The 72,089-nt window shown below is 38.4% G+C and overlaps 1 protein-coding gene across 2 annotated transcripts; it reads right to left on the reverse strand.

Moving 5' to 3' along the window:
* Window positions 1–1,864: 1,864 nt before the first annotated feature.
* Window positions 1,865–42,485, reverse strand: LOC131235592 (protein HIRA). Of its 2 annotated transcripts, XM_058232817.1 has the most exons (10): window positions 42,103–42,485; window positions 34,418–34,693; window positions 33,519–33,770; window positions 32,631–33,028; window positions 30,960–32,013; window positions 17,591–17,801; window positions 15,927–16,167; window positions 15,009–15,131; window positions 3,105–3,222; window positions 1,865–2,347 (listed from the first exon to the last, which is right to left on the reverse strand). In XM_058232817.1, exons 1-10 carry the CDS (start codon window positions 42,208–42,210, stop codon window positions 2,174–2,176), a joined length of 2,955 nt encoding a protein of 984 aa, XP_058088800.1. In that variant the 5' UTR covers window positions 42,211–42,485; the 3' UTR covers window positions 1,865–2,173. The 2 variants fall into 2 exon arrangements, with proteins under 2 accessions (XP_058088800.1, XP_058088801.1); XM_058232818.1 differs by lacking the exon at window positions 42,103–42,485 and having other exon boundaries at window positions 33,519–33,773; window positions 34,418–34,555.
* Window positions 42,486–72,089: the final 29,604 nt, after the last annotated feature.

A 72,089-nucleotide genomic window follows, 5' to 3' on the forward strand; every position in this document is an offset into this window, starting at 1 on the left:
AACGGATAGGCAGTTGAATCACGACGAATCACGACATCCTTGCCTACAAAGCAAGGTTCCAAGCAACAAATGAATAGGTGTTCCTGTGAATATCTCACCACGAAGAAAGTATTCAGAGCGACGGATAGGTTGTCACCCCAGCAACAAATGAATAGATGTTCCTGTGAATATCTAGCCATGAAGAAAGTCTCTAAAGTGACCAATAGGTTGTCACCCCACCAACCTTCTCGCTATGAATTATGTGTCTAAGTAATGAATGATTGATCATTTAACCATGATTGACTCATCCACAAAGCTCAGTTGTATGGTGTAACGAATGTACTGTCATTCCTAATGACCGTTTCGCCACGAACCCAGCCATGCGACAAATGGATTGCCGAAGGTTTACCCACCATCGGCCATCTTGCTATGGAATTCGGACCTGTGTAATAAACAGACAGTCATTTCCAACTAAACAGATGGTCATCCTTTCTACAAACCATGATTGTCTCGCATAATAAAACCTAGCCACATGATGAATGGACTATCATCTTTAACGATCATCTTGTCATGAAGAAACTAAACATGCAATCTAGCTTTCATGTCCAACGATCTTCATACCAATGAAGCATGATATTTCACCAAACAACGATCAAATTGTTGTTAACTATTGTTTTTATTTTCTTTTTATTTCCTTTTTCGGCCAATTACAGTTACTCTAGACATATTAGTATTATCTGCTTCAACATTGTTTTTACTTCTAATAGATATTGACTTATTGTTGAACAATACACGCTATCACATGTTTAATTGAAAATCATTTCTCCTAAGATAAAAGGAACTCATTAGAAGAATAAACCCTCCCTTTCGTCGATCACATGATTCTTCAGGATCGATGGTTGGTGATATTCATAGATCCAATCTTAATCGGTCTATTTTGACGGTTGAGATCATAAGGCATTCAATTTGATACGAGCCGCATTAGACTCATACATGCCCAGGGACACAAGAATTTAGCATTCTAAGGCATGACCTAAATTTTGTATCGAATCAATGCCAAAAGTAGAGTCACCAACCGGATGGACGGGCCGGATCACATTTACACAACGCAGCAGTTCCCCATTTGGCAACGGCCCAGATTCCAGGCCTGAACACAACCCTTGTCATGAGATGAGATGGCCGCACCCCAAAACCGAGCTGACCCACTGTTCACTTAAAGGGGCGATGTCTTTTGACCCAAAAAAGCCCATAAATTCAGCCCGAGACCGTCTGACCTGCTGGCTAGGTTTTGCTGGGCCAGGACTGGAAACGCCTACAACACGCCTGCGATTCCTGCCATGTTTAATATAGAAATCCACTCCTATCATGAGAAAACCATTATTTCAACTCTATATACCAAAGGCCAACCCAATAAAAATTGGACCACACCAACGGTAACAATGTAAAACTGCTCCTAAAACCTCTTTAAGTTCAGTGGGCCCATTCAGTTCATCCTGGTGACTTAACGCTTGATTAACAGTTCTGATGAAAGATACACACCTTGGGAATCCCACACACAAACCTATGATTGACATACCATCCCCATTGCTCCTAGTGGTGTGGCCAACCTGAGCCCCGAATCTTGCTGCTTTTTTTGCCCCAGTTCCTAGAATAGAGGATAGAACTTCATGGACAGAGTGGATTTTTCATATACAACATGGTGGGACCCACAAGCTTGGGTATTTTACATGCTGTGCAAAACAGGTGTGGTAGAGGAATCCAGCCACCGGCAGGTCAACCTGAGTAATTGCCAGGCGTCGCTGAGGCATAGAGATGTATGCACTGGGAAGAACAACACGGCAGCTGCTGTCATCATCACCATATAGTAAAACTGGGGCCCGCTAAATTAATCAAAGAGAAAAAGAGATTAAATTCTATTTCAATTATAAAAGAGAGGCTGCTTCTTCTGTTAATAGACACTCGAGCTCTAAAAGAGATTAGTGATGATAAACCACATTAATAAACAGTGCACCACGATCTGAAGCTTTCCCGGCACACAAAAAGCCCTTTCTGCTGACCAAAGAGGATTAATCAAGTAAAATATACATACAAAACCAGAGGTGGATCATGTCTTCTCCCTGTATATATGATTTCTTCCTCTCATGCCTTCCCCCCATGTGGGATTTCTTTGTCATTGGGCAAGGCCTGCTTATCATCATGATCCGTCATCCTTCACAGGCAGGACAGGGTCCACCTGTTCCGGGTTTGTTTCACTGCTTTCATATTCCAAGAGGAGATCCATGAACTCGTTTAGCAGCCGTTGGACTTTCCTGTTTGATGCCATGGCCGGGAGGATGTCTTCTCGCAGGAGCTTGTGCTTGTTCATTCCCTGTACAATTTACAAATACGGTTGTGAGTTTCAGTTAATGTATATGATCATGGGGTTTAACGAATTCAGTAAACGGGTTCTACAGGACATTTCAAACCTCGTTTGGGCTACAAAACTGGATGCGGCTTACCCATAACCCAGGATTACAGGAATACCCTGCAACCCCGGGCTGTGGGGCCCTTTGTGATGTATGGGCTATATCCACTCTGTCCACCTGTTTTGCCAGCTCGTTTCATGACATGAGCCCCAGCATAAGGGAGATCCAAAACTCAAGTGGGCCCAACCACAAGAAACAGTGGGGATTGAACATCTGCCCCTCAAACATTCTTGGGGGCCACAGAAGTTTTGGATCAGGTTGATATCTGTTTTCCAGAAACCCAGTTTTGAAGTCCAAACCAGGCCCAAATGAGTTTGATAAATGGCTGTCCCCCCCCCCCCCCCTATCTGTTTGAATTCCAATCTAAAATGAATCAGAAACTGGGTTAAAGTTCGGCTCTGATTTCAACGAAGTTCGCTGACCAGCATGGGGCCACAAAACTGGTTTCCAGAAACCTGGTTTTTAAGTCCAAATAAGGCTTGAATGAGTTCAAGAAATTATTATTATTATTATTATTTTCATGTATTCGTTTACATTCCAATCAAAAATGAAAAAGATCAGAAAATGGGTAAACGGTGTATTTTGCTTGTTTTCAGATTGTAATGAGTCATTTCATAAAAGACTTGAGTTTGAGAAATGAAGCTGTAGAGAGAGCCTTACAAGGACATGAGGGTCCCATGCGGGGTTCTTGGGATCTGAGGATGCAGACTCGGCCATTCCTGTTGGTGGGCCCAAAAAGCTCTCACAGACTTCTCTCAAGCGGGACTCATCAGCTTCTCTGCAAGAAGATAATAGCAAGAAACGTTCATTTTGCAATTATACAATGGTCACTACTTGAACAGCTTAATGTGTTTCCCACATATTTTTTTTTTAAAAAAAAAAGAAAGAAAGAAAAAAGATTCTAAATGTGAGATGCACACATACATGCCCAAGTGTGTGTGTGTGTGTGTGTGTGTGTGCATACATAATATCCATACATGCATTGAGCAAAATATTGGCAATATTGTCTATCACTGATCTTATCAGTATTGCCACCCCAGTGATACCAAAACTGCTGGAAATTGCATTGTTTCCTGGTATTGGCCATATTGCCGATGTCTCGATATCCTCATTGTATTGTGCCTACAGTCAGTATACATATTCCTCGTGTCAGAAAATTTCATTTTATTTTTGGGAGAGTTTTTTGGGGGGAAAGCTGTTGTGAGACTTTCAACCATGGCTATTCGAATTCTTGGAGAGAAAAAAAAAAAGGCTTCAATTTTGGGAGGATTCAAGCAATGAGAGCGAAAGTGGGCTGGATTTTCAATGGTGAGATTTTTTGCAGAAAGACCTTTTTTTTCTTCTTAAGATTTGAGCAATGATTTCAACCCAAATCCATATCTATGCACACTTCTCATGCATTGACATGGATTTGAGTTGAAAATCTCAACATTTGGAGGTAGAAATTGGAAAAAAAAAAACTTATTTTTCTCATTTTCTCCCCTAAAATTACTAATTGAGAGCTCAAAATTTATTATGTCGATGAGAGTTGGCTGATCTATCGATTGATGTAAACTTTTTTAATTTTCAGAAAATTTTTTTAAATAACAAAAATAAATTAAAATCTGTTTTATTTGAATAATTATTTATCTATTTTGTTTTACTTCTTTTTTTATTTATGGATGGATGTTGATGAATGGCATCTTCTATTTTCGAGAAAAACATTACTTCAAAGATTTTTAAAAATATGATAAATAAATAAAAAATGTTTATTTATAAACAATTATTTGTCGTTTTAAATATTTTTCTTCATGGATGTATAATGTATTTATATGTGGAGAGGTTTTTTTTTTTTTTTTAAATGAATTTATACATATATACATATTGTAAGTGCATCAGTTTGTCAATAACGTGAGTATGTGTCTTGAGTTGGTTGAGCCCCATTGGAAGATGAAGACATCCGAGGACTCGAAGACTTACAGCATCAAGGCATGAAGATACCGGTAAATTGAGGTGCCATGGTGATTCTGACCCTAAACACCTTTAATTCCAAAACAACTTGCCTCTAAATGATTCTCTTTAATAGCAAAACGATTGATTCATCATCCCAAGCCTCAGACTTAATTATGAACAAGATCAGCTAGACTTATAGAAGTGCAAAGCTGTTGATGGTTGGAAACCAAAATCATTGGATTTCAGAGGTCTATCGATTGAATCGACAGATCTGTTGATTCGAGTCAATTCGATCGACAGATCCTATCAATTCAATCGAAAAAGCACAAAAGTGTCCAATGATCAAAACTGCTCAATTCAAGGTATTGACGATCGAATCGACAATCCAATCAATAGTATCAATTCGAGTTGATCAAATCGAGTGATCGATCGATAACTAGCCATTATATATCCCTTGGAGCATTGTTGTCATGTGCGATCGCATATGCGCATATCCATATGCAGATCGCATATGCGATCTGGCACATATGCGATCACATATGTTGCATATGCGAAAATATGCGATTGCATATGTGATCTGTGCGATCGCCTATTGGCCATGGCACATTGAATTTTTATTTTTTTGTATATAAAAAATAAAAAAAAACAAAAAAAACAAAAAAAAAAAAAACATTTTCACTATAAAAAGCTTCCAAATATCCTCCATTTGCAATATTCCCACTCCAAAACTCTCTTACTCTATTTTTCTCTTACATTTCTTAATTACAAGTGGCCTTAATCTCCCCCTCTTGTATTTCCTACTTCCAAGTGATCTCTCTCTCTCTCTCTCTCTCTCTCTCTCTCTCTCTCTCTCTCATATTCCATTAAGATTCAAGCACTTTCAAGTTTCAAGGAAGATAGCTTGTTGATTTTCTACCATAATAAATAAATAGCTTGTTGATTTTGTTGTTACTTCTTGCTAACTATATTGTTAAATGTGAATGACTTGATGTTTAATTCATTGTTTAATTGATTTTATCTCTTTCAAATGCATTTTAAATATGTAAAATTAGTTATTTATTAACTTAGAAAAGTTATCCTGATTTTCTTATATTTTTTTACAATTTTAAAAATTTTTCCCTGATATATATATATATATAGGGAAAAGGTACTATCTGCTCGACCTCACGATAAGCTCCCGTGAGGTCGAGCTGTGGGCCCCACCGTGATGCGTGTCGACCATCAACACCGTGCATTTGATGGGTCCCCTCTAAATTATGGGATATCCTAAAAATCAGCTGTATACGGAACTCAGGTGGGCCATACCATCTAAAATCATGTGAAGACACCGTTAAAACATATAAAAGCACTTGGTGGGGCCCACCTGAGTTTTGAATGCTGCTGAAACTTGGTCTGAACCCTCATCCAAGTGGGACACACATAATGGATGGGCTGGATTTGCAAACCACATCTCGGTGGGCCCAAAAAATGATTATGAATGTTTTAATGATGCACGGCCCCTCCCCACTTTTGTATGTGGTGTGGCCCACACAAGTCACGGATTGACTTGATTTTTAAGACCTAGGCCCACGATAGAATGGTGCATCTGACTGATGGGGTAGATGTTCGAAACGCATCACGGTGGGGCCCACACAGCTCGACCTCATGGGACGGACTCGTGAGGTCGAGCGCATAGTACCTTTTCCCATATATATATATATATATATATATAAATTTTCAAAAAAAAAAAAAAAAGCGATCACACATGATCGCATATGCGATTCGACAACATTGCCTTGGAGCATTCTTTCTATAAAATGGGCACTCAAACTTTTGCAAATGAGATGGTTTTTATTTTTATTTTTATGGTTTTAGAGGTTCTATGCATACAACTCTTATTCTCCTCATTTAAACCCTAATCCATTGAGTTCATGTTATATTCCATGTGATTCATCACTCTATATGATCATTCCAAGCTCAACTTGAAGATGTACATGTTCTCTTGCATTCTCTAAAGGTTAAACACTAATCTTATAGGTAAATCATTTGTCTATCATCCTCTAGAATGCTCATATAGATGAATCCCCAATTGAAACCAATTATCCCATTAGGAGATTGGACTAACCCACTCTTCCATTACTTTGGCATCCTCATAGGTAGATCAATTGCAACGTTGCTGATCTTGGAGCTGAAGAAGAATTACTTCAAAGATCGGGGGAGCTAAGGAGAAGGCGATTCAAGTGTGAAGAAGCATCTCAAGAAATGCACTATCAACAAGGCTCATCAAACTAGTAAGAGTTATGCTTTGAGTCAATTGTATACTCAATTCTTGTGTAGATTTGGGTAGAGAGTTTGCGATGCAAACTCGATTAAGGGCCTGTTTGGATTCACGTATAGTATTGTATTGCATTGTATTTGGGTACTGTTCAAGTATACATTGGACGGATTTCAGAATACATCCAAATCAATCAGATAATAATCAATGTTTGGATAAGAGGTATTGTTTGGCATAGTATACAATACGTTATACAGATCAATGTTTGGATGGGACGTATTATGTCTGCGTATTGTACAATCTTAATTGGGTCGGGTGGCCTGTTTGGTATCAGATATCTTGTAATCGTACAAATTTCATACTTTCATCCGCTGCCAAATACAGCGCAATGAATACGAAGTATTGACGGCAACAGAATCCACTGACGATACTCTACCGTCGGTTCGAAAATTTGGCTGGAGTTTGTATTCGCACGCATGGGATTCAACTCCTATTCACTCCAATCTAAACACGGTAAACGTCAAATCATAACTTCTAATTCAATACAATACATCCCAAAACGCATATCCAAATAGGCCCTAAGTCTTTGTGTGAGTCACCAACAAGTGTGAACGTTTAAGTCTTTATGTGAGCGACCAACAGATGTAAACGTGTAAGTCTCTGTGTGAGCCACCAACGAGTGTGTACATGGTAGTCTTTGTGTGAGCCTCTAGCGGGAGTGTACTTGGATTAGTACTTGTGTAGGACTAATAGAGTAAGACCTTGCCACCGATGGATGTGTACGTGGGTCCTTGTGTAGGATTGTAAAGGGTGATGGTGAACCTATAGAAAACTATTGAAATAGTGAAATCCGAAAAACTCGATTTTGAGTTCGTCATCCGGGATTGGAGTGAGGATTTAGTTGAACTACCATATTTCGTTGTGTTTGCAATTGTTGATATGCGTATGCAATTCTATTTATGCTTGTGATTAGATTTATTTATATGGATGCATGGATAGATTGTATGCTAGGTGTTTAATTCATTGCACACACTAGATATCTCTATCTTACATTATAGACTATTTTGCACATATAGTTGTCTATGATCTTGGACCCACTTCACCTTGTGGCTTAATTGAACTAATTGGTAAATAATTTTAAAGGGTCCTATTCACCTCTAGGACTTAGCCATAATTCTAAGCTTCCGCTTTGTGGTATCGTGTTAGATAAGCGCGCAATTTCACATAAATGTATGTAATGTATTTGTATATGTATGTGTGCATGGATGAATGGATGGTTGGATAGGTGGGCAACGGATCATGCATGATGAATCTATGCATGTATGCATGAATGGATGGGTGCATGTGTACGTATGTATGCAAGGATGGATGGATGGATCATGCATATATGTATATGTACGTATGCAAGGATGGATGGATCAGGTTTGTATGCATGTATGCATGTATGTATATATGGATGGAGGGTTGGATGGATCGTGGATGTATGTTTATATATTGTATGAATGTATGTATCAATGCAAGCATGAATGGATGGATGGATCATGTACATATGTACATATGCATGGATGAACGTATGAATTTATTTATGTATAAGTCTATGTATAGATGGATAGATGGATGGATGGATAGACATGTATGGATGTGTATGTATGCATGGATGGATGGATGTATTTATGCCTTTTTCTTTGTTTTAGAAATACCTTTTAAGTGATGTTTGTGTTCTTAATGATGTTATTGTTGTATTTCTATATAAGTAGCATAAATTAAAATGTTGGGAAAAGGAGCAAAGGACATCGGGTGGAGACATGGATGACAAACTGAGGGGAATGGATTTGGAACAATTTGCAACTACTGTGAGCGTGGAATGGGGGGGTTTCAAGGTTAAAGGAGCAATTGGCAGGGGGGACAAGGATGTGGATGATTGCCCTAGTGTTTCAAAGGAGGTGAGAATGGAAATGAGAAAGTTGTTGAGCAAGGGTAAGGCACACAGGTGGCAGTAGCGAGTATGGGAGAGGGATATTAAGGACAAGTCATGGGTTCTTGTGTGGGGTTTAGGGGCTATAGAGAAAGAGCGGGATGATGCACATGATGATATGGGCCTGGCATATCCCGAGGATTGTGTTACTAAGCGAGAAAGGATGGAGTACAGAAATACCATGCATGAGTTTTTGGCATTAGGTTGGGATCATTGTTCGAATTATCCCCGATATTATCGTTATCTCCAGCTCGACGATACCGATAACATTGGTCGCAATACCGATAACACCAGTAGTATCATAAATTCCAGATATCAGCAAATGCATCGCTAAGTATCGCCAACGTATCGATATAGCCAATAATTTCAATTGTGTAAATTCTAGGTGTCGCTTGTATTGCCAATGTATCAATATCGTTAATGTATCGCCAATATTTTCAACTATATAAATTCTAGGTGACGCTTGTATCGCAAGTGTATCGGCGATATTTTAATAATATCGCCAACATAGAGAAATCACAAAAAAATATATGAATATATATATATATATATATATATTTGTTAAAAGAATTCCATTTAAATTTTTTCTACGGGCACATGGTTGTATGCAGTGTTCAATTTGCCGTTGATAATATTGATAATATCTCGATATTATTGTTATTGCAACATGCGCGATATCAAGACTAAAATCTTTCATTTCCTTTCCAGTTGTTGATGATTTATTGGCAAAATATCGTGAGTTATTGAAATTCTACAATATCAACGGATGTTTGGATGGATGGGATGATTAGACTATTTCTTATGATGGCACATGCTTTTCAGTCCCCATTAAATGAGGTTTTACTGTTGTTCTTTTTGCAATTTTTTTATTCCTAACTAGGCAAATGTGTATTTTAGCTCTCCTGAAGTTTCATTGAAAATTCCTTCATCTTTCTCATGTTTCTCTGCATTTCCGATTATCAACGATATCGATATTGTTTCCGTATCCCTGGCCAGTGAAACTTGTAGTGATACCGATACTTTGCACAATGGCTGGAATAGGGAGTAAGGGTGATGGCTTAAGGAAACTAGGTTGGTGTTTGGAGGCTTTACACATGAGGTTGGTGGGAGCAGGGTGAGGGCAGCAGTAGGGGCGGCGATGGTTCTAGTTCAAGCAAACCTGGCCTACAACACACCCAGAGCGTCCATGTTCCAAATGCACCATTACGGGTGGAAAGTAGAGGAGATTGAAAGATTTATAGAGCAATGGAGGAATTAAGGAGACCATAAGGAGTGTTATAGCTAGGTGGTTCATTTTGAGCCACAATTCCATAAGATGATTGACATTGTCCACTGCGTTGGAGGCCAAGGCGTGAAGCCTCCAATGCCACGAGATTTTGGCAATCTACCTTGACAGAGTATGAGGAGATGTTCGATTGGGTGGAGGACTTGGAGTTGAATTGGAAGACCTAAGGGATGGCAGGGTTGTGTGATGAGTGGACGAGGCCCACGAAGTTATTGATTATCAACTTCATGATTTACTATAGAGGGCAACCGATAATTCTTGGATCTATTGATACTTCCACTCACATAAAGGATCACTCCTATTCCTATATATATGACCATTCGAAGAGAGCGATTAGAGAGGTGTGCCTGAAGAATGTGGTGTAGGTTGTGACGGACAATGGTTGTGTTTTCATCAAGGCAGGAAAGAAGTTGATGAAAAAGTAAGGTTTCTATTAGGCCTTGTGCATGACTCACTGCATTGACCTCAAGATTAAGTTGTTAAGTCAGAGAGAGTTGGTTAGGTCCACCATAAAGGCAACAAGGAGAGTGACGAACTTCATATATAACCACTCCGGGTTATTAGTCATGATGCGCAATGAGTGCCAGGGGCATGTTATTCGACCGAAGGTGACATAGTTCACCATGAACTTTATTGCACTATATAGCTTGTACCGACAAAGGGTGGGACTGAAAATCTCTTTAGATGTGAGAGATATATGGAGTGGAATCAGAGACAAACCTAGAGTGCATAGAGGGTTCTGGACAATGCTAAGTGATGGATTATAGGATAGAGTTCATGATGTGGTTGGCATCTTGCCTCCAATGTACAGGGTTTTAAAGGCCATAGGTAATGAGATGTGGCCATCAAAAGAGTCCATGTATGAGCTTATGCGATCGATGATAGAAGGGCAGGCTGCATCCCTAATTTGCATGGATGGTGCTTGGTGCTTGACCTTGAAGACAATAGATGGTACAAGACCCTCGGACATCCACTTTACTAGGCTGCTAAGTCTCTTACATTTAACGTCACCAAGTTGGTAAGTTTCTCAATTGCTGATTAAGTATTACTTTTATTTCTATGTTAATGTTGTTGATTAAATATTTTTTGAATTTCAGTATATTACTTCAACCCGAACTCCCACTACAAACATCGGCTCTAGGAGTAATGATCTAAAGATGGCAATCCAACAGGTCTACAAGAAGCCATTCCCTAAGTCGATGATCAAAGCACATTTTAGGAATGAGGTAATGATAAATTAAGTCATTTACTTTCTTCTAGCCTACTATTAGATGGGTGATTAATAATGATGGATTGTGATTGAAGTGTGTTTTTGACAGCAATTGCAGGAGCATCTAGGGATGTGATGAAACCGTGTGAGTATATGTATTTTTTCAAGTATTCAAATAATATGGTTTGTAATGGAGCTAATGCATTCTCCATTTCAACTAAGAGATGCTTCTAATAGATTGTCAAGTGAGTGGTGAGCGATGTACTAAGTCAACATTCCCATGCTGTAGTTACTAATGATCCATGTGCTCACCCAAACTGTCTTCTCCATATGAGAGAATTAGAGCACATAGTTGCTCATCCACACAAACCAGAGGAACAAATTAGGCTATGAGAAGTTGAAGAAGCTCGTATATTGTCACTACAATATGAAGTCGAAAAGGAGGTAGCAATAGGTGGAGCATATGGAGCCACATCGTGGCCCATTCGACCTGATGTTGAGGAGCACAGGCAAATCTTAGTGATGCTAAGGGAGGCCATGCTATAGTGGAATGTGGAGCAATGTCTCTAGGTATTGACGTCGACTAGGTAATGGATGAGCAGAGGGCTCAGGCCAACTCTTTCGACATGTTGTTGAGGAGCCTGATACATCCTAATGAGGGTTGTGAGGTATCATTACAACAAACTCCTCGATGTCGGGTCGTCTTGAGCAATGATGATGATGAGACTATCCCCATTCGGCAATGACAGTAGGAATTATGATGATGAGACTTTTCCCCATTCAGCAGTAATGGTAGGGATGAGGATGAGGATGGAAGTGGTGATAGTGGGGGTTGGAGGCCAGTCCAACGTGAGTAGCACTGACAGTGGTGGCGTGGAGGTGGAAGCGTCAGGGCTGGAGGCAGCAGCGGTGGGGCTTACACGACATGTCAAAGCTGGTGATTAGCCAGTTCACTGAGGCCTACTTTGACCATGCCACTCAGGAACAAGGCCAGGAGGAGAGAGCAGAAAAGCGCAATTAGCATTTCAAGCATTGCAAGGGTAGGAAGAAGGTCCCACATGACGAGGAGTCTCTAGCATGGAGCTTGTAGTCAATAGATATTAGCTCAGAGCAAGGGAGCTCAACTTCCTTCCCACCTTATGCACACTGAGGGTACTACAAGTATGACTACAGTTACGACACTCGATCACAGTCATCCAGCTATGGATATAGGCAACCATAGGAAAGCGTTTACGATTATGAGTATGGAGGGGGATATTCAGGTATCTGTATGATTTGACTCACTTCTATCCAGGAGTTGAGGTTGGAGTCGGTCCATTTCCTATAGACCCTACTCAACTGTAGCATGTTACATTACGCAGTAGCCATGTTTAGATTATACTTATATAGTTCAAGGAGGATGAGTATCAAAGATACCTGAGAGAGCACCTCTATTGGTACAACCAGATGGTGACCTTAACACAATACTATCGACATGTGGAACAATGGCATCATGGCCAACCAAGTAAGAAAAGAGATGATGACTTCAACATGCCTTGTAACTCTGTGTGAGTTTGAATGATAGCTGAGTAGGTATGCTTTTCATTTTCCTTAGTTTTTGGATGTCTTATTTATTGTTTATTACCTGCATTTGTATGATATGAACTCATTTTGGTTACTATTGCACTAGTTTACAACAACACTAATTATGTATGGTTCCTTTTTTTTTTTTTTTTAATTTATAAATAAGAAAAAAGAAAAAAAAAAAAGAAAACTAGTTACAAATCTACCTAGTCATAGACGACACCATAGCCAAAGATTCGGCAGCCCATTCCTTAACAATATCTTTGTCTCGATTACAATATTTTGATTCTAAAATATGTAAACATGTGTCTTTTAGCATCTCCTGCAGTTTCACTGAAAAAATCTACCTTTTTCTCCATGTTTCCCGTAATCACTGATACCTTTTCAAATATTGGTGATATTAATACACGTTTCCATATCCCCGGTCGTCGATACATTTCATGATACTATTACAACGAACATTACATACATAAATACATTAGTTTTGGAATAGCTTGAAATTTGGTGAGAACCCTCATCTAGCAGCGAATCGAGGGGATGGGTTAGATATCTAAACCACATCCTGTGTGAGCCCCAAAAACAATCAAGAAGCTTTTATTGGGTGGGCATCTGCTTTCAACTGTTTCCTGTTGTATGGCTCGCCTAAGTCATGGATCAGGCTGGATTTTGGGCTCTAGATGTAAAATGGGGGAATGCATCTAATGGATGGGGTGGATGTCTGGTGGGACCCAAGCTCAACCTTACAGTAACTTACAGTATCGTCAACCTAATAGGAACTCCATACACATACATACAAACATATTCAAAATGTGAGATGCATACATCATCATAGCCTGATCCTAGCTATTTGGAGCTGATACGTGCATACATACATACATTACCTATACTCATGAATGCAATGGGCCTACACAAGTGTGTATACAGAGCACATCTCTATATGGACAGCAAAGAAAGCACTTTCAAGAAAAGAGGAAATATACGAGCCTCGACCAGAAGATACGCATACCATCCATTGGGATTTCAATTTGCTCATATAGGACCTATGGTTCAGTGATAAAGATCTTTGATTTGATAGGGTATTGACTTAGATGGATTGTGCTCACAAAGATTCCTAGAGAGGAAGATTCCAGCTGACCAATCTGTCTTTTTTCCTCAAAATGTGGTCCATTTGCTTTATTTCTTTTTTTAACTATCACAATGTAGAGCATTATTGGACCACGGCCATTCGTGAATGCACCTATATATAAATTACATTTTGCGAAGTTGTAATGCATTGTTTATAAATTCCAAGTTGTCTATTCTTCACATAACTTTATACAATTGTAGTGCATTCCTATTTAAATAGGCACAATTTTGTGGTTTAGTTTGCTTCTTTTTCTTTTTTAAATTCAGGGTGCTTCTAGTTGCACCAAATATCATAAAATTTCATGATTTTCGTGATATTTGGTACAACCAAATGCATCCTAAGGGAAGAGATTATGTGCACATAGAGAGCACTGAGTTCAGTGCACCAAATCACAACGCATCAAAATCAGATATCCATTAGATCCCACCATCTTTTTAACGGCTGGTGATGTCTAGCCCACCTAAATCCTAGAATGTCCTCATTTTTAAGCCTAGGAGAGCTAAACTACTAGGCCCACCTGATGGATGGGTTAGACCTCACAATCACATGCAAAATTGACACATTTGGGTGGGTTTCAATCTATGCAAGTAGGTATGGCAAAGCTTGACTGTGAAGGTAAAGCCACTGATCCAGGGAGTACTGACCAATACACCAAAAGCTCCAGATCTATTGGGGAAGCACCGAAATATCCCTTTATCTTGGCCCTCCCAAGCAACCCGACCGAGATCTCCTTGTAGGCTACACCGCATCTCACGGGTCCCACAATGGGACCCACCCCGTGGCCATCCTGCCTCTCACAAGCCCCACCAGTGGGCCACCCCACCCCAGTGTAGAGATGCACCAGAATCATCCACCTAAACCAGTAAGGAGACTCGAACACTGGTCTCTTGCTCCGATACCACTTAATGCAGGGAGTACCAGCCAACGCACCAAAAGCTCCAGAGTTGTAAGGGAAGCACTAGATTATCCCTTTATCCTGGCCCTCCTAGGCAACCTGACCGAAACCTCCTTGTGGGCTATTCCGCATCTCAAGGGTCCCACAGTGAGACCCGCCCCGTGGCCATCGTGCCTCTCACAAGCCCCACGTCGTGGGCCACCCCACCCTAGTGTGGAGATGCACCTATATCAACCACCCAAGTAGAAGGCTTTTTTCCCCCAAGAACTAACATGCTTTCCAATACAGACAAAACTCTCATCAAAATAATGAGAATGCACTAACCTTGCCAAAAATCGTACATAAGACAGGAGGCATTGGCGATATTCGTTGGGCGACTTCAATGCCAAAGATGATGCTAACTGAGCTTCCAAATGAGCACGGGTCTGCACCCCATCATCTGTCACCCTGCGTCAAAAGCCACCAAAATCAAATTCACAATCTCAACCTCAAGACTCAACAGGTACTAGTTGGAAAACTCACAAATTTATTTATTTTTGAAACGCTCACATGCACCTCATGACATGCAGCTGCAGATCAATTAACCTGTCACATGCATGGCATATTCAGCCATGCATCAAGTGGGCCCAACTGTGTCAATGATTTGGCCCAAAGATAGAGGCGTCACATGATTGGGCTCACCTGATGCACAGGTTGGATGTCCCACACACATTTCAGGTTGGTGTATGCAGACTTTGCAAAACTCCAGAAATCAAATATTAGAATATATAAGTAACATTTCTGGATACTGGCCCCAATGTTAGCCACAAAAGTAATAACTATAACGTAAAAAACCAAGGGGTTCATCACATGAACGTGTTATTGTAAGACATGCACGAGATCCAAGGGGTTAATCTGTTGGGCCCACCATGTACATGCATAGCACGAAAATCAGGCTGGTCAAATCATTATGCAGGCAGACGCATACACGCTGTAAGCAACTGAAAAGAATCGACCAATGATCCACATTTGGCTTAGACATCTGGCTGGCCCACTCAATGATCAGATCCAGCCTGACATTGGGGCCACAGCACATACATGGTTGGCCCACCTAAAGAACAGTTAAACTCTCACAAACTTTGGCACAAATGGGGAGAGGCCAAAATCCTACCTTCTCCTTTAGACTCTTTTCCCCCCTTTATTTTAAAAACTCTACTGGGTAGTCTTTCTCTTTCATAAACAAGAACATGAAGACATACAAACCTGCTCCAACTTGGCTTTCTGGCTAAGAACTTTCCAGCATCAACCTGCAAAGCAGCTAGCTCACCACTTTGAACCGAACCCAAATTCCAAGAGCTTGTGAAATTCGATCCAGGAAAGCAATAATCAGCTATCCTCAGCCAACACATCATGCTTGTATCAAAAAGAAAAGCATGACGGGTTGCTAGAACAACCAGAGGTGAACCGGATCTCGAGAACCTTGCAGATATAACTTTAATCGAGCCTGATACATGAAAAAATACTACATAAGCATGTCATCTCTACCATATACTGCGCAAGAAACCAGGGAAAAAAATTTCCTGCAAGGCTGCAAGTAGTTTTGGAGTGGCATCAACATTGCATTATAAAAAGGACATGGGATGGGTTCAAAATTTTATAGTAAAGGACATGGAATTATGAACGTTTAGCTGACCATATGGTAGATGTCTCTACATAAGAAATTTTGACAAGAAATGACGACAAGTCTACTTATGTGTGGGTCCCACTAATGTTTGTGTGATATCCATTCCATCCAAAAGGTGAGGCCCACCATGAAAACGGGACATCCTGAAAATAACACCAATCTAATCATTAGGCTCGCCACAACACAAGAAACAATGGATAGGAAAAGCTAAAAGAACGATTTTCATGGTGTAGACCACGTGATGATTGGATTAGCCTGATTTTTTGCACGTCCAATTCTCATGGTGGGGTGCATCTTGATGGGTTGGTGTCACACATATGCAGTGGTCCACAAACACAAGCCAATTAAATGGTAAAGTGTATGTGATAATTAGTCCCCCCATAAACCAATTACCCTCCCCAAAGAAGCCCTTTTTTTTCTTTTTTTCTTTTTTGTTTTGTTTTTTTTTTGAAGACACGGGGTGTCCCCACCTCTTTTTTGAAGTGAGACTAATCCCAAAGAAGCCCATTTTAGAGACAGTTTGCTAGAATACGCACCTACATATTGCTATAGTTCAGGATTTCAGCCATTGGTTCTGTGGTAATCTTTCAATGATCCAAAATGTTTATGTGATGCGCCTTATCTTGGGGGGACAAACTAAAAAATAAAAACTTTAAGACTGGAATATTTTAACCCTTTCACCATTGACTTTGTTCTTCTGAACATGGACAATGTCCTTAACTTTTTAATGATCAAAAGGATAAAATATACTAATTTGAGATTTTTTTTTTCTTCTTCTTTTGGGTATGCGTAATCCACTATGAGCATACGCAGTTTGGATAGCTGAAAAGGACTTCAGATCTAGTGACCAATGTATACACTCGGATGTATCGTAGCGACTTCTGGCAACCACTTCTCTCCCACAATCCTACATCTTTTAAACCACTTCCTCTCTCCATGTGCATTGCATGTGCCACATCTACTTTTGCTAACAAGCGAAGGTGTCAAATGGTAGGTTCTCACATAGTAACCAGGTTCAGAAGTATAAACCCAAACCATGTATAGGCATGCCGATTCACCATATTTTGCAGACCAGATTCACTTTTAGAACATATGGTATGTGGACCACTACGGTCCATACACCCATAGTTTGGGGTTCACATCCCAGGGGCATAGGATCAATGTGCCCATAAAATGGCTAATAATAACCTTTGAAAAAACAACTTTAATAAAAATAAAAACTGATGCTCAGAAAAGGCTGTACCTGTATCTTTGTTAGCTGAATCCTGCCTTGTAGTAATGAGAGAAGATAGAGAGTCATGTAAAAGACAGGTCCTATTAAAAAGATCCCACACGTAAATCGATCCCTTCTTTGTGACAAGTAGCAGCTTCCAGCACTCATCACAATCTATAAATACCGCCGCAGACCCCATCATCATAGTTGGCATGGCTCGTCTTCCACACTTTGTGTAAACCTGGTCAAGAAACAAAAAACAAGGGCCTATCAAAAAACTCTCTTTATTGGTATGGGCTAAATAAATATTTATCTACATAAGAAGACAAGGAACTTCTGTTCCACCATGTCAACATGGACATGTGTGTCCAAAACCTCTGGAGCACTGAGTTTTGGGATTTTAACTGTTATATAATATTTTGGGATATTTTTCTACTGTAAATAATTATAAGAGAACTGATCAACTACAGGCAAGGTTCCACTACTTGTAGTGACTTATCATCTTTTCCCACTATTATACCACTTGTGTAGGACATCATACCATGAAAATAGTATGCCCCAAAATGAAGATCACCCGACACAATAATCAGGCTGGTAGGCTCATTGGGTGGGCCACACTGTCAAAATCGATGGGCAACCAACGGTCTGGCTCAAGATACAGCTGTGGTGCATGCAGTGAGCAGATCAGCCAGATTTTCCAGAAGGGGAAGCTTCATGGTGGGGCCTATCAATTTCATGTTAGAGATTTCCTAAACAAGTGCATCTTATTGGGAACAATGGTACAGTACCAGACGTAGTGTTTATGATCAGTTCTCTAATTATAATACACTATCATGTGTAAAGATCACATGCAATGCAACAACTGGTACAGTCTAGAAGTGTGGATGGTCCTTCACCAGCCTAGACTGTCCATTCTTTGAACACCACTGTGTAAAAGTCATACTGATCGGATGATCCTAACCATCTGAATGCTGGACACCTTTGTTATGAACATCCATTTTCCAAATCATTGATCCAATGGTTAATATTGTTGAACCAAAGTGATTGTTTATGATCATAAAGCAATCCAAGTGGGTCCTATTAAATTGATGATTCAGATTATTGGACCTATCTTCAATAAATGATCCCGAGTGCCCTTTTTTGGTAGGCAATGATCTGATAATCAAGGATGATCCTATCACTGCGATGTTTACATGGCCTATGAAGATTGTGCTGATTGAAATGGATAGTTCAGACTTCAGATCAATGATCAGACCCTCTGCATGTCCAAATGCAACCAATTGCAAGGCCTACAGTGTAGCTGCTTGCAGATGATCTTGTTATCTACTGTCCAAAAACAATATTTTGATATTAAAATATATTTGCAAGAAAAGGCGGCAATTTGAGCAATGAGATTGAAAGATATATTATTTTTTAAAAGATAGCGAATAGCAATTATAAAAGCATAAGGGCCTGAAGTAGAGGAATACATGTAGATACTACAGAAACCTTGAACTACATAAATGGTATATGTTAGTGCACACAGATTCATGTGCACCTGAGGTGTACACAGCACCTGTGATGTACACGGATCCTACACCGTATACAGGACCAGGTTCAGGTTTCCTAATTGGTTCTGTTTTCTTATCTCTTTTAGCCTCTAATTGTAATTAGTCATCTCCTCTTGTTAAAATTATCTTCTATAAATAAAGGACTAAGGAAGAGAGGGTCCGGTGGATACAAAATAACATCCTTCTCTCTTCCTCTTCTCCCTTTTCCCTCTAATTTCCAATTACGTTTCATGGTATCAGAGCTTCTTTGATCCCATCCTCTTTTTCTTGTTCCAATCATTCCTCTTTCTTATTCCCATTCTCTATAGCAAACCTCAATTTTGAAAGTTGATCAGACCTTTTCTCTCTCTGTAAGATGGTGAAAGTGAGATAAATCTTGTATCGTACCAAGGCAATTGTAGTGCACCATTGTCTCATCTGGAAGGGATTCCTCCATCGGCAGTTACCTCTGGAAGCAAAACTCACCATAGAAGCTTTGGCTAGCCCTGTACAGCACCGGATCTGCATCATAAGCGGCCCAAGAACACCTCAACTCACCGAAAATCCATTCAGAAATGATTTCCGGTGTAGGATCTGCATAAGAAGCAGCCCTGTGCCACCAGATCTCGCCTGAAATCACCCCAGAGCCACCTCAACTTGTCAGAAATCAGTCCAGATCTGATTACTGGCTCTGGAACTAATAGGGAGCAGTCCAACATTGCCTAAACTTGCCGGAAGCACCTCCAAAGTCTTATAGCAACTCCGGAACTGCACCGGGAACTGTCCAGGGCTGCTGGAAATCACCGGAATCACTTTTCCCTTCACCAGATCTCCTCGTCGACTCCCAATCTACATACATTGATATCCTGGACCACAGGGTTTTCTATTCGAGGCTCTTTCTGGGACCAGGTTCAAGTCCAAGGGCCTCTATTACTGCCGAAAGTGCCCTGTGGGCCACTTATTGGGGTCCGATTAGAAGCTCAGACCACCGTCAAACCCCTGGACCACTCATTGCTTCCAGATCTGTCAAGTGGGACTCCACACGCCGATTTTTCTCTTTTGGACCTTCGATAGACGCTGAGGGGTTACTTCGAATAAGTGTTATTCCTCACTTCTCTTTCTTTCTTCTTCTTTTTTTCCTTTTGTTAAATGGGAGAAAATAAACACGCTTAGATTCCATATGGATATGGAATACACAGACAACCCTAGTCTTATAATAACTATAATAAAACTAGATGGCACAAATTATTTGGAGTGGTCCCAAGCAGCCCAAATGTACATTGGAGCATAACCAAGAAACAGCCCGATCAGGATTATCCCACCTATAATAAATGGGAGAATGAAAATTGGCTTGTGATGTCTTGGTTGCTAAATTCAACGCAACTCAATATTAGTCGTGGTCTTTATCTCTTAAAAACCGTTAAGGATGTATAGGATAAACTAGCCAAAATGTACTCTCACCAAGAAGACTTGGCACACCTTTATCAACTAGACACGGATTAACAATCTCAAACAAGGTATAGAACTGTAGAAGAATACTTTGCTAACTTGAACCAAAAATGGGAAGAACTGAGCAACTGTCAAACAGTTATTCTACAATTTGAAGACTTGAAAAATCAAATACGACAACTGGGAATCTCGGGGAATCTTTAAATTTCTCGCTGGTCGTCATTCGGATTTCGAACCTTAACGTATACAGATTCTTGGGAGAGAATTACTTCCTACCCTCGAATTTGTATATGACCACATTCGCATAGAGGGTCAACGATAGACTACATTAAAAATGGTTAGGAGCTAGGAACTGGACGAGGAAATGTAGTCAAAGATAAACTCAGATGCATACATTGTGAAAAAAGACAAACATTGTTAGGATCTTCATCATCATCTTCGGCCAAAGAACGTCAAAACAAAGTCTCCTGCTAACGTAAGCACCATTGAAGAAACTTCCCGCCTATAGTGACCGACAACCAAGGGAGAAAACCATCAATGAGCTACAATAAGTTGTAGCTCTCTAAGCCTCCATCTCTGCCACTAACCAAATAGGGAAGTCATGCACTTCTACAACTATAATTCTGTGAACCACATCTCTCAAACATCCTGGATCATTGATTTGGGTATCTGACTATATGATGTGTATGACCGATGGCTATACTTCTCTCACCTATCTTCAATAACATCAAATTGGTTGATGGTTCCCTCTTTAAAGCTCTAGGAAAGAGAACTTTCCGTCTTTTTGATTCCTTGTCCATCTCTTCTATAGTCCATGTCCTCTTGTTTTCATCTAATCTTCTTTCTGATAACTCACAATGTGAAACTTGTCAGTTATCCAAGTATATTGTCAAACTACTTTTTCCTTGAATAATACAAAGACGTTGCATCCATTTCAACTTACAGATGTATGGGGACCTGCTACACTAGCATTTACATTTAGTTTCAAAAAATTCTAATCATTTATTAATGATGTTTCACGATATATAAGAATTTATCTCCTAAAGAGTTGGGACAAAGCCCCATTGATTATAAAGATGCTTAATCGAATGGTTGCTACCCAACATAATATTAAAATTAAAACATTTCAATCTGAGAATGATCAAGAATTTTTACGCCTTGATTTACAAAATATTTTCTAGATCATGGCATAGAATTTCAATCCTTGTGCCCTTCTAAACGACAAAAAAACGAAGTGGCAAAACGTAAAAACTGCCACTTACTAGAGATCATTACTAATAGGCATGTCAATACCAAAAGCATATTGGGATAAAGCCATTCTTCTTGCAACATACATAATCAATCGGACTCCAACCGATGTCCTCAAGGGTAACTACTCATTACAAGCCCTACAACATGCATCTCTATTAACCCTAACACCAAAAGTGTGTGAGTACACCTGCTTTATTCACATTCTTAGAGCATTATGCACCAAGCTAGGACCACAAATGATGCAGGACATGAAATTCAAATATGATGTGCAAGATTTTCAAACTTAAGATCACATTAGTTCATAAACAATTACACAAATTCCATATCCCACACAAAAGTTCAAACATTCAATCAAGGGGAATCTATGCGGGTCCAGGCCTACACATGTTAAGGCTAGATCAATAAAAATTATGGACCAAACGATATTCAAAGAGAGGTAAATTCATCCACACATGCACAACAATCTGTCCCTAATCCAAGACATTCACCGGTTTCAGTTCAGAGAACCATAGGATTAGAAAAGGGGCAAACAAATTGAAAATGATGCAATCTAGGGTTAGGGTTATAAAAAATAGATATGAGAGGGATGAAATAGGTAGGAAATCTGAACCTAGCGACAGTCCACACGTGCGAACAGCGGGCCAGGCCTAACGCACGTGCGCAAGGGCCTGGCCGCATATGCGAGGGGGTCCCGAATCCGGAAACCGCCTCCTTGGCTCTGGTCGGCCAAAGGAGGGCTTCAAAACTCCCGAGTTTCGTATCGATCGGATGCGCAGTTTGTGCGTGGTGTTTTGCCGAAGTTTCAGCCCTCCTGCAGGGCCAGATTCTGAAAATCGGTTGTAGGGAGAAAAACTGCTGCAAAAACTAACGGATTCGAAGTTAGGATGGGTGTAGAAGGTGAGAAGTATGGATGGTAGAAGATATGGCTAGATCGGGATAGATATGGCTTCGCACCACGGTAGTTAGCCCTTCGATGAAGGGAGGACTTCACACCCAATTGGATTTCCACAATTCAAGATCTCAGAGGAATAGAAAAAATATAGAATTTTTATTAAACTTCAATGAGAAAAAAAAAAAAAAAAACCCCACAAGGGGTGCCTATTTATAGGAAAACCCTATACCTCAAAACTCGTGCCATATGCACAACCTATTACTTGGCGATGAAGTAAACAAAAATAAAAACTAATCAAAGAAATCTAAACCGTCCATGATACTCTAAATAACACTGATAAACAAAACCTAAAATATGAGCTTAATCAGACTAGTGGGCCACGATCAGATCCCATGATGGGCTTTACTTGATTATCGGGCCCACTCCAACGAACTAAAACTCCGTCTTCTAACTAGAAGGCCCTCCCTGGACGTCGTCATCGATCTAAATCAATGGTGGGGCCCTCTTCCCTGTGTACGTGAGGGGTCGGGGGGTGCATGTGCATGAGATGTCTCCATCAATTCTCCCCCAGCTGCGAAGGTTTCGCAACTGGCGAAACAAAACTCCTGAACCGCTCCGAGATGTAAGGATCAAGTCTCTGAAGTTCCTCCTAAGCGAACCACGTACTGTCTGAAGTTGGACGTGACTTCCACTTGACCAAGAACTTTTGAAACCCGCCGTCCGACGTGGATATTATCTAACGGTCCAGAATAGCCTCTATTTCCTCTCTAGGTGTGGGAAGGGTAGGTATGAGAGGTAGAGGATGAGAAAATGGGTCGGGAAGGGTAGGTATGGTACGTAAAGGCTAGGAAGATGGGTAGGGAAGGATAGGTATGGGACGTAGAGGCTGAGAAGATGGGTCAGGAGGGGGCCATGGATCAAGGGAAAGGTCTAGGGAATCAGGATGGTTAGGTGATAGGCTGGACAATGCATCAGTGGTCCCCTGAAATGCAACTAGATCTTCCACATTGAATGTGAAACTAATTCCCATGGAAAGTGGAAGATCTACTATATACGCATTGAGACCATTTTGTTTTATTATTTTGAATGGTCCAGCGCTACGCATGTGTAATTTACGAACGGCTCCCTGAGGGTACCTCTCTAGCCTGATGCGGACCATCAAGGAGTCCCTTACATTGAATTCCTTAAAACATTTATGTTGGTCTATAGAAAGTGTGTAACGTTCATTACTAATCATGATCTTTTGTCTGATTTCTTGATGTCATGAATGAATGTGATGCGCAAAAGACTCTGCAAACTCTGATGGCTTATGAGATAGCGACATAGGACAAGATCAATAGGTTTCCTAGGTTTATTACTAGTAACGACTTCACAAGGACTTAAGACTTGTGAACCTATCGACAGAACTATTAAACGCAAAATCGGCTATAAGTAGTATGGTGTCCCATGTTCTGGTGTGCCCTATATCCCTCATAGGGGAAAACTCATCCAGTAGATCATCAGGATAGACATCACGAAACTCATTCACTAACGGAATAGCCTCAGTGGGTAACTCTACACTAGCCTCTGGTGCACTCTCTCTAGCCACAGGGCCGTACATGTTGTATCACTCAAAATAGTGGTCTTGATGTCCCTCATGGGGTGGGTACACGGGTGCATGCCCATAATTGATTCCTTGGCCACCTCCATTCATTGGTTTATCATCCTGGCCACCTGCTTGAGGTTAGGCATCTTCCCCAATGGTGGGGTTTGTCCCGGCGGAGGTCTCTAGTTCAGTAATGCGCACATCAAGTTGTTCAAAGCATTGGTCCATATGTTGTTCCTAGCACTTACCCAAAGACTCAAACTGTTGGGTCAGCTTGTTTATTGACTCTTGCAATTGCTCCATCTTTAGTGTAGGGTGCAAACCAAAACCATGACCCATACGTGTGGGCATACAACTGCTAACTCCACCTAAGGACTTCCTACTACGACTATATGCAACTAAATGAGACTAAATGATCCTATGAGACTCTATATGAGGGAAACTACGCAGTGCTACCAAAATCCAGCAATATAGTTGTCAAACTATAAGAAAGTTTCTAAAAAAGCAACATAGTTTCTAAAAACGAAAAAGGAAAGTTTCTAAAAACAAATTAGGAAAGTTTCTAAGAAAGCAACCTAGTTTCTAAAAATGAAAAAGGAAGGTTTCTAAAAACAAATTAGGAAAGTTTCTAGACCTAGAAAAAGGAAAGTGAGTTAATTTCTTAAAAAAAAAAAAAAAAAAAAAAAAAAAAAGAACTAAGAAAGCAACCTAGTTTCAAAAAAAAAAAGAAAAAGGAAAGTTTCTAAAAATACAAAGTAAGTTAGCTTCTAAAAAAAGAAAAAGAAAAGTAACCTAGTTTCTAAAAAAGAAAAAGGAAAGGAAATTAGTTTCTAAAAACAGATTAAGAAAGTTTTAAAAATTAGTTTCTAAAAACAAATTAGGAAAGTTTCTATCTTAGAATTAGAAAGTAAATTAGTTTCTAAAAACAGAAAAGGAGAGTTTCTAAACCTAGAAATAGAAAGCTAAGTTAATTTCTAAAATAATTCAAATAAGGGGATAACAGAAAGTTACAGCAATGTGAATTGCTAACTTTCTGATAACAGAAATTTCAGCAGCTTATTATATCAGGAATTACGGACCTCCAAACAGCTATATATGATGAGACTGGATGCATGATGGACACAAACAAACTAACCCTAAACATTTAATGCATTCCCCTATAAAAACCCTAGGCTTTGATACCAAATTTGATGCAGGACATGAAATTCAAATATGATGTGCAAGATTTTCAGACTTAAGATCACATTAGTTCATAAACAATTACACAAATTTCATATCCCACACAAAAGTTCAAACATTCAATCAAAGGGAATCTATGCAGGTCTAGGCCTACACATGTTAGGGCTGAATCAATAAAAATTATAGACCAAACGATACTCAAAGGGAGGTAAGTTCATCCACACATGCACAACAATCTGACCTTAATCCAAGGGATTCACCGGTTTCAATTCAAAGAACCATAGGATTAAAAAAGGGGCAAGTAAATTAAAAATAATGCAATCTAGGGTTAGGGTTATGAAAAATAGGTATGAGAAAGATAATATAAGTAGGAAATCTGAACCTGGCGACAGTCCACGCGTGTGGACAACGGGCCAAGCCTAGCCGCACGTGCGAGGGGGCCCCGAATTCGGAAACCGCCTCCTTGGCTCTGGTCGGCCAGGGGAGGGCTTCAAAACCGCCTCCTTGGCTCTGGTCGGCCAGGGGAGGGCTTCAAAACCTTCGAGTTTCATATCGACCGGATGTGCAGTCTGTGCATAGTACTCCGCCGAAGTTTCAACCCTCCTGTAGGGCCATATTCTGAAAATCGGTTATAGGGAGAATAACTGCTACAAAAACTGATGGATTCGAAGCTAGGATGGGTGTAGAAGGTGAGAAGTATGAATGGTAGAAGATATAGGCGGATCGGGATAGCTATGGCTTCACACCACGGTAGTTAGCCCTTCGATGAAGAGAGGGCTTTGCACCCAATTGGATTTCCACAACTCAGGAACTCAGAGTAGAAAAAACACAGAATTTTTATTAAACTTCAATGAGGAAAAAAAAACCTACAAAGGGTGCCTATTTATACGAAAACTCTATACCCCAAAACTTGTGTCATATGCGCAACCTATTACTTGGCGATGAAGTAAGCAAAAATAAAAATTAATCAAAGAAATATAAACCGTCCATGATACTCTAAATAACATTAATAAGCAAAACCTAAAATATGAGATTAATCAGACTAGTGGGCCACGATCATGAGATCCCATGATGGGCTTTACTTGACTATCGGGCCCACTCCAACGAACCAAAACTTCATCTTCTAACTAGGAGGCCCTCTCTGGACATCGTCATCGATCCAGATCGATTGTGGGGCCCTCCTCCTTGCGTACGTGCATAGAGGGAGGGGCGTGCATGTGTGCAAGATGTCCCCATCAACGAATCTATAAAATGTGTGTTCTTAGGGTACTCAAACTCTCAAAAATAGTACAAATGTTATTGTCTTGTAAATTGAAAAAGGTATGTTTCCAAGGATGTTACATTCTTTGAAAATGTGCTTATTTCAATTCACGATACGATACACACATTGCATTTCTTCCACTTCCTGTCATAGATAAGCCTTAAATTGATGATGAACTAAGCTCCACTCCAACCAAAGAACTCAAGATCTACTCTTAAAGGAACAAAACCCCTACTCTTCCCAAGCACCACCACTCTTCAATAGTTGAACCAGAACAAGTGGATCTCCCAATTACTCTTTAAAAAAAATTGGATCACCCTATTGCCATTCGCAAAGGAACCCGATCATGTATACATCATTCCATTGGTAACTATGTCACATACAAAAATCTCTCTCTCTCTCTCTCTCTCTCTCTCTCTCTCTCTCTCTCTCTCTCTCTTACTAGTCATTCTTTTCCTCTATATCATCTGTTTCTATATCGACCAAGATTACGGATGCCTTATGCGACCCTAAATGAAAAGCAAACATGGTAGAAGAGATGGTTGCCCTTAAAAAATAGAAAACTTAGGGGTCAGTCACTCTTCCACCAGGCAAACATACTATCAAGAGCAGATGACTGTTTAACATTAAATACAAGTCAGATGGATCGATAGACGGATACAAAACACAACTAGTTGCCGAGGGCCAAGGGCTTCACCCAAAAGTATGGTGAAAGCTACTATGAAACCTTTGCCCTGGTAGCAAAATTAAAATTTGCCCGCTTCCTATTGCCTATGGCCATAAACCATAATTAGCCTCTGCATCAATTGGATGTCAAAAAGACAATTTATAAATGGATCTTCATAAAGAAATGTATACGGCCCTTCCTCCTGGTTTTTGGCCTAAGGGGGAGACTGATAAAGTTTGTCGCCTTCAGAAAGCTTTGTATGGCCTCAAACAGTCTCCTCGGACCTAGTTTGAAAAGCTTGGCAATACAACTTCCAACATCATATTTAAAGCACATTTGAATACTGTGTTTGTAAAACACATGGATGGCAACACAACAATTCTTGTGGTATATGTTGATGATATCATTCTAAGTGGCATGAGCACAACTGAGATAGATAAATAACTATACTTGTCACAACTGAGATAGAAAATGTTAAGAAATTCGTGGCTTGTCATTCAAGATTAAAGATTTAGGGATGCTAAAGTACTTCATTGGAATTGGAGTGGCTTGCTCAAACTATGGAATCTTCTTATCCCAATATAAGTTTGCTTAATCTTATGAGAGATGTAGATCTACTTAGTACTTGCCCTGTTGACATATCTATTGAAGTAAATCATAAGTTGCATGAGGGACAATTAGACAAAATTAATAATCTAAGCATGTATCGTTGACTAGTGGGTCATCTAATTTATCTCAACTTTATTCGTCTGGATATCTCTTATGTTGTTGGAATTGTTAGCTAGTTTATGCAATGACCTTGTCGGCATCATCTTGAAGTGGTCTATCAAATTCTTTGTTACTTAAAAGTTGCACCTGGCCGTGATATTCACTACTCAAATCATGATCATCTGAGTATCAATGATTTCTGCAATGCTGATTGGGTTGGCTTGTTTGATTGACGCTCCACTACATGGTACTACACGTTTGGAGGAAGAAACCTAGTTACTTTAAAAAGTAAGAAGCAATTTGTTGTTACTCACCCCTCTGCCAAGGTCGAATACCATGCAATGGTCATGCAAGTGAAAGTCATCCTTCAAGATATGGGATTCACAACATCTTCCCCAATTCCACTACATTGGGATAATCAAGCGGTCATCCATATTGCATCCAACTCCGTCTTCCACAAACACACAAACACATTGAAGTCGACTGCTACTTCATTCGGGAAAAATTAGCTGTCAAGCTTCTACATACACCTTTTGTTTGTTCAGAGGATTAGTTAGCAGATGTTTTCACCAAAGCTATGCGCTTCAAGACCATCAATATCAAGATTCCAGATTGACATAAATGATGTCCATGCACCAGCTTGAGGGGAAGTGAGTGTACACAAATTCATGTGCACCTAACATGTACATAGCACTTGTGTACACAGATACCTGTGCACTTGTGGTTTACCATATATAAGGTTAGGCTTAGGTTTCATAATTGCTTTTGTTTTCTTATTTCTTTCCATCTCTAATTATAATTGGTCCTCTCCTCTTGTTAAACTTATCTTCTATTGATCAAGGTGTTCCAAAAGAGTAACGGTGGCCACAATGGTCACCATTGTTACCGTTATGATACGGGCCATAACGGCCCCCATATTAGCCATCACAGTCCTTTTTTTTTTTTTTTTTCAAAAACTGTTACAGTCCGTTACAAGGCCGTTATTGTCTGTTACGGGACCGTTACGGCCTGTTTTTTCTATAAAGGCCGTTTCGACCCCGTAACGCATAACGGTTATGTCTGTTACCGTTACGTAACCAATTTTGAATACCTTGCTATTGATAAAGGAATAAGGAAGAGAGGGTGGATACAAAACAACACCCTTCTCTCTTCCTCTCTCTTTTCCCACTCCTTTCATCTACATTTCAATATACATATAGGGTCCAAAATACAAGCATGCACCAAAGTTCATTGTCAAGCACACAATTTTTTCATAGGTGGCATATGAACATGGTCCGAAACATTCATTTGTCAAGGGACTGGGCCATGCTCGAATAAACACAACTTTCAGATGATCCTAATCACCGATTGGAAGAATTGTTGCCCAATGAAGTCTCAAGCATTGATTGAACATTTTTCTAACCACCCATTTCTAATCCTCAGAAATACATCTACCGCAAGGACCATCTGATTGGTGTCATGTGAATTTTGGTGTAAGCCTATTCATGGTAGGGCCCAACTGATGAACTGCCCAGATCTCATACATGCATGCCACGACATGTGTAGGTGTTTCTTATACATCATGCTAAACAACAAGATAAATGATAGGGTCTTTCTCTTGCGGCTATTGATGTGTCTGACAAGCACAACTCACATTATGTTTTTATTTTAAATGGAGTATAAATGTGACATCAGCCATCTCCACCTCATTCTATTATTACTTTTAGGCAATGTTTGATTTTTCATATCCTTTGTAAATACGCTGTAAATAGGTAATTATTACTCTATCAGCTTGTTTGAAAATTCAAGAGTATTTCTGCCTCGAAAACCAGTCCAAAAGGACTGACTTAAATTTGGGGGCTCCACCGTGATATATGTGGCATATTCATGCCGTCCATCCGTTTTACCGAAACATTTTGGGGCATGAGCCAAAAAAGAGGCATATCCAAAGCTCAAGTGGCCCACGCCAAAGAAAACAATGGCCTTAAACCGTCCACTGTTGAAAGTAGTTTCCTTTACCGGGCCCTGATGTTTATTTGTCATCTAACATGTTCATTAAGGCCACAAACACATGGATAAGGGGAAAAGACAAATATCAGGTTGATCCAAAACTTCTTGGGGGCCCAAGAAGTTTTTAACGATAGGCGTTCAATTCCCATTGTTTCCTATGGTGTGGTCCACTTGAGCTTTGGATCTGCCTCATTTGTGGCTCATGCCCTGAAATCAACTGGCATAATGGATGGACAGTGTGGATAAGCCACATACATCACGGTGGGCCCCACATTTATTTCGCACCTGTCCTTGATTTTAGTGTTCAAAAAACAGGTGTCAACGTCAACATTGGGAATGATGTGGTGATTAACTAGGTAAGTAATTATTACCTATTTCCAAGGTATTTACAGGCTATATGAAAAATCAAACAGCCCCTTAGGCAAATAGTGAATCATGAATGGGCAAAGCATTATAATGGAAACAATAGAAGAGATTCATATTTGGGAAATGTTGTGTAAGAGGCACTTCAGATATGTCCTATGAAGTGCAATCTCCACCCTGCCGGTGGTAAATGCATGCCTGGTGGACCACTGTACAGTGATGGATAGCCCGAAATCACAGCGATTGGACAATCTTGACCATCTGACCACACATGGATCTTCGCTCATTTCTGTTCAATTTGGAGTCAACCCTCCATTTGCAGCCTACAATCAGATGGCTGCCATCATCTGAACACCACCCGTTTCCGCTATGGCCAATCCACATGACAGCCCACCTAACCAGTGGTACTTACCACTGACATAAGAAACATGTATGGAGAAGATGTGATCGTGTGCACTTAATGGACCTCCGTGAAGTGTGTGCATCGTGTTAGAATTTCTGCAATCCTCTTTTTAGTTCTATATACCTGCAAGCAGCCATCTTCACAACCAATGGCCCAGAAGTTCGCATTTCCTGCCAAGACAGTAACTTTCCCAGCTATTCTATCTGACCAAACAGTTTCAGCACCTTTTGTGCAAGTAACTTCAGTTTCCTTCATCATGGATGCATTCGCTACGCCAATCACATCATTTGATGCTCGTTCTATTGGCTTAGCTTCCAAGCAGACAGGCACGCTATCTTCACCTTCTTTCTTATTAAAGACCCGAATTGAAAGAGCATTGCAAGAAGCCTGAAAACCCGACGTGCTTATAAGTCCAGATTGTTCTACATTAATTCTTCCATCAGAACCGGACGAAGCTGGCACCTTTTCAATAACAAGGTTTTCAGTGATGTGCGCCCTTGCTGTGGCCCCCGATCGCTCCTTCACACTGCAGTGGCAGCACTTTCCAGAAATATTATTTGCTTCTGAGGTCTTGAGATAAACTTCCTTAGCTCCACTGTCCACAAGAAGTGGTCCATTATCATCCTTCCGTTGATCAGAGACAGCTGATAGTGGGAAGTCCAATGCTTGAGCTTGGTTCCCACCCGAGATATTTTCCTGATGAGCGGGAACGCCAACTGCTTCAGGAATTATTCTCTTCCTACCATCAGGTCGTCTATATTCTCTTTGTTTCACAGGACTAGAAATCCGAACAGAAGTGGGTTTATTTATACTGTCACCGCCAGTTCCTCCACTCTTCTTCCCGTCTTCAACTCCGGTTTCAGATGCCTTAACATGTGACTGACTGACAGCCGGTTTCACTGAATCCATAGGTAACTTGCCAGGAATTCGATTCTGCTGACTATTGGAAAGTCCTCGTTTGTTAGTAGACTGCTTGGCAGATGCCGCCTCTAGCAACAACTGAGCTGGACTTTCCACCAAGTTTGCCTGCCTTCCTCTAGCGTCTCCATAGCGGTTTCTCTTCAATTCGTCCAACTCGGTATCACTTAATCTGTGGCCCAGTTCTTTCACTTCAAAATGGAATGTGGCCGCCGTCCCGTCCAAGGAGCATGCGAAAAGTGCATACCCATCGGGACTCCTGTTAAAACAAAAACCAAAAAACAAAAAATGCAAGTTAAGATACAGGAATATATCAAGAGAGGACTCAGATCTTGATACATTTGATACATCAGGACATGAGGAGAATCCTTATATATCTATTCCATAAGCTAGGTCCATGGTTCAGAAATCTAAACCATTGATCTTATGTGATGTGCCCCATGACAAATTTAAGATACCAACAAAATCTTATAGACCAGAAGACCATGATTCACAAATCAAGTCCATTGATCTGATAGTGCCCCACGACGGACGCAAGATACCAACAAAAAATCTTATAGACCAGAAGAACATGGTTCAGAAATCAAGACCATTGATGTAATGTGCCCCACAATGGATGTAAGATACCAACAAAAAATCTAATAGACCAGAAGATCCTAGTCATCCAAATCATGGCATTTTCCTCAAACCATTAATGTCCTTACCATCTATTTCTAGGCCGCTGAAAAAATGGGTTAACATCTCCCAATCTGGGAGATTTTTGAATTTTGGGGGTCCCCCATCCACAGTGAGACACATCAGATCGACAGCCTGGATCCCCGATGGCCTCCATCATGTCAACGCTCTGGAGCACAGTAAATAGCAACCGTTCCTTACCAGGATAAGTCAACAACACTTTGAGAAAAGAAATGCTTGGCCACAAAGAGAGGACGTGCGCTTGCTGTTGTCCATACAGTTATCGTGCGATCCTGACTACCAATGGCAATCACGTTATATGGCAGTGACTCTTTCGTGCTGGTCTTCGAGGCACCATTAGACCATCCAGCCGTTGCAACTTTTGCCTCCTGACCATTCGCAAAATTCTTTCGGAACATAGAATGGTTGAACTTCACAACAATAATGGGGGCATTGTGTCCTAGAAAGTCAAAAGTGGCAGCCCACTCGCCTCTTTCTAGTACAGGTGCTGAGTGCCTTGGCTTTTGAAAACCATGAGTGGTGGTGATAAAATGGCCACACGGGGACCATCCCAGACGCCTAAAAAACGTCGATCCAAGCTGGGAAAAAAAAAATTCTGAATGAAAAACCAACCGCATATAATTGAAGAGGAATTTCATGATCCTCAATCCAGGGACATGCACAGGCATCAAAATGACTGGAGTCTGTATGGGCCCCACCATTCAGTGATCCAAAATGTTGGTCTAATGAGGCCCCACCACAGATGGAATGGGAAAATTCTAACCCTTCAATCAGAAGCCCGGCAGCCTGCTAAAAGATGGTTGAGAATAAGACCATAGTAACATTTCATTTTGAATGGAAAATAGGGAAATGATGTTAAGAATCTTCCAATCTCGGAGGGCATCCCCATCAATGGTAGGCCCATCAGACCTAAGGTCTGGATTGCAGAAGAATGGGCCCCACTTATACAGGCTAAACACTGGACAATCCTGTGCAAGTCTGTGGTTCTTGGTTCACACAATTCCTCACAGATGAAAAAGCCCTCAAATGTGCATAAAGAAAATGAATTGCTGCAGGTATTGTACGTACAGATTTTGCCCAATGCCCCTCCGTCTTGTGAGCAAGGGTCCAGTCGCTAGTGCGCCATATAATAACAGTCTTGTCATCTGATTGACTTGCTATAAAGGAACCAATAGGATCCCACGCAACCCCTTTAACCAGGCTGGAATGGCCTCTCAAAACAGCAGTGCAGATGCCATTGCTCATGTTCCAGATGTGAACGGTGTTATCCAAACTGCCGCTAGCCAATATTGAGTCATCTGGAGACCAATTAAGATCCACCTACTTCAAGCACGGAAAAACAACTCCTCGGTTAGAAGAAATGATGTGATCACCAAATGCCAGACTAAAAATTTAAAAAAAAAAAAAAAAAAGTGGACCCCACATGTAGATGAACGGGCCATTAAAAAAACATGTAGATGAACTAGCCCAAAAACCATTGGCCAACTCATTAAATGGGCCACAAATGCATAGAAACAATGGAAGTATAAAAGTTTTCTGCTTTTTTTTTTTTTTTTTTTGGAAAGGAACAGTTTAAAAGAAGTCACCACCAATCCACACTCAACATCCACAATTGGCCCACCTGGCAAGTTGGCCAGCCCTTTTTTGGGCTTGCAAGTTGGGCCAGCCCATTTTTGGGCTAGATGAACTAGCACACAGATCACTGATCAACTCATCAAGTGGGCCTCAAGGGTATAGAAATAATGGATGGATTAAAAGAAGCTGCCCCCAAACCGCACTTAACATCCATGATAGGCCCACCTGGCAAGTTAGGCTGGCCTATTTTAGGACCAGTTTATCTACATTGTGGGGCCCACCTGATGATGAATGGCTCCAATGTCATGCATGTAAAGTGTGTTTGGGTGTTGCAAAACTCAAACTGTACCTAGCAAAGGTGAGATAAGAAACAAATGTAAGCATTTGATTACCACATCTGCAGTATGGCCCCTTAAAGTCATCGTCACTTTCCAATTTTCAACATCAGGAGCTTCTCCACTGCCAAATTCAGTAGTGCCTGACCCGGGCTTTCTCTCATGAATAAGAATCACTTGATCATCAGAACCAGATGCAACATATCGGCCATGCTTGGCCCACCTAACACAATTAACAGACCCGAAGTGGTCACGGAGGGTGGCCAACAATCTCTGGGTTGATTGGTCAGTTTCTGACTCCCCGCCTACTGATTTCATGTTCCATATCCGGACCTATACAGGATGCAAATCCATGGTAAAAAGAATTGGAAAAAATGAGCTTTATGATATGCTAAAGCTTCAAAATAATGTTTTAGAAAGCGAATCCAATTGTGAATTGTGAATTGTAAGAAAGTCAAAACTGATCAAGTTATATTTTGTGAGACTTGCAATATCATTTCTAAGTAACTAACAAGAAAAAGAACCAAAAATCTGCAAAACGTAGTATTTCGCCAAATCCACTTCATTTGAACATTTGCATCAAATTCAGGTCTGCTAAAATGGCATTTACATGGTTACGAACTATATAAAGAATCTTAGTCAATCAGGCATAGTAAAGAAGTCGATCTTTGTTTGCAAGTCCATTTCAAGTTTTCAACTAAGGGCATGTTTGTTTTACCAATTACCACGGTAATGTAAAGGAAATGTGCAATGATTATAATTTACCAATCAAGCATAGAAAAGAAATCGATCTTTGTTTGCAAGTTCATTTCAACTAAGGGTAATGCAGGATAGATGCATGAACCAAATAAAATGTGAGATCAATTAGCAGAATTAAGACAATTTAAAAAATTAAAATTAAAATTAAAATTAAAAAAATTAAAAAAAAAAAAGGAAGCATTGCCATAATCATCACGAATCCCGTGAAACCAAAAGAACATCTTGCATAATCTTAGCCTAAGTTACCAACATCGTCACAAGATCATTAAATAAAAGAAAATTATGATCTAATGGATGTAAGGACATCCAATTAGTATAGGGTATAGTCTATTTCAAAGTAGAAGGCCTAATACAACCTAGGGTAAAAATTAGGGTTGGGGTAATTTTGGAAGGTTGGAAAGTTAGGAATTTTAGGTTTAAGGTTACGTTTTTTGGAATGGAAAAAAGGAGTTTTATTAGAAGGATGATGAAAAACCGAAAGGGGCAAGGTGTGGCCGTATGGCCAACTCAAAGGATTCACACGTGTGGTTGTACAGTCACACATGTGGTGTGGGACGGATGGGTTAATGATGGGGACATCATGCGCACATGCACGCCCCCCACCCTACGCACATACTCAAGGAGGAGGAAGGCCCCACTATCGATCTGGATCGACGACGACATCTATGGAGGACCTCTTAGTTAGGGGGCTATGCTATGAATCATTAGAGTGGACCTGATCATCATGTGAATCCTACCATTGGATCTCATGATCATGGCCCACTACCCTAGATGATCTAGGATTTTCAGTTTTGATTATTATTTCTATTAGAAACATCATGAACAGTTTTGATTGTGTTGATTAGTTGTTATTTTTGTTACTTCGTCTCTAAGTCTTAGTGTGCGCACATGCCGCGGCTTTTGGGGTTTAAGGTTTTTTTATAAATAGGTAACCTCATGTAGGTTTTTTTTTCATTGAAGCTTATGAATAAAATTCTGCATTTTTTCTTCTCTATCCCTCTGAGTTGAAAAAGCTAATTGGGTGCAAAACCCTCCTTTCCTCTAAGGGCTAACTACCGTGGTGCAAAGCCACAACAATCCCAGATCATCCCCATCTCTTCGACCCCACATCTACCATCTTCCACAACCCTCCCTTCTTCAGATTTATTCTTTTTTTTGTGCCCAAGTTCTCCACTACAGCAGATTTCTAAATTCTGGTCCACCAGAGGGGCTGAAACTTCGGCGGAGCACCACACACACACCGAAATACGGATCGTCGCGAAACTTGGTGTGAGAGTGGGCCTCCCCTAGCCGACCACACCCAACAAGTCCTTTTTCGGTTTCGTGGGCCCCACACACATGCGGCCAGATAGCCACGCACGTGCGGCCAGGTAGGCTTGCTGTCCACACGCAGGATCCTTCTTAGGTTCTTCTCTCTCCTCTATTTCTCTCCTCTCTCACCTTAAATCCCAAACCCTAGCCTTAAAAAATCTCAGATTCTAAGTATTTCCAACTTTTGCAAACCCTAGGTTTTCCCCTTATTTGAAATATGGTGAATCTCCTGAATTAGGGAATAGTCCTTTGCAGAATTGGATGAATCTACACTCCATTGGGTATTATTTGGTTTATACTTTTACTTGATCCATCCCTAAACGTGTGCAGGCTTGGACCTCATAGATTCCCCTTGCTGAATGTTTTGAACGTATGTGGGACATGATTTATTTATTTATTTATTTATTTTTATTTTTTTTGTGATTGTTTAGAAATTGGTATGATCTAAAGCTTGAAATCTTACACCTCATATTTAATTTCATGTTCTGCATCAGTTTAGGTCGGTTAGGGTTTGGATGATAGATAGATAAGGGAAAGATGAGTTTAGGGGAAGAAGACTTAGGATGGGTGAATCGAAGAACCTGAAGAAAATACCTTGGTGGAGGGGAAAAGAGATGATAGAGACTTCACACCTCCGTTGATGAATATTAGCCTCGCACCAATCTCTCTTCCAAATCGCATATAAGTATCTTTAAATCGCATGAAAATAGAAGAAGAAGAAAGTTAAAGCTTTTTCTTTTTTCTTTTTTTTTAAATCACAAAATCCAATGAGGGAGAGAGTCACATGCCCACCCTCTTTTATAACTCCAAGAAAGTTCGAAAATTACAATAAATACTCTGTTTTGTTAATTTTGACGAAAATAGCCCTAGTCTAACTAAAATAACTTAGAAACACTCATAATAGTGTCCAAACATAACATAAACAAAACTAAATCCTATAATTTGATAAAATCTAGAAAAACTAATGTGGATGATCCACGATCAATGGCCCGATCATGTGATCCAACGGCCCAATCGTCACGCCCCTCCAATCCAACGGTCTGGATCCCTCCATAAAGCAGCACATGCACGTCTTCCCGGTGTGAGGTCTTCCAAATGCTCGCACATGCACATAGGGTCTTCAGCACGATCACGAGTACTCACCTAGCCACAGGGAAATCGGTGCGGCCTGCCTCCTCCTCTGATACGTACGCAAATATGTACGTGAAGTGATGTCCTCATCAAAGAGCCTATTTGTTTTACCAATTACCACGGTAATGTAAAGAAAATGTGCAATGATTATAAATTACTTTACCAATCTCATAACAACATTTGCATTTGACCACCGATTCCCATCATTGGTTATCGGTTTTAAGATCATAATGATGACATTTTTACATTAATGTCAAATCATCACCAAAATACACTGATGTCGCTATTTGGACTTGAGATTTTTACAGCAATGCCATGAAAAAGTGCAATGATTACAAATTACCTATCTCCTAAATGTATCGGTATTTGACCGACAATTCCTTTATTTGGTTTAGTGGTAGCTAAATAGTAATGATGACAATTTTCCTTTACATTACAAGGGTAGTTGACAAAACAAACAGGCCCTAAATGTACGCCAGTGATAAAACGAGCTTTAAAATCATTACCAATCATTTTGAAACGAAAAAGTCATTAACAGTCATGACATATTATATAGAGTAAGGGTGTGTTTGGTTGCACCAAGTATCATGAAACTTCATGATATTTCATGATTAATCAGTCCATTTGGTTCAAAATTTCATGATATTTCATGAAATTCACTACAATCAACCACAACCTAAGAGAAAATCATGAAATGAAAAGTCATTAACAATCATGAATTATTATATATTGATTAAGGTTGCATTTAGTTGCACCGAAAATCATGAACTTTTCATGATTAATCAGCCTATTTTGGTGTGAAATTCATGAAATTTGGTACAACCAACCAAATCGTATGATTCACGTAAACTAAATGGAATCAGGTTGAATTGTGTCAATTCCCATGGGGTGCTAATTAAAATGCAGGAATTTCTTTTATTTTTTATAGGTAACCTCAAAATAAAAGGAGAAATGAGAGTATGGCATGAAATAAAAGGTGTGATTACTTAATCCCTAGAACAAACAAATAATGTGTATCCATGTATTAATCCAATGGTCAGATATTCTGTTCTCAGTTGAAGTCGCAAAACCTAGTTACAAGGCATTGAAATTTCATGCAAACTAAGGTTTTTACAAAGGACTGACGTTAAAAGGGCATGAGCAGCAAGTAAACTATCCATAGATAGTTGAAATTAGACATCAAAAACAACAAATGTACACATAACACCTGAACTAGAAACAGTTGATTGAATGCATGCATAACCCATTTACAATAAAAAGATTTACTAATACAGAGAAATCACTGAAGCGGTGTAGAAATAACCACATGGCCCTCCCTAGGAATCCTCAAAGCTGGGTATTTCTACACCGTATCAATCAATAGAAACTATTCTACAAAGAGGAACTAAAGAAGCCTGATGCATCAGAATGTGAAATGTCCTGTCCTGATGCACCAATATTCCCAAATGGTACCCACAGTTCAGTAATCCAGAGCATTCATATGGCAGGCCCTACCATGGATGGAGATTCTGCAAAAATCCCCAAGATAAAATGTCTAGCCCTCAGATCAGTGACCTACAAATAGGCATTTGCGAGAAAAATACAGCAATGATCAAGATAGAAGACCAAACACTGAATATCTAGGATCTTTCGATCTGGAAGAGCTTTGGGCCACACAATATCTTCGGTGGGCATGATAAGATTGATGGTCTAGATCACCGAGCCATTGGGCCCACTTATTGGAAATGGGTGCATCAGGAGACTGATGACAAGTTGCTGCATCAAAATTCCGAAATGTCTTTTCCACAGGACATAATTTAACTGAAGTATGAATCATTTTGTATAGCTCTCCTCATCTAGTCTATTAACTACAGGTTGAATTTCAGCAGTGTACTCAAACCATGAAACCAACATCACATATCAATAGATATAGACATGAGATTAACGATTCGGGATAAGTCTCTCTACACAGGATCAGCCAATGAAATACGAGATCACCTACAAAGCATTATACATTATCATGAGGAATTACACCATAACCCTGCAAAGTTGGTACGTAACATGCATGCACTCATCCACTGTACATGCCCCGTGTATGTATTTCTATTTAATCCAAACTGTCCAAGTCATTGTAGATGTGGCATTGGCCCAAAATTAAAATGAATTGATGATACAAGATTATCCAAATTGATGAAACATATTTTGCATGCCACATATACAACAGCGAATGATCCATCAAAATCTGCCAAAATCACAATCCCTCCAATACAATACCGCGAAGCTGCACCACCTTGTTGTGCCTTCTAAAAGTGACCTATAACAGCCATTACAGCCCCTGTAATGGCCTGTTACGCCCCCCATAAAGGCTGTAACGGCCCGTAACAATCTATTGCAGGGCTGATACAGTTTTTCAGGTTTTTTCAATAAATTTAAAAAATAGACCATAATAGGCATTACGAGAGCCATAACAGCTGTTACAGCCTATATCATAAAGGTAACGGTGATGACATACAGGGAATGATCAAACAAAATCTGCCAAAATCATAATCCCTCGAATACAATACTGCGAAGTTGCACAACCTTATTGTGCCTTCTAAAAATGACCTATAACAGCCATTACAGCCCCCATAATGGCCTGTTACGCCCCCCATAATGGCTGTAATGGCCCCGTAACAATCTATTGCAGGGCTGATACAGTTTTTTCAATAAATTTTAAAAATAGACCGTAATAGGCATTACGAGAGCCATAACAGCTGTAACAGCCTATATCATAAAGGTAACGGTGATGACATACAGGGAATGATCCATCAAAATCTGCCAAAATCATAATCCCTCCAATACAATACTGCGAAGTTGCACAACCTTATTGTGCCTTCTAAAAATGACCTATAACAGTCATTACAGCCCCCGTAATGGCCTGTTACGCCCCCCATAAAGGCTGTAATGGCCCCATAACGGTCTATTACAGGGCCGATACAGTTTTTTCAGGTTTTTTCAATAAATTTTAAAAATAGACTGTAATAGGCATTACGGGAGCCATAACAGCTGTTACAGCCTATATGATAAAGGTAATGGTGATGACATACAGGGAATGATCCATCAAAATCTGCCAAAATCATAATCCCTCCAATACAATACTGCGAAGTTGCACAACCTTATTGTGCCTTCTAAAAATGACCTATAACATCCATTACAGCTCCCGTAATGGCCCGTTACGCCCCCCATAAAGGCTGTAACGGCCCCGTAATGGTCCATTACAGGGTCAATACAGTATTTTCAATAAATTTAAAAAATAGACCATACTAAGGATTACGGGAGCCATAACAGCTGTTACAGCGTATATCACAAAGGTAATGGTGATGACATACAGGGAATGATCCATCAAAATCTGCCAAAATCATAATCCCTCCAATACAATACTGCAAAGCTGCACAACCTTATTGTGCCTTCTAAAAATGACCTATAACAGCCATTACAGCCCCTGTAATGACCTGTTACGCCCCCCATAAAGGCTGTAACAGCCCCGTAACGGTCCATTACAGGGCTGATACAATTTTTTCAGGTTTTTTCAATAAATTAAAAAAATAGACCGTAATAGGCATTACGGGAGCCATAACAGCGGTTACAGCCTGTATCATAAAGGTAACAGTGATGACCGTTACGGCCACCGTTACTGATATGGAATACCTTGATTATACCTAAAATTGAAAAGGTTTGATCCAATGTGCATCAAGTAGCATTTAGTAAATGGTATCAGCCCTAAACCACAAGAGTTTGTCCATGAACCTGGACTGACCAAATGATGGGCCACCAACGGATGTGCCAGTGGTCAAACGTTGCCGCACCTTGACTGTTCATAACCATCCGATCCACGGACTCATTCCAAGACCTTTCTTTCTTTCTTTCTTTCCTTTTTACTTTTTTGTTTGAAAAGACAACAAAATATATCAAGAAACCACAAAACGAAGAGGACAGCAGCCACAACCGGAGGTGACCTCTCATCACCTCCCCAGCCCTTTCAAGGTCCATTTCTTCAAAGTTTTCTAGACCATCCAAAAGATGGGTGAAAAATCCATTAGTTTGAGGACTTCCAATCAGCACACTTTTCGGGCTACGACTCATCCAAAAGGTGGCCCACTAATCTATCGGTGGAGATCCATTGCAAATGTTCACCAATCAACGTTTACTAGGATTACAGCACTAGATCCTAAACCTAAATTAAAACAAGCTAAGATAACAAAACTGCACTTTCGAAACACTATAACCCTGATCTACATATGGACAACTCGGAGCATAAATTTATTCATTTCTAGTTCTCATATATAACTATCTTTTGCAGCAAAACAAAAAACACTACAACACAACAATTAAAAAGAAAAATAGCAGAGAACTCAATAATCAAAACGAACTGAAATTACTCGGTAACAACAAAAACCCATGTTGAAAATCCATGGATTTGAATTCAAAAACCACAAAAACAACCCAAATCAAGAAAACCCAAGTCGATTCAGAATAAATAAGAAGTACCCATATTAGACAAATTAAAAAAGAAAAACAAAAACCTTTTGGTCTCCTCCACCAGTGGCAAACCTCAGCCCACCAGGTTGAATATCAATGGAGAAGATCTGCATCCCTTCATGCCTGATCCAACTGGGTTTCTCTGCAATCATCTCTCTCTCTATCTCTCTCTCTCTCTCTCTCTCTCTCTCTCTCCAACCTCTTGAGATTAAAAATTAAAAATTAAAAATAAAAAATAACAGTTTTCTACAATCTTTATCTTTCTACCCTTCCAAAATTGAAGAAAACGATCTGTAAAACCATGGCCCAAAGACAAAACCCTAGATGGGTCTGATTGAGAAGAACCCTAGGTGGGCTTCAAAAGCTACAGCTGAGATTTAAGGTGGCTATTTTTTTCGACGGTTGGATTGGGAGGAGATATTTGCTTGATAGAGAAAGAAAGTCTTTATGGATCTTGTGACGTCCGTATTAATTAGTTTTTGCTTCTTCTTTTTTCAGGGGTTGTTTGGTAATTTGTCTTGTGAAGGGAGGGAGGCGGATTGGCCACCACCCTCCTGCGTGTCCCTGGCGAGGAACCTGCAGGGCTCCGCAGGGCACCGTGATGTATGGGTTTTATCCATTTTTTCGTATCATTTTCGGGAGCAATCAGAAAATGAGCAGTTCCAAGGTTCAGGTGGACCACTCAGTGGGGATTAAACATTTACCGTTGAAAACATTTCGGGGGCTAAAGAAGTTTTCCATCAATTTGATATTTGTGTTAACCCTTCATCCAGGCTATGTGATCATGTGAACGGGTTGGATGGCAATTAACCATATAAAGGGCTTCAAGGGCGTGTTTGGGCAATGGGATTAGAAGGTGGGATGAGATTCATCTGGTCCTGTGCCAATTCCACTCGATGTTTGGGAAGAATGGAAAGCTTGGAATTAAAATAGATGGAATTGCATTGGGTCGGTCCCAATTTCACTCAATTTTAGCAAGTTGTGTAGGTCTCACATTAATGTATGGACTATATCCACACTGTCTACCCATTTTTCGAGATTATTTTAGAGCATGGGCCAAAAAATCAGGTATATCTAAAGCTCAAGTGGACCCTACCATAGAAAGCAACAGGGATTGAATACTTACCGTTGAAAACTTCTTTGGGGCCACATAAGTTTTGGATCTACCTCATTTTTAGGCCCATGCCATAAATTGAGGTTACAAAACAAATGAACGATTTAGATATAACACATGTATGTTATTCTTAGTAATTTAAAATGATAGTGGGTATATCCATTCAATGTACTACTATATTACCAAAAAGCATGGAATTAATCTTATCCCATGGCAACAGGGACAATCCTGCCGTGGGTAATAATTATATTTTTTGAATCCCATCCAACTTAATCCCTTCTAATCCCACCGCCCAAACACGCCCTAAGAAAATTTCAACCGTATGTATTATTATCAATGCAGATTGCATCCTGACCGTGCAGGTCCCTAGCATGAACGGTCAGTTCCGTAGTGGGCCCACTGTAATGTACCTGTTTATCAAGGCTGTCCACTCCTTTCTTTAAATCGAGAGCGCTTAAATGTGCCACACCTCAAATGATTTAATGGAAATCGGATTGCGTACTGAGTTACTCAGTATGCTTTTGTTTATTGAGTAGACTCAGTTGGGTCTACTGTGAATGTGTGTGGGTTATCCGCACATCTGTTGTTGCTGATTTTAGTAGTTGAACTGAAAATTGAAGCATGTCCAAAGCTCAAGTGGACCACACCACAGGGTGGGAATAACGACTTCCACCGTTGAAACCTTGGTAGGGTCCATAGTGATGTTTATTTGTCATCTAACCCTTTAATAAGATCACACAGACATGGATGAAGGGATAACAAAATAACAGATTGATCCAAAACTTCCGTGGTCTCCAAGAAATTTTCAACAATAGAATTTCAATTCACACTGTTTTCGTGGTGAGCTCCCGTTGAGATTTGGATAAACTTCATTTTTAATCTAGGGCCTTCACATTATCTGTTAAAATATATGAACAGAGTAGATAAAATATATAAATCATGGTGGACCCCACAGAGTTTACTCAGTACGCTTAGCGTGCTAAGTTACTCGGTACAAAATCCGCATCCGATTTAATGTAACTTTTATTTAACGCTGTGTATTTAATGCAATTAAGCTTATTATTTGGTGTGGTCCACATGAGAAGTGGATCTACCTCAGTTTTCTGCACATTCCTTAAAATGATAGGAGAGAAAGGATGGACGGCGTGGATAAACTGATACATCATGGTGGGCCCACCCATAGCACTGATGATATGTGGCTAGAGACCGGCGGGTAGGACGCAATCCGCACACCAGGTGGACTTTGTACCTTAAAATGATACGGAAGAATGGATGGACGATATAACCTTTACATCACCGTGGACCTCCAAGCTGCTGTTCATTCTGGACGAGTGAGGTATAACTAATCAACCTAGAAAGGGAAGCCGATTGGGTATTAAGTAAACTTTGTGGGGGCCATCATCATTTATGCAATTTATCCTTTCAGTCCATCCATTTTATTAGATAATTTTAAGACTTTAGTCCAAAAATGAAGTATATCCAAAGCTCAAGTGGACCACACCACAAGAAACATGTGAATTGAACATCTACCTTTGATAAGTTCCTGGGGGCCACGGAAGTTTTTGATCAAGTTGGTATTCGTGTTTTTCCTTTGTGATGGCCATGTGATCTCTTGAACAAGTTGGATGACAAATAAGCATTACTGTGAGCCTTATGAAAGTTTCAACGTTGGAAATCAATACTTCAATGGCATGGTCAACTTGAGCTTTGGATTTGCTTTAATTTTGAGATCAACCTCTAAAATGATCTGAAAGAATGGATGGACGGCATGGATAAACGACGTCGCATACAGTAGGCCCAACAGAGTTTACTCAGTTCAATAAGAGCGTGCTAAGTAACTAAGTACGCAATCCAATTTCGCTGAGTCGCTCAGTAATCTTTTATCCTACTGAGTAAACTCTGTCGAGCCCACTTTGAATGTATGTAACTTATCCATGCCATTCATCCATTTTTCCAGATAATTTTAATAGTTGAGACCAAAATTTAAGCATATAAAATTCTCAAGTGGAACACACCATAGGAAATAGTGAGAATAATGATTTCCACCGTTAAAACCTTCCTAGGGTTCACAGTGATGTTTATTTACCATCCAACATGTTCATAAGATAAAAAGGATATGGATGAAGGGAAAGAACAAATATAATCTTGATCCAAAACTTATGTGGCCCCCAAGAATTTTCCAACGGTAGACACTTTCAATTCACGTTGTTTCTTATTGTGTGGTTCACCTGAACTTCTGATATGTTTCATCTCTTGTCTCAAGCCATAAAATTATCTCGTAAAATGTATGAACAGAGTGGATAAAATACATAAGTCACAGTGAGCCCCACATCATTTACTCATACGCTTATGGTACTGAGTTACTCAGTAAGCAATCCGCTTCCCTACTCAGCACGCAATCCGATTTTGGAAGGGAGGTGATACCGTGCAAAAGGTGGGCTCCACAATAACGATCACCCAAGATGGCCCACTCAACAGGTTGTCTAACTCGTTTGAAATTGATGGTCAGCTAGTGTTTTAACTTATTCCATGGGTGTGGCCCACCTAATGAATCCGCAGATGATCTTTACGAGTCAAAGCCTTGTTACTCAGGCAGTGTGATGGATGATATGCTTGCCCTTAGAATTACTTAAAAACTGCTTGCATACGTGTCATACAATTCACTTAAATGAAAATGCCTCTGTTTCCAATTCCTTGTCCTACTTCAGATTTACCATGAGCCAAATATTACATGTATTTTATCATTTGAACATCCCTTCAACGGACATTTGTTGGAAGAGTGGCAATCAAAAATTCCAATGGTGTTGTTTTTAGAACCCCAATCCTCATCAACACCTATCTCCGTTGGGCTCACCAGTTACATATTTAAACCACCTCTTCCATTAAATTTTGTCATTGATACTGGTCCCGGCGATAAAAATCAGCCACATACACAAGTTAGGTTGCTATGCCAAGAGTGTTTGGTTTTCCAATTATAAGGTTAAATGGTTGTAAATGGTTAATGGTTATTTACTCTTGGAATTATGCAATGACGTCACTTATATCTAATTGTAAAGAGTATTTTACCATGTCATTTTTTTACTATAAAAATGATAGTTTTATAATATAAAAAATGTGACGATTACAACTTACTTTAGTTACATTTTTTACAAGTGTATTTAACTCTTAATTTATGAACTAAAATTCTGATTTAAGTTTTATAAGAAATTGAAAAAGTAAATATGACCCAAGGCAACCAAGAAGGATAGGATTGCAGGATGTCAAACATCTTAATTAAGTTTAACTCATGAGGATGATTTGGTTGGACCACATCGCATGAACTCAAGGTTTTAATAATAAATTTACATTGTTTCTATTGCCATGGACCATGGGAATTCTTTATCATGTTGACTTTCCGGGTGTGCCTTCAAATAAAGGCTCCCACTGGATAGTGGATTTAGGTTGAGAAAGTGACAAGCCCTAACAAAACTTGTCAGGCGTGAAATCAATCTCAAACAGAATCAATTAATGCAAAAGAGAAAAAAAATCAAGTAACCACAGAGAACACATGAATTTTACGTAAAAAAAAAAAAAAAACTCATGCAGGAAAAAACAATGACACAAAACGACAAACAATCCACTATTATCAGAAAGTTACAAGAGATTGAAAAACTCATAAATTTGAAACCCTATATCCCCTTCAAAACCCCCTCTCTACGTTAAACACTCGTATCTTCACCATAATCTCGTATTACAAAGGCTTATATATACTTTCATATGTAATTAAAAGTAAAATCTGCACTTACGCAGAACTTGCATGCACTTACTATTAGTGTACGGATTTGTGCATCTTGTTTGTCAATCACGTAAGTCCATGTGTCATGTAGTTGGTTGAGTCTTTGGAAGCTGAAGACTAAAGACATAAGAAGATATAAGCATCAAGGAACGAAGAACATGTAAATGATATGCCTTAATGACCCTAACCCTTGACCCAAAATAACCTCTTCAACCTCTAAATGATCATTAACCTTATAGGTAAACCTTGTTGATCATTCCTTAGACTTATAAGCTCAATCAGATCATGATAAGTAAGGCTAGAAGAGGTGTAAAACTGTTATCAAATTGACAACGCGAGGGTTGCTTGATGAGATTGACCACCACTTGAAAGTATGCTATTCTAGGCATACGATTTCATAGAAACTTTGCACATCTTCTAACCTTACTTATTATGTTCCAAAATAGCTTCTAAATATAAGAGATAATCAATAAAGTTTACATATAAGGCTAAGGATCATCTAGAGGTTGAAGGGATTGATTTGGGTCAAAGGATTAGGGTCAACAAGGCACCTCATTTACCTATTCTACGCACATTGATGCTCATGTCTTGTTGTCTCTTCGGTCTTCAGCTTTCAAGGGTCAACTGACTACATGACACATGGACTCATGTAATTAACAAATAAGATGCACAAATCCGTGCATTAACAATCTCCCTCTTTGCCAATTATATAACAAAAACCTAACTAGACAATATCATTGTCCATACCAATGACATACCAAAACAATTCAAAATATTACATATATAAGATTACAAAGATTTACAAATTTAAATAGAGAATTGGAGACATATAACACTAACCCTTGACCCAAAACAATCCCTTCAACCTCTATATGATCATTAACTTTATAAGTAAACCTTGTTGATCATCCCTTAGTCTTAGAAGCTTAATTGGAGCACGATAAGTATGAATAGCAGAGGTGCAAAGCTATTGTGAAATTGTATGCCCAAAACAATAGACTTTTAAGTGGTGGTTGATCTTATCGAGTAGCTCTCAAGAGGCTTTCGATGGCATTAAAGATCCCGTCGATAGAATCGAGTAGGTAACTCAAATCTGTTTAGTAGTGTGATTTTTTATCTGAGTTTCTTAATGGAATCGAGGATGCATCGAGGGGTTCCCTCAATGTCATCGAAGTCCATCCGATGACATTAGATAGCAGTGTCAAAATTGTCCAGCAATAATTCAACTGAAAATTTGATTTTCTCGATGCTATCAAAAGCGTGCTTGATGTCATCAATAGAGCCGTTATATGCCCGTCTTTTTTACCGTTGGAGCTCGAACTCCTTATTAAAGGCATTCAATTCTTGGGCAATTGAAATGGGTTTTTGGTGCAATAGAAGGTTAAGTGATTCCATGATCATATCCCTCATTCTAAGACTCTAAACTAATAAATTTTAAGTTATATTCTTTGATATTAATACTCCAATGAGGATTCCAACCTCTACCTTAAAGATGAGCTTGAACTCTACTATTTTCTAGAGAATAGACTTGAACTTATAGTCAAATTTTTGTTTAAATCTTCTAGAAGACCCATCAAGGTGAATTCCCTAGGCATTATAACTTCCCATTAATTGTACGAGATTCTACCCAACCTCTCATCACCTTAGTCACCTCAAATGAGCATTACATGGAAGATGATAGATCTTTAAGATGAAGCATTGGCAATGTATCGACATCATGATCAAGGGATCAAAGGGGAGCTGATTGAAGCACCTGAGAGTATCAATCAAACAACCTAAGAAGGCACTACAATATGGGCTCAATCCAACAAGTAAGTTGTCATGTGTATGAGCCCATGTACACTCCTTGTGTAAGATTGTGTGCAAGAGTTTGAATTACCAAACTCGACTAGGTTCTTGTATAGGATATAAATTAGGTCCATGTGTAAGCCACTAAACATGGGTGTGTATATGTTAGTTTTTTTAGGGAGCCTCAGGCAATAGTAAAGATAGATCATTGGACTAGGACTGAGGTTGTTAGTTAACTGATAGAAAATCAATTAAAGTCTTTTACGGGAGCCTCCAATGAAAGTGTACGTTAGGGTCTTTTGTGTATGACTATAAAGTTTAGAAGTAAACCTAATTTAAAACCTAAGATAGTAAAATAAGGTACACTCATGGGTTGAGTGCGTCCATTGGGAGTGGAGTAAACCACTATACATACTTGTATTTGGAATTGTATTTGAGCACTTATTTTATCATGCTTATGTGATGAATGTTTAATTATGTGTATGCATGATTAGATAAATGTTAGGAATTGATAAGTAGCACATCCCATATACACATATACACTATCATGTTTGTAGATTAGTTGCTTAATTGTCACATCCTTTAGAGTCAATATGATGACCCTCTAAAGGCTTAAAAGCCTTAGAGTTAAATTGTCTTTGCTTAATTTGGATATTAGTTTAAGTTAAGAAATTGTGTTTTAATTGACTATAATTTTTAATTAGTCCTAATCACCCCCCTCTGGGACATAACCATCATATCTTAGCTTTGTCAAGCTTCCGACCACAGCTCATGTCCCACCTTCATGCGCAATTTCACTTACACGTTCCATCGGTTGACTTAATTGGGCCTTCGATTGACCGAGATATTAACAAGGACTATCGATCAACCGAAACAAGCCACATCAACCAACAGATGAACAAAGTAGATCGGTCAACCAAAACAGAACTTGGTTGACCAAAAAAGCCTTCTCTGGTAGATTAAAGGCACTTCATTAACGATCTCCATCCATGGCTTTAATCCTTCATCTTCACTGCTCCAAGTTGTTGTCACCATCTCTACTATCCCATATAGTAGCACCATCATCGTCGCTTTTCGTGCATACTCTATCTTCATTCTTTCTTCACAACGCCCAGAGAAGTTGAGTAAAACCTGAACTTTTCTATAAGAACCACTTTCATAAGCATGTCCATCAGATTCTCATTTGTGTAAATCTTCTCAAAAGTAACACCGCATTCCTTTAGCATATGTCAAATAAAATAATGATGAATATCAATGTGTTTAATCTGGGAGTGGTATACGGAGTTCTTTGTCAAATTGATCACACTTTCGTTATTACAATGCATGGGCATGACTTTATGTTAAAGCCTTAACTCATTCATCATTCCTTTCAATCAAACAACTTCCTTAAATGCCTTGCCATGTATTTCACTTCAGTTGTGGAAAGAGTAACCACAGCTTGAAGCTTTGACATCCAATTGATCACTCACTCACTAACATAAATAGGTAACTGGAAGTCAACCTCTCTTGTCCACATTACCAGCATAAACCACATCCACAACCTACAAGTCTCTCCTCAATTTTTCTGAATGTTAAGACGTTGTCAGTCGTACCTTGTGTGTAATGAAGTAACCATTTCATAGCCTCCTAATATTACTTACGGGATTTAACATGTATTTACTCATAACACCCATTGCGTGTGAAATATCTAGCCTAGTATAGACCATGACGTACATAAGACGTTGCAGCTCTACCCGATATAATATTCTTGATCAACATATAAAGGTTTTCGCTTCTCTATGCCTTCACAACAGTGAATGCTTATTTAGAAACTTTCAGGACACCTTTGAAACTGGTAAATTTGCACCCGCGTATCAAATTCTTCTTCAAATATAGAATGTGCTTGACATCAGTTAGAGTATGGTCTACCCTATTAAACATCCTGATGCGAACTGATCCAATTCCTATCATCTTATAGGCATGATCATTCCCCATAAGAGCTAGGCAACCATCATACGCAATGTATGTGGTGAACCAACTCCAGTGAGGACATATATGGTATGATGTCTCTGTATAAAAAAATCAACTCATTATATAAGTTTCTGGCCTTGGGCAAAGATAATACGTCACAACCACTAGTCCCTTCACTGAATTTCCACTGAATTAGCCCCTTTTGGTGATTCATTTAATTTCTCATCCTTTTAGGTTTTGAGATTTGTACAATTATTCTTCACACGTCCCATTTTGCAACAATTTCAACACTTTAACTTTCTTTGCCCTTTGATTTAGACCTCGATTGTGACTTTCTCTTCTCTCGATCAGACGATCTTCCCCTATCAACTAGCGCACCTGTAGAGATAGCTTTTCCTCTATTATTTCTTCTCAACTATTTCAACTGAAGGATTGTGATAACGGTATCGACGTTCAAGGTATCCCTACAATGATGTTGAGTATGAAATATTGCATATTTTCTCCTATTTATACCTTAATTTTATAAACATGATAGTGCTTAATTGATTTAATTATATATGTTTTCACGTGCAAGTTGATTTCGGGAGCTTAAAGGTGAAATTAATGTCAAAAGATTTATGCTCAAAAGATTACTAAATGAAGATTTGGAGATTTAGAAGTCATTAATGAAGAATTCACATGTTAAAGATCCAAGAAAACCAAGTAAGGAATGAAGAGAATTAAAGATTTAAAGTGAAGAAAAGGAATCTTGAAATTATCCTAAAAACAAACATATTCTTGAAAGTGTCCTGAAAAGGCATACTTTGAAACTCTGAGTCTATTTTTAAAAACTGTGCAGAGTGCGTAAATTTGAGGCGGTTTAAACTTCGAGCATATTTTGAAAAACTGCGCAAAGTGTGTAAATTTGAGACGGTTTCTATATTTTTCTAACTCAGTGCGAAAGTTGGAGTTTCACAAAGAGTTTTTCTTCTTCCCTAGTTTATTTTTTATGCTTTATTTAAGAGATTTGGTTTCAATCATGTTTATGGTTGGTTAAACCTCTTAGGTAGGGCTAAGAGGTGAAACTTGTAGCGTGTTTGAATATTTATTTTACTTTGATTCTTGTTCTTATTGAACTTCATTAATTTTTAGTTTGATATTAGGGAAATATTTTTAGTTTTTTTATGATTTATTGTGACTCAAATTACAATAGATGCTATGATAGCTTTGGATATTTTCTTTTCCTGTTTTGAGATAGTGAGATTGGTAAATCTCATTGTTTACCATCGTCTCCTGGGCATGATAGGGTGATGGAATCCCTTTTAATCATCACAATTCTCCTCCATTGAGAATTATGTCAATAAAAAGTTTAGATTTGATTTAAATTGCTTTATCTTCTAATTGGATAGGATAAGACTCCAATTTTAATTATGTTCCTTGAATCAAGTAAGGTAGCATCTTGATAGCTACAAGTTTATCATTGGCACCCTAGTTCCTACCTTTAATTGATAGTTTAAACGTTATTCACAATTACTCTCTTTTATTATAAAATTTAGATTTAGATCTTCTTCTAGTTCTAGTTCTAGTTCTTTTCAGAATACGTACAAGTTTAGTCCATGTGGATTCTTTTTAGAATACGTACGAGTTATTACTATATCATAACCCTACACTTAGGGTTGTGAACAAGTTTTTGGCGTCGTTGGCAGGGACTATGAATACGTTTTTTTTTTGAAATTAATTAGTATTAGAATTAGATTACGATTAAGGTTAACTTTTTACTTTTTTTTTAGGTTATGATTTTTCTTAAATTATTTTTATTTTAGGTTATGATTTTTCTTAAATTATTTTTAGAAACTAACATTGTTTTTTGTTTTATAGGATCTTAACATGGCAATTCTAGTTCGGTAACCTCTTTCCAATTCTCTCTTTCTTTTCTAGATTTCTTATTTGCTTTTGGTTTACTTTCTTCTAGGTTTTAGTTGTTTGGTGCTTGAGGGTTGTGCATGTTTCATGCCCAAGTGAGTTCGTGAAAACACTCAACATCACTTGAGTGAAGGAGGATTAGTCGAAGGGTTACCTATCCATCAAAGGATTATACACCACTTGAGATCCTCTCAATTAATTGAAGTAATGGCTACAAATCAACTTTAAACACCAGTTGAGAAAGTTCAAGATAAAAATGAGGTGTATAATGCACCCCCGCCTCATACTATACGAGATTATTTACAACTGACAGGGGTGAGTACACATTCCTGTGTGATATTTTCATTGAATGCAGGAACTATGAATATTAAATGTTGAGGGTCAAATATTACATATTAGACCCCAGTTACTACCTGGATTTATGAACATGATATTGCTTAACGGTTTATTTTAATCATGTTTATGATGCAAGGTGAATCTAGGAGTGTAGATTGGAAAGGATGCTAAAAGTATAGATTTAATGCTCTGGCATCACCAAGGCATTGGACGAGACTCCATGGGATCAGGATCAAGGGATTACACGACAGAGATCCAAGGAAATCAAGTCGTTCACATTAAAGAGGCCCGAAATGGTCCAGAATGCAGGATCATGGGGTTCCTGCCATCCAATTGCTCGAAACTTCATACAATTGCTAGGGGCCATAAATAAACCGTACATATTAAATTTCAACCATTGGATATTTTGGGAAGTGGCCTAAAGGACTGATCAGCCCCTTAATTTCCTAAGTGGGGCCCACCTGCTATCTGGATATGTCTTAACTTCAGATTCAATGTATTATATGAGGAGACAAGACGGATGGATGGAGCTGATTTCCCAGAACCATCACCGTGGACCCCGCATGAGTCAGGGTGTGCATGGTGTACAAGTGCTCCAGATTCACACTACAACTGCACCTCCTTCCAAAACGGGCTGGTCCCGTGGCTGAGTCAAAAACGGAAACTACCGTTTTCAGCAGTCATCGTAACCGACGCTGTCAGGTTTTGCGGAAAGTAGTGGGCCTTATACATTGTTCATACGGCTGATCCAAGCCGTCCATCTTGTAGAGGGCCTCAAAGGATCGAACCTAAGCTAAAATTTTATACCCATACGTACACACGTGTGTGACACAGAGGCCACAAGTGGACTGCCCTACAACGTTCAAAAGGAATCTTAGCATGATTTCTTTTCTGGACCGCATTAATGGATGTTCAAAACCATCTATTCTTGACTGAAATTTCGTCCTTAATGCAATGGACGGGGTGGATTTCCTCGAAGATACCTCTGTGGGGCCCACCGATCACTACAACGAAGGAGTGCGAAAGCTTTCACAGATTCACGAAAATTGACTTTTTCAGCCGGTTGTGGCCCACCATCTTTCATCATATGGAAGATCTGAACCGTCCATCATGTAGAGGGCTCAAAACCGTCCTAAGGGACGATGTTTCTTTGAAAATTGAGTGAGGAAAGTAGGGAGTTTTGAAGCTCCGAACTTGACTGCAAAAAAGCTTTCGCTATGGCTGCGAAAAACCTTCTTTTATAGCAGCTATAAAAGAAGGTTTTGGACGTGGGGAGAATTCATTCAGATCTAGAGGGGGGTCGAAGCTTGGACGTGAAGCACAAGAGAGAGATTAGAGTTTTTGTTTTAGTTTTTTTTTTTGTTTTCTTTTGAGAAGTAGTTAATCATGCCTGTGGTTAGCTAACCTCTTAGCTAGGGCTAAGAGGTGAAGCTTGTGGTGTGATGGGTAGTGTTCTACCGGTTTGATTCATGTTATGAACTGATTTGATTCTGGTTTGATTATTAAGGAATGCCTTTAGTTGTTAATGGTTTGTTGTGACTGAAATTACAATAGATCTACGATGGCTTGAGTATTTCTTTTTCCTCTTTGTGATTATGAAGTCAGGAAGCTCTATTATTTACTATCGTCTCCTGGGCATGGTTAGATGATGGCACCCTTCCTATCGTTCATATATCCCTCAGATTGAAGTAGTTCGGTTTAATTCTGTTGTTAGCTTTGTCTCATGGGCATGGTTTTGTGATGGAATCCATTCTAATTTACTTCGATCTTATCTTTTTAAAACTAGATCAAAAGACGTTCAAATTTGATTTTCAGGTTATATCTTCCAACTTGATAAAGATGGGACTCGAAGTCCAGTTGAGTTCGTGAATCAAGCGTAGATCTCCCTAATCTCTACAAGTGGATCCTTGGCACCCTAGTTTCCTACCTTTGAATTTTACATATTTTAGTTTACTATTTCACCATTATTCCTAAAATCCACTTGATTTAGATTTCATCTTTTTCTAGTTCTAGTTCTAGTTATTTTCATATTACGTACAGGTTTCAGCCCCTTCGGATTCGACCTCGGTCTCATCGAGTTTATTACGACATCACAACCCTATACTTGGGGAGTGAACATTAAACCAGGGATAATTCAACTCCTCCTTGAGTTTCATGAACTAGAATCTGAAAGTCCATACTTGCATATAAAAGTGTTTGACGAAATCATATCTATATTACACTTCTCAAACGTGTTTGAGGACACAGTTAGACTGAAATTGTTTCCTTTCTCTTTGAAAGAGAAGGCAAAGTTGTGGTCACATTTCTTACAACCAACGTCCATTGGCACGTGGGCTGAGATGACAAGAGAGTTTCTTAAAACGTTCTTTCCCTATCATAAAACAAATACCTTAAGGAAAATAATAATGAATTTTGCACAAACAGACGATGAGACCTTCCAATGTTGAGAGTGATTTAAGGATCTCATAAATGAAATTGCGGTGATACCGCTATAGTAGAAGTATAAAATTAGTCAAAGTGTCTTAGAGGAGGTGAATAAGACTTTTCAAAAATTCTAATCTTACAGGCTTGTAGTGTTTACTACTCCAAATTAATTCAGCAAGATTATCAGAGAATCATTCACATTTATGGCTATAAAGCATATTAATCAGAACACAAATATTGCACATATAAACATATTAAGCCATCAATCCAAATATGCAAGAATCATCACAAACACATCGATGCATAGTGGTTCGGTTATGTGCTTACTCCACTCCCGGCTGATGCACTCCACCCTAGAGTGTGCCGGTTTTTACTATCTGATGATTTTAAATTAGGTTAACCACAAACCTTCACAACCTACATAAGGTACTGTCTATACAAGATAGATATATCCTATACAAGGAACTGCCTACTAAAGGAATTCATACATGCCTACACAAGGCAACCAGTCATGCCTACACAAGGCAACCAATCATGCCTACACGAGGCAACCATAGATCCTACACAAGGACTCTATGTGTATTCTCCCATTGGAGACCTGTAAAAGGTCTTGGTAAGATTGTGAACAATAACCTGAAGACCAATCCTACACAAGGAAGGATCCTTAGATTCTATGGACTCTTAAACACTTACCTGCAAGCAGGTGAGCCCTTGATTTAGTACATGATGAAGATGATCTCCCTTGATGATGATGAGTCTTCAGCTTCCTTAAATCGCAACACTTATAGATGCTCCAATATAAGTAACTGGGGTTGGGTCAAGGTATTTGATGGAATCTACTCTAATGAATGTTGATATTTAAGAGTCAGAGTGATTTCAGGGTTCATGCATTTAGGATATTCCAACATAATGATTTACCATTAAGTAAGTTGCTGAAGGATCCTTGAATGGTAAAGTCGATTCTCCAATCCAATCTATTGAATATTTAATGATTACATTTAAGAAATGGTTGAGGAATGAACTCCTATGAGAAAAATGATTTATGATGTGGGTAAGTAATTACCCTCTTAGAATGCTTTATTTTTCTCAATACAAACTCAGAAAGCAAACTTCCAGATATATACACAAAAATCACAATGAAAATAAAACAGATAGAATCTTTCTGCATTCGATGTCATCGAATCAGATTTGATGTCATCGAAGGCCACCTTCAATGTCATCGAGTGACAGTTCGAAGAGTTGGGATTTTTGATGAAAAATTGTTCATGCTTGCTGGACAGTTTCTTGACTTAACTTGATGTCATCGAACGTGATTCGATGTCATAGAAATTTGAATTTCAATGTCATTGAATTGAGTTCGATTCCTCAATCTTTTAAGTGATTTTTCTTCAGAGCTTTCTTGACATTTTCATGTCTTTCTTTGATGTCATCGAATCAGAGTTTGATTCATCGAATTTTCAGGTGATTTTCCTTCTGAGCTCGCTAGACATCTTAAGGTCCTTTTTCGATGTCATTAAAACACGTTCGATGTCATCGAAGGTTCACATTCGATGTCATCGAACATTGTCTCGATTCATCAAATTTTTAGATGATTTTTTGCTTGAACTCGCCGGACATCCAAAGGCACTTTTTTGATGTCATCGAGCTAGATTCGATGTCATCAAGCATGAATGTTCGATGTCATCGAACAGTGTTCGATTACTCGAAGGAGGTAGAAAACTAATATGATTTTCATATAAATTTCCAACTTAGTTTTCTATCACCTAATGTATAAAACATGTTTTCCTTGTTAGTTTTTTAATAGATTAAAGTATTTTTTTAATGAGTATTATTTACCTGAGGTGTTGTGGTTATCGGATGTGAGGTTTAATTTACCTTTGAAACTTTTGATACATCACTGTGTTGAGTCTGCATCTTGTAGTCCTTTCGTATGGAGTTCACTGTACTGACTGACTCAACCTTCACATTAATTGACAAACAAAGACACTTTCAAAATTCATGTCCACAACATGGCTATGAAACATGGCATATAACAAGCTTTTTCTATGAGGGATTGACCTCACCCATGTGCCAATTTGTGGAGATGATGTGTAATGGGGAATTCATGAATAAGGAAGCCGATGATGCGTGGGATTATTTTGATAAACTTGCTGAAAACACGCAATCATGGGATACCTCTTCAAGAATTACCACTTCTAAGCCTACTCAATCAAAGGAAATGGGAGGAATTTATGTTCTAAAAGAGGAAGATGATATAAATGCAAGAGTGGCTAAACTCACAAGAAAAGTCGAGGCCATAAAACTTAAGAAGGTAAAACCCGAAAAGACTACGGAAGTTACTCATGGTATTTGTGCTTGTAACATACACACAACTGAGAATTGCCCAACAATTCTTGCTTTTCAAGAGATATTGAATGAGCAGTCAAATGCTATAAATAACTACCAAAAATCTTTCAGTGGACCCGCCCCAAATACATATAACTCAAGCTGGATGAACCATCCAAACTTCAGTTGGAGGAATAGACAAACAACTACTCCTCAAGGGATCCTTAAAAAAATTTTAAATTAAAGGAAACCTCAAGAGGATCCGGTCTTAAAACATATATAAAATCAAGAGCTTTTTAATCAATGTATGTTGCAAGCCTTTTAAAACCTATAGGCCATATAAGGGTTGAAACAAAAAATTCGATTGGGGAGAAAGGGATCCTTCCAGCTCAACCTCTCCCCAACCCAAAACAGTAATATGAAATCAGTGACCCAAGCTCTTCAAAGCAGATGGAGCTGGTTAAGTCTATCACTACTCTTAGGAGTGAGAAGATAATTGACAAATCTATTCCGGTGAGGGGTGAAAAGCCTAAGGACCCGAAAATAGATGAGAATGATAGACCTAATAATGCTCCACATGAGTTAAAATCGAAACCTCAAAGTAAGCCGATTTCGCTATTCTCTCAACGGTTAATTGTACCAAAATCTTTTTCTAACTCTCGGGATATTTTAGAAGTGATTAAGTAAGTGAAGGTCAACATCCCTCTACTGTATGTCATTAAACAAATCCCTTCACTTGTCAAATTTCTAAAAGATAGAAAATATTTTTGATGGAAAAAGTGAGTGCCATCCTCAAGCAAGATGTGCAACAAAAATACAAAGATTCCGGTAGCCCAACCATCACTTGTGTAATTAGGAACCACCTTGAGCATGTACTTCTTGACTTGGGGGCGCGCGTAAATCTGATCTCTTACTCGGTTTATGAATAATTGTCTCTAGGTGAATTAAAACCCACCCGGACCACATTACAATTTGCTGATTGCTCAGTTCATGTACTGAGAGAGATGATTGAGGATGTACTGGTCCAAGTTGATAAATTCTACTATCTAGTAGATTTTATTGTCATCGATACTCAATCCATCTTAGATATGAGCACTCAGATACCTGTCATTCTTGGTCATCCATTTCTTGCTACATCAAATGCTATCATTAATTATAGGAATGAAATTATGAATTTATCTTTCGAAAATATGACATTGGAGAACAAATAATTAAAGGATGATGACGATACCCACGACATTAATATGATCAATTCTTTCGTAGAAGATAAAACACTTTTGACTCTATACTCTGACACTTTAGAGACATGCTTGGCCCACTCCCTTGATTTAGATGATGACATAATTAGGGAGATGAATGTCTTGCTTGATGCTATACTGATACTTGAAGTTGACCGGTGGAGGCCATGATTTGAGAAATTGCCTCAAACCGATGTAGTGCCTCTACCATCTAGCCTCAAAGCACCGAAGCTTGACCTAAAACCTTTGCCCGTTGATCTTACATATGTCTATTTAGATCAAGATGAAACATACTTGGTGGTGATCTCTTCCCATCTTGAGAAAGAATGAGAGAGTGTGCTCATTTCCACTCTCATTGAGTATAAAGGAGCTCTTGGATGGTCGATTGCGAACCTCAAGGGAATTGACCCTTTAATTTATACTCACTGCATCCATCTCGAGGATAATATGAAAACCTCCTAACAACCCCAACGTTAACTCAATCCAAATATGAAAGAAGTGGTTAAGGCTCATGTAATTAAGTTGTTGGATGTGGATATCCTATACCCTATATCTAACAGTCAATGGGTGAGTACAACTCGGGTAGTTCCTAAGAAGTCCAGAATCACTATTATAACCAATGCCGACAATGAATTCTTGCCAACTAAAGTTACTATTGGTCGGAGAATGTGCATTAAATACAAGAAGTTGAATACCATCACAAGGAAAGACCACTTTACTTTGCCCTTAATTGATCAAATTTTGGAAAGGTTAGCCGGTCACTCTTCCTATTGCTTCCTTGATAGATATTCGAGTTACAATCAGATAGAGATAGCCCTTGAGGATCAAGAGAAGGCAACATTCACATATCCCTTTAACACCTTTACTTACCAAAGGAGGTCATTTGGACTATGTAATCCCCTTGTCACTTTTCAACGATGCATGTTGAGTATTTTTTCTGACATGGTGGGGTAATATTTAGAAGTCTTCATGGATGACTTCTCTATCTTTGGTCTATCTTTCAACGAGTGTTTGGAAAATCTTAAATGTGTGCTGAAGCGATGCAAGGAAAAGAATTTGGTTAAATGTCATTTCTTGGTTCCCAAAGGAATTGTGCTTGGACATATAATTTCGTCCAAGGGAATTAAGGTAGATAATGTAGAAATTGATCTTATCTCTAACCTACTCTATCTAAGAGCGTATATGACATGCGATCCTTCTTAAGACACGCCAGATTTTATAGACGATTCATAAAGGACTTTAGCCATCTCTTTCGTCCTTTATATAATCTACTTCATAAGGATGTACCATACGATGGACCGAACAATGCCAAGAAGCTTTCACTATCCTCAAGGGCATGTTAACTACCGCACCTATCATGCAGCCACCCGATTGGATCATCCCTTTTGAGATTATGTGTCATGTATATGATTATGCTATTAGGGCGGTGTTAGTCCAGAGAAAAGAAAAGAAGCCTTATGTTATTCACTATGTAAGTAAAACTCTAAATTCTGCCCAAGTGAACTACTCTACTACGAAGAAAGAACTCTTAGCCGTAGTGTTCGCTTTGTATAAATTTAGGTCCTACCGGATCGGATATAAGATTATCATTTACACGGACCATGAGACGCTAAAGTATCTTCTTTCTAAGATGGATGCCAAGCCCCGCCTGATAAGATGGATCCTCTTATTCTAAGAATTTGATATTGAAATATAACACAAAAAAGGAGTAGAAAACGTAGTGGCCAACAACATTTCTTGACTTGACCTCCCTGATTTCCTTGAGCTGACACTGATAAATGATAAGTTCCCTAATGAACAATTGTTTAAACTCTCCCGACTGGCTTGATTTGCTGACATTGCAAATTATCTTGCTATAGGTTTCACACCAACATATTGGACTGCTCAAGATAAGAAATTTTTTTTTGCCGAGGTACATAAGTTTTTCTAGGATAATCTTTATTTGTTTAAATATTGCTCAAATCAAATTCTAAGGACATGTGTGTTAGACAATGAACATCAGAGTGTCATGTCCTTTTGTCATTCTCAGTCCTGTGGTGATCACTTTTCTGCTAAAAAAACTACGACCAAAATTCTGCAGTGCGGCTTTTTACTGGCTCATGATGTTCAAAGATACTCATGAGTTTTGCAAAGCTTGTGAGCATTGTCAGAAATTGAGAGGGTTGTCCTGTCGAAATATGATGCATTTGAACCCCATTCTTATCATTGAAGCATTTGATTGTAGGGCATCAATTTCATGGGACCATTCCCTCAATTCTTTGAGAATATTTACATTTTGTTAGTAGTAGACTATGTCACTAAGTGGGTCGAAGCGATCCCGTGCCGGAATAATGATAATAAAACGGTCATTCTATTCTTAAAAGAAAATATCATTTCCTGGTTCGAAACGCCTTGAGCCATCATTAATGATGGAGGTTCACTTTTGTAATAAGCCATTTGAGAACTTAATGAAGAAATATGGAATCTCTCATAAAGTGAGCACTCCATACCATCCACAGACAAGCGGACAAGCCGTGATTTCCAACAGAGAAATTAAACAAATTATTGAAAAAATAGTTAACCCTGATTGTAAGGATTGGTTGATTCGCTTGACTAATGCCTTATAGGCTTACCGTATAGCTTTTAAGACCTTCATTGGAATGTCTCCATTTAGACTCGTTTATGGGAAAGCTCATCACCTACTTGTGGAGCTGTAGAATAGAGCCTACTGGGCTATCAAAAATTTAAACTTTAATTTGGACGACACTGGCTCACTGTACAAACTTTAATTGAATGAACTCAAAGAAATTCAGAATGATGCTTATGAGAACTCGATAATTTATAAGGACAGGATAAAGGTATTCCATCATAGGAACATCCTTTGAAAATTATTCATAATCGGTCAAAAAGTCTTTCTGTACAATTCTCGATTACATCTTTTTCTAGGTAAACTTTGATCTCGTTAGACCGGTCCCTTCATTATTACTAATGTCTATCCTCATGGGGTTGTCGAGATAAAGAATTCAACAAATGAAAATGTTTTCAAAGTGAATGGACATCGTCTCAAGCCATTTGTTGAAAAGTTTGATTCAGAGGACATGTCCATGCCTCTTACTAATATGGTGTACCAGGATTAACCTCCTAGTTTGACGGAGGTGTAGTTAAGTTTATTGCTTTCATAGGATTTAGGATTAAGATAATTTGATTTTAGTTTGTTTAGTCTTCATACTAACCCATTTACATGTTAAGAATTTTGGAAAAGCTTCAATTCTCCTTCTTCAGGTATTATCTTCCCATCACATCCTATTTCTTTTCATTGTCTTATGTGTATTGTATGCTCATATCTTTTACATTGAGAAGAATGTAAGTTTTAGGTTGGGGGTGTGGATTAGGTAAACTATTTAGTGTTTTCTTAGTTTTGAGCAAAATTTATGAAAATTTTTAATTTTTCAAGCTAAAAACATGTTTGGGAAATGATAATTTATGGAATTAAAAATACTTTGAGTATAATGATAAGATGGAGATTAAACTTGGACTTATTGGAGTTTGATAAACCGAGTAGATTATCATTTAAATTCTTACATTTAATTGATTAAGAGGAAGTTTGAATATCATGTTAATCTAAGTCACAAGACATGTTCAATTTGCTTTTTGTGAATAGTACTAGAATTTCTGATTATTAGTATGTATATCATTGAAAGATATTGAGAATTAAGTCTGGAGAATTTTTTCTACCTTAAAAAGATGAAAAGAACCAGTTAAAAAACAGATAGATTGACAAAAATGTCATGTATGATGAAAAGATTGGAAATGAATGAAAAGTCTGAAAAGAATGAATAAATAAAAGGGATTGTCGATATAAAATCAAAAACTGAAAAAAGAAGGAAAAAGTGGTAAGTTCGGAATCAGTACTTGATTATTCAATAAAACTTGAGGTGATGAGCATGACTAACACTATGAAATAGTAGTATGTTATGGAAAGTAAATAGAATTCACTAAGCACATTGGAAAATTTTAATATATGAACTTTTGCTCATAAATGATTGATAAAGAAACTTTTTGATTGATTGTTCGTGTGATTCGGCTCTAGGTTTTCAAAATTCTACTCTCGCTTCTTTAGATTGTACTCATTCATATTTGATTGCACAAAAGATTATTTTCTGAAAGTGATAATTTGAACATTGAAGATTGAAGATCACTTCATGTATGTTTTGCTCGGGACTAGCAAAATGCTGGTTGGGGGGTGTGTTGAGTGTGAAATATTACATATTTCCTCCTATTTATACATTGGTTTTATAAACATGATAGTACTTAATCGATTTAATTATGTATATTTTCATGTGTAAGGTGATTTCGATAGTTTAAAGGTGAAATTGATGCCGAAAGGAAGATTTATGCTCAAAAGATTACTAAACGAAGATTTGGAGATTTGGAAGTCATTAATGAATAATTTACATGCCAAAGATCTAAGAAACCAAGTGAGAAATGAAGAGAATCAAAGATTTGAAGTAAAGAAAAGGAATCGTGAAATTGTCCTGAAAACAAACATATTCTTGAAATTGTTTTAAAAATGCATATTCTGAAACCCCAATTCTATTTTTAAAAATTGCATAGAGTGCACAAATTTGAGGCGGTTTCTAGATTTCTCTAACTTAGTGCGAAAGTTGGAGTTCCACAATTATAAATAGGACTCCCTAGGATGCTCTAAAGCATATTCTAGGATTTGGAAAGGTCTTAAGGAGTATACACAAGGATGGAGAAGCCGCCAAAGATTTTTTCTTCTTTCCTAGTTTATTTAAGAGATTTGGTTTCAATCATGTCTATGGTTGGCTAAACCTCTTAGCTAAGGCTAAGAGGTGAAGCTTGTAGTGTATTTGGATGTTTATTTTGTTTTGATTCTTGTTCTTATTGAACTTCATTGATTTCTAGTTTGATATTAAGGGAATATTTTCAGTTTTTTTTATGATTTTTACGACTCAAATTATAATAGATGTTGTCATAGCTTTAGATATCTTCTTTTCTTGTTTTGAGATCGTGAGATTGGTAAATCTCATTATTCACCATCATCTCCTGGGCATGGTAGGGTGATGGAATCCCTTCTAATCATCACAATTCTCCTCCATTGAGAATTAGGTTAATGAAAAGTTTAGATTTGATTTAAATTGCTTTATCTTCCAATTGGATAGGATAAGACTCTAATTCCAATTGTGTTCCTTGAATCAAGTAAGGTAGCATCTTGATAGCTACAAGTTGATCCTTGACACCCTAGTTCCCACCTTTAATTGATAGTTTAAACATTATTTACAATTACTCTCTTTTATTTCAAAATTTAGATTTAGATCTTCTTCTAGTTCTAGTTCTAGTTCTAGTTCTTTTCAGAATACTTACAAGTTTAGTCCTTGTGGATTCGACCTCGTTCTCATGAGTTATTACTACATCGCGACCCTATACTTAGGGTTGTGAACACATGACAATGAGTATTAACCAGATACTCGTAGGACTCTTGGAGAGATGTCAATAAAATTAGAGCTTTGTCTTCTTCATTGATCTTCACCTCTACTCCTGTCAACTTGCAAATCAGCTTGTTGAAAGATGTTGATGTGCTCAAATAGATTTGACCCCTCCACCATCTTAAGATTGTAAAACTGTTTCTTCATATATAAATGATTGGAGAGCAACTTTGTTATGTAGATGCTCTTTAACTTCATCCATAGGCCTACAATATTCATTTAATTGATGACATTGTAAAGGACTTTATTGGCCAAGCACAATTGGATTGTGTTAATCGCCATTTGATCAAGTTCATCCTAATCAACTTCTTTCATAGATTCAGACATTTCACATTTCCAATTTGTGCATACTGCAGTCCTTGCTGAATTAAGAGAGATTTTATCTTCAACCTCCATATTTCAAAATTATTTTTATTCATGAACTTCTTTGTCTCGAACTGCACATTCGATCATCTCGATCCATGTCTCAGATTTAATATGAAAACCCAACGTTTGCTACAATACCATTTGTTTGGAATGCAACAAGACCTATCACTACTTATCGGGCGTGGAAGTAACGTCAGGTAGAATCAAACAATGAGAAAGAGAGAAAATTCAAGCAACCATAAAGAACACACACATTTTATATAGAAAAACCCTTGTAGGGAAAAAACCACGGTACAAAGTGACGAACAATCTACTATTATCATAAAGTTACAAGAGATGGAACAACTTATAGATTCAAAACCCTAGATCCCCCTCTCTACGTTACACACTCGTTTCTTCACTTTAATTTCATATTACAAAGCTTATACAAACTTTTGTGTGTAATTAGAAACAAAACCCCCACTTACGTAGAACTTGTGTGCACTTACACGTTCCGTCGGTCGACCAATGTATCAACATGGACTATCGGTTAATCAAAACAAACCTCTGTTGATCGACAGAGGAAAAAAATCTATCGGTCAATTGACACAAAACTCGGCCGATCAGACAGGCCTTCTCTGCCAGATTAAAGGCACTTAATTAACAATTTACATATACAATATAGTAGGCCCTACAATGCTTGGGTGTTTCACGTTGAGAATCATTATCAAGTTCTAATTTAATTAATACTTAGTTATTAAGCAAGCTTTGGTTTAGTCAAATTAGAAAATGATTATGAAGTTTATTTCTTAAAGTTATGGTGTTGGTAGAATTTGAAAATTGAAAAAAGGCAAGCTAACAGTCCTTTGGGGGGGAAGACAATGCCAAATAAAAACTTAAAGTACTGAAATAATAAATAAATCAAAATAAATTAGAAATCTCAATAGCAATAGTATTAAAAAATTAATTCAAACTTAGTTCGTAAGACAACCTTACACCAAAAACAAAGTTTTAGGTAGGACAACCTAATTTCATGAATGTTTGTAAGAATTAAGACATCAAACCAAGTAAGAGACAAGAGATCTATCTATTATAAACATTCACCACATATGCATATATAAATTACAATCATTCACCACAGATACAAAAATTAAACATTCACCACAAACATCAGGAGTTATAGTGGTTTGGTGTGTACATCAACTGTTCTCAAATAGTCGCACCTACTCCACTCCCAATAATAACAACCCATGTGATATTGACGTTCACTAATAAACAAGGTTTTCATAGGTTCACCTTAAAACCTATACAGTTGTGATTTTAGAAGGGTTATCACAAACAAAAACTCCACATTGAGATTTTCTGGCTATTTTAATCAAAACCAAAACATGAGATTTTTTGGCTATCTCAAAGAAACCAAAATATAAAGATATAGAATGATACTTATATTCTCTTTGAAGACGTTCTTGATGTAGCCTGTAAAACTGCTTTGCTTGAAGTAAAATGTTCAATATCTAGTAACACAAACAAGGGTTATATGTTCTAAATTGATTTTAAATTGATTCAAACCACAGGTTACTTGTTTAAATTCCTCAGATCTCAAGAGAAGAGTGATTACTCTCTCTAAAATATATGATTCATAAAAAGAGATTAAGGAATTAAAAACAAAAGCTTTATAAACAAAAATATAAAATAACATGCAATAGCTTGATGATAGTGGGGACTTCTCTCTTTCTAAGTGGAGGCTTTTCTTAACTTAGATGAGTAATTTCAGATTGAGAGAATGCCTCTATTTATATGCTAAAATGCAGTTGCTTCGACTCGTCTAAAGTCTCATTCGACTCGTCTAAGATCTAACTAAATTTCAAAATTTGGGCGCGATCGAATAAAACAATCTTTCGATTGGTTGAAGGCCCTGCTCGACTGGTTGAGGGCCCTCTTCGACTGGTTGAGCACGGGCTTTGAATGGTCAAGAGTGCTAAAAATTAGTCACTGGACTTCGAGTTGAGCACCCCTCGACTGGTCGAAGGTGTCTCTTCGACTAGTTGAGCAATTTGTTCGACTGGTTGAGAAATCACTAGAAATATCCGTTTTTTGATTTTTAAACTTGGATTGGTCATAGATATCTTAGACTAGTCGAGCTACAGCTTAGACTAGTCGAACTAAAGCCTAACTAAAGTATAAAAACCCATATAACTTTATCATTTGAAAGCACCTAAGTCTAAGGTCTTTCTAGGGTCAATTCTACCTGAGAAAACTGGACATTGAAGTGTAAAGCTTGAATCTTCCACTTGAATTTTTAATAGTGCACAGTTGGACTTCTACTTGAAGTGCGGTCAAAAGTGGAACTTTATCTTCTACTAGAAGTATAGTAGAACTTGAATTTATTTTACTTTGAACAATCCATCTTCTTGACTTGTGCTTAAGCTTGCATTTTCTAACTTCATGGCTAGTACTTGAAGATGAACTTTCCATCTTGATTCACTTGAAGGTGAACTTTCCATCTTGATGTATGAACAATATCATAAGTTTTTTTGTCCCATCGAAATTTGATAGACAAGAGTATACTTTATACATAATAGCACCTACAAAAATAAATAGTTATTTTCTATATAAGAGCTAGCCAACAAGGACAACACTCTCCTCTCTTTACTTTTTCCTTTTTAAATGAAGTAGTTCTGGTCTTTTAGGGTTTATTTGAATTAAAAGTTACTTTACATAAGCTACTTATACCTGAAGTAGCTTATCTTTAGGGAGTGTTTAGATTGTAAGTTAATTTAGATAAGATACTTATGACACAAGTAGCTTATCTTGGTTTCTACTTATTCAATAGATAATTTGTTTATGTAACATCCTATAAAATACACCTTACTCGATCCTAACGTATATGCGGGTATTGCTGTTAGAGAATTGTATAAGCCCAATTAGTTACACCTTTTAGCCTAAAAATCAATGGTTTAGGGTAATTAGCATCGAATCACCATTTTTGCTAATCACGTAGAGGTCAAACGATGAACCTCACCAATCCAAAACTTACGAGAAATTCCACTACTCAATTCATTCTAGAGATGGCCAGATTGACTAAACAAGCTCTAGACTACTTGCTAGTGGACTACCGAACTTGAGGATATAGAAAGGTGTTTGTATTAACAGGCTTGTCGTCTCCCATGGAACATTAAGTTGAGACCATGCACAAAATCGTTCAACTTGGAGATGTAAGGTGAACACATGAGATGTGAAAAGTTCCCTAGAAATTGTAAAAAAGTAAGTTAATTATACATCTCCGAATTTATCCAATGTTGAGTCATTCATACCATTAGTTCATGATCAAATTAAGGGCACTGACCGTAATTATTGTTATATAAATATCCCTATAGCCGCAACTCTGATCGACGATCAGTAACCGTCGAACCGATCTCTTGACCATATCCACGATCGTTGTGTCCAAATTATGGGACAATCATAACCTTGCATAGATGACCACTTGGGGTAATTATTTTATGGCACATATCGGTTCGTAAACTTCATAGTGGACCCTAAAAGCTAAAATTAATCTATTATAGGGTTACATAACCAATTGCCTTGTTTTTAAGGCCAAATAAACATCTTCCAAGGCTATATATACCCTTTTTTAGGTTGCCCCTCCCCTTCATATGAATTTTTCCTAGTTTTAAGAGAAAGAGGAAGAAATAGAGAGAGAGAGAGAGAGAGAGAGAGCATGGTGCTAGTATGAGAGGGATTTCTTTGATATAACACTAGTAGATACCTATTACTTCACTAGATCCACCTCTACTTGGAATTAGAGATAAGAAATGCCTCATAGCTTTCAATTAAACCATCTAGTGATAAATTCCTTAATCTTATTTGGATTTCCTTTGGATTTGGTTTAGGAATTGATGTTTTCCCTAAAACTCCTAATCCTAAGTGCTAGTAGACCGAGTAATCTCTTTTCAAGGTAAGGACCATTTATCCTAAGATACCTTTTATCATCCCTTAATAGTCTAAGTTAGTATATTCATGATTGGGTTGAGTTTTTATATGTTATAAATGCTAGATTACTTTATTATTGTATTTCTCATGATTTATTTGTTACCAGTTGATAACATTTTCAATGAAATGCCTGCATGATGTGAAATTCTGATTTTAAAATCATTCTATATTGCTTGTTAAGTTGCATTTATATGAATTAGATGAATTATTAATTAAGGATTTGTACTAGGGGTGCACATCAAACTGGTAGAACCATGAAACCAGACAGGAAACGATTAAATGGTTTTGTTTGGTCCAGTTCTAGACTGCACCGATTCCAGTTTCGGTTTCGGTTCTAAAAATCCAAGAACCATTGGATACAGTTCGGTTCCGGTTTAGGGGCATGTAGAATCGAACTGAACCATGAACCGAACCGTGGATCCGAAACGTGGACCCAAACCTTGGATCCGAACCGTGGATTGAGTAACCGGTTCGATGACAGTCGGCAATACAGAGAATTCCATTGGATGACAGCCTGGCATACTGTCCCTAGAATAAATTCTGATGTATTCAGGTTCATGTTGCATTGCCATGGCATATGATTGGTATGAAACATGTTGCTATCTAAGGCAAAAGTGCCATTTAGTATTGCTTGGGGGTGTGGATAAGGAGGGTACATGAATGACAAGGGATGTATAACATTAGGTGATCTCAAGGATAACACATAGGTGTGGTGAGGAGAGGAGTAAATGAGTGTACCTGTTGGAACATCAGCTGCAGGACTAGGTGAAGGGTCACATTTACTGGCTAGGGTGCAATTGCACCTGTACGAGGGGGGAGACTAATATTCATTGGCACAGGGCCACATATGGTTGCAGACGGACTGAAGGGAGCAGCTGATGGAGACAGCTTCCTGCTGGGGATGTCTTTCACCTCACCTGAATTTGGTGGTGAAGAATTCCCTTCCGGGTCATCCCTCTGGTTCCCATGGCGCTGACCTTGTCATGATCCTCCCCGACTTGTACATTAGAGCTTGAGTTATTCTTAGGCTTAATTGGGCTGAATTTTAAAAAGCCTAGAATCATGGAACTAATCCGGAACCGAACCGGTTTTCACGTTTTGGTTCCGGTTTGGTTTTAGGGTGTTAACGGTCTGGTTCTGGTTCCGAAAATCCTATAACTGTTAGGAACGGTTCGGTTTTGGTTTCACCCAAGAACTGGACCGAAGCGACCCGTGTGCACCCCTAATTTGTACATGTATTCGATTGGCTTATCATGGTATGGTATTAAATTACTTTATTCTTGAAATCATATATCTAATGATTTGTATCATTATTATTATGGATTAAGCCTTGTTAATAGTTCGAGTAAGGGGATGGCCTACCTTTGGTTGGCTATCTCAGGCTTGTTCAATTGACTGAGGCAGAACACGAATGACCAACAGTAGTTAGAACTACATGGATTTCTTTACAACCAATGCCTGTTTCACTGTAGTTCCCATGTGATTGATCAGATTATTCCAATGCAAAGCTGATCGTTTATGTGCTTTACTATTGTGCGATATTTTATATAATTAAGGATAATGTTGAGTATGGAATATTGTATATTTGTCCCTTGTTATACTTTGGTTCTGTAAACATGAATGCGCTTAATTGATTTAATTACATGTGTTTTCTTTTATAAGGTGATTTTAAGGGCTAAGGCGAAAATGATGCTTAAAGCATGGATTTAATGATTAAAGAATTACTAAAGTGAAGATTGGATCTATGGATGTTAAGATTAAAGATTTCAAGAATCAAAGATCCAAGGAAACCAAGTGAAGAAGGAAGAACACTGAAGTTACAAAGTGCAGAAAATCAGAAGTGCTGAAATAAATTGCTTGATGCCATCGATGACACCTTCGATGCCATTGAAGTAAGCGTTCGATAACATTGAAGGTAGTTCAATCCCATAAAAAAAATCAGAAAAATCTAAATTTCTTGCTGGACATGTTGGAGCACCCCTTTGATACCATCGAAGATAGCTCGATCTCATCTTAAAAATCACGAATTCATGATTTTGGTCATTGGATACTTTAAAGCATTCTTTAATGTCATCGAGGATATGTTCAATGCAATCGAAATACATGTGATGACATCGATACATTAAGCAGATTCAAAAGACGGTTGTTGGACATTTTCCTAATTTAATCTGAACTCTTTGATGGGACTTCGATGCCATCGAAGCTTCGACAACTGCGTAAATTAAAGTCGGTTTTGCAGTTAATGTGAATTAAGCCTATTTAAAAGGATGTTTTAGGAGTTTCTAAGCATGAATTAGGGTAGAAGGAGTAGAGTAATGAATTATGGTGCTTCGAGGAGTTCTTCCTTCTCTTCAATCCTTCAATTCTAGTTAGTTTTTATATTTTTCTTGAAGATTTCTAGTTCAATCATATCTATAGTTGGCTAATTTCTTAGCTAGAGCTAAGAGGTGAAACTTGTAGTTTTTCTTAATGTTTATTTTACTTTGATACAAGTTATTTGATCTATATGTTGAAGAATTCATTATTTTAGTTTGAATGAAGAATAATTCTAGTTTATTTTGATTCATTGTCAACTTTGGGTACATTAGATGCTTATGAAGATTATAAATGCTTTCTTACCTATGAGGTTTTGATATAAAGAATTCATTGATCTATTATTGACTCTAGACATGATAAATGCTTTGAATGAACTACTATTAATTTGTTGATACTTTATGAGGGAACTAATTTAATGAAGGTTCAGATTTATTTTGTTGTATGAATGATGTTTCAACCGCTCTATCATTCAACTAGATATATTAGGACTTCAATTTTAGCAGAGTTATATTGATTGAATCAAGTAAAATAACATTAAGATGGCTATAAGTGGATCCTTAATGCTCTAATATTTTATCTTTGATAGTTTTAATTCACAATTACTCTCTAAAATAAATCCAGTATTTAAATTAGTTCTAGTTCTAGTTCTAATTTAATGTAAAAATTGCAGAAATAGCAAGTCCCTGTGGGTACGACCTTGGTCTCACCGAGTTATTACTACATCTTAGCCCTGCACTTGGGGTTATCGTGAACAGATATGACGATTTTCATTAAATTGGGGTCATAATTATAATAATTAGTGCAATCTTAACTAAAGACTCATGGGTTGGACATGGTGGTATGAGACAACATGTCTTAGTTGTTGGCCTATACTGGGTGACCGGCCTCCTGTAGTGATTAGTAAGCATTAATGGAGGTGGTGAACTTACCATTCTTTTATTGATTTCTGTGACGACCCTTACCATATTATTTACATCTTTGGGCAATAAGCCATTTTACCTTTGGATTTCTTATTTATGATTGATGTTGGGTGATAACC

The sequence above is a fragment of the Magnolia sinica genome, chromosome 19 (genome assembly GCF_029962835.1).
Source record: "Magnolia sinica isolate HGM2019 chromosome 19, MsV1, whole genome shotgun sequence".
NCBI classification, from domain to species: Eukaryota; Viridiplantae; Streptophyta; class Magnoliopsida; order Magnoliales; family Magnoliaceae; genus Magnolia; species Magnolia sinica.

Bases quoted from the DNA above. Each gene is read 5' to 3' on its own strand.
- LOC131235592 (XM_058232817.1), bottom strand. From the start codon at position 42,210: ATGATTGCAGAGAAACCCAGTTGGATCAGGCATGAAGGGATGCAGATC. The intron at 33,771-34,417 runs GTAATCAAATGC...TGCTTGAAGTAG, and splicing joins GGGGCCATACTGCAGATGTG to GTGGATCTTAATTGGTCTCC. The intron at 3,223-15,008 runs GTTAGTGCATTC...ATCTTCTTGCAG, and splicing joins TATGTACGATTTTTGGCAAG to AGAAGCTGATGAGTCCCGCT.